Here is a 68,109-nt window from a genome sequence, read left to right on the forward strand (position 1 = left end):
CTCGATAGACGATTGATTCTCATTTAAGACGAGAGTAGAGTCTAATTTTACAACGTTTATCATTTTAATATCTTTTAACTAGAGTGAAGAGCAATTAGATTATAGTAGTATATAAGTATTTTAGTAATCAAATACATTGCTTTAAAACAGGCAAGTAAATACAACAGACCAGTTCAACATACACTTCAAAAGCATATAGTACAAAAAAAAAGAAAAGAAAGGAAGGTTACATTCACTTACTAAGTTCTAATGCTATAAATCATAAGTACCCACATTTGAGTTCAAAAGTAGTGAGTGATATTGGGGTTCGACTATGGAGATTGTGGTTTCTTAGTGCCAACGCCATTATGATGCATGGGATCTGGCCCAGACGGAGCTGTCCTTAACTCTCCCCTGTATGCATTTCCATCATCACCACCACCAGACCTCACCGGAGGAAATGAAACTTCTTCCATATCATGTAAAAGCTGTATACATTAAGAATAAACATAGCTACTACATTATTATATGATTAAGAGTATAAGCTAATTAGTGAAACAAATTAAAAGAGAAGCTAGGGGTTAACCTTTCTGGTTTGATGAGGTAGTGGTAGTAATAGCAGTACTGGAAGTGCAGAATACTCCTCATCATCAGGAAAGCAGCAGCTGTACCTGGTGGGTGGGGTACTGGTCATGATACGGCATTCTGCAAATGCACCAGAATTATGTAAGTACTAGTAGTATATTCCAATAAATAAATAAAACAAAATAAGGAGTCTTAGTTGGTCGCCATGCATGAGAAATAGAACAAGTATAAATATATACCTGAAAATTGTAACAGGAAGAAGTAGTAGATAATGGAAGCAAGAGCTAAATACAACACCATAACTCGAATAGTCATTGGGGCCATTTGCTTATGTCTGTAGAGTACTACTATATATATATAGGGAGAGGGAGGAGGAAGTTGGATGGTGAGAGAGATAGGCAGTTTGAAGAAGAAGGGAAGAGATGAGAGGTCCAATTTATAGAGAGAAAAAAGGGAGAGAGTTAACGAAAGGGGGAATTTGATATCATCCAATCCACCTAAATGATTGCTTTGCAGCCGTTTTTGGACGCTTAACATCACTCTCACTCTCCCTGTCATCAGTCATATATTAGAGGTATAGCAACAACACTCTTTCTCTCACTACTGCTGACAGCTCGCCGACGGTACTACCCAACCCAATACGTCACTTTCTCTTTTACATCGCCTAAAAAGTAACCATTACGTCATTCTGACACGTGTTCAACTCTCTCTCTCTCCTCTTTCACTATTGCTTTGTGGTGTTCCAATTGTGCCCCAAATATATGCATCTCATTCTACATGCCACCCTTAGGGGTGGGAATTCAGCCCAGAAGCCCGAAACTCGATCCGGAACGCCCGAGTCCGATGAAGAAACGTGCAGCCCGAAGCCCGAGACGGGCTCTGCCCGCCCGGCCAGTTAAGTTTTGGTGGGCGGGCCTGGGCTCTACAAGAAAATGCCTTGCCCGAGTGCATAACCCGAGTACATAGCCCGAAACATATGCCCGATTCATAAGGTCCGTTTGATTAGAGATGGATGGTCAGATTTAAATATTTAATCTTAGGGTTTGTAGGGTATTATAAAAGGCTCTTTACTTGGCTGCCTTTCCACTTTCCACCGCCCACATTGATCCAGAGAGAGAGGGAGGGAGACAGAGAGACAGAGAGAAAGAAAGAGAGAGAGAGAACGAAAACCAAAGCATGAAAACGTAGGTGGCGTGTTGTTGGTTGAAGATGAACTATCTTTACAAATCTGGAAATGAAGAACAATAATCATATTACTATATGTTTTGCTTCTTAATCATCTTTTTCTTGTACATTCTTCTTGTATTCGATCTCTTTTAACGTATATATTTTTGTAGATTTGTAACTTCTTTTTGTTTTTCATTGTTTGTGAATATGTAGTTTTTGTCTCACCTTCTCTCTTTCTATTTCTCTGTGTATGTTTCATATCTTCTCACCCTTTATGTATGAAGATCTATGAAAATATTGAAGAAAATTTGTCCATAAAATATAATATTGGATCCTTTTTTGCCAAGTGCTTGTAGAGATCCTTTCTCTGTTTTATGGAAGTTCTTTTTTACCTTTTAGTGTTTGATATTCTGTGGTAAAATTTTATTTTTTCATATTTTAAAGTGAACGCCCCGGTACCCGCCCGCCCGAAACCCGTTAAGCCCGTCGTGGGTTACTACCCATGGCGGGAAATGTGCAAGAGATCTTCTATTTTACCCGGCCCGAGCCCGCCCGACAAGTCTGCTGAGCATTGATATTCCCTACCCGAAACGCCCGAGCCCGGACTTGAAATGCCCATGGGCGCCCGAGCCCGGCCCGTTTCCCACCCCTAGCCACCCTCTATATCACCACCCCATCTATATTGCACAATAGTTTTAGAATCTAGCTTTAATGTGTCGCCTTGAATTTCACCAATGGCCATACAACCTCTAAATTCTACCAACTTAGTACATGGGTCGGAATCGAACCAGGCACGTACCTACCTGTTATATTATTCAACGGTTCGGGCCGTTATGTGAAATTGTTTGTAAATCTAGGTCGGGCTGTCAAGTCTCGTGGTGAAAAGTACATTTAGTGTTTACTAATCTCGGGCGGGCGGTCGGATCACCAACATACAACTATCACATTCACGGTCCACACCTATACGCAGTAATGTATGTCATTATGCATCATATGTATATGTTCTACATACATACAACATATACATAATGTACATAGGTATTATCCGGTAAATGGAAGACACTACTAAGCGGATTATGTTGGGAAAATTCTAATGGGTCAAATCTGGGCGAGATGTCAGGTGCCACTTCAGTCCGAACCCAACCCATTTATTTCATTGAGTCAGTCGGACTGAATTCATTTTCGAATTTCAGGTACCCGTAAGTTTTAACGGGATCAGATGTCAATGACAGTTTTTCAGCTCTCGATTTTTGTCCCCATCTTTACATAGTAGGCGGCAAAATCAGGTTAATCGATATCTCTCTCACTCGATGGATGATAATATTATGAGGTGTTCTTTTTTGGACTTATAGATTGTGACTATTTTTTTGACTCCCCACTTTTCATAAATTTAAAAATGATTCTGTTAACTTCGTCGATTAATTTCAATCTTAATTTTTTTTGTTTATATATATAAGGCCGGCGCTTTGGGGAAAGCAAAATAGTTTCCGGGGTGTAAAGACTTGGTCAAAAATTGGTCAACTTTGTTTGACAATTTTATTTTGTAAGTTGTTAGGGGGAAATAAAAACCTCCACCTCACTTCCCTCCACCTCACCTCACTATCTCTCCACCTCACCTCTCTCTCTCCACCTCACCTTTCTCTCACCACCTCACTCTCTCTGCCACCTCACCTTCTCGCCACCTCATTGTCTTCTCCGGCAAAATTCGTCAGCCGGAAAAATTCCGGCTGGCAACCTTCAAACTTAACAAAAGAAAAAATCTCTCTCCTCTCTCACTCAAGAACTCTTTTTTTTTCCTTCCTCTCTCTCTCTCTCTCTCTCGATCTAGAGAGAGAGGAAGTCTGTTCAAGGTCCCGGTCGGACCTTGAACAAATCTGTTCAAGGGCCGGGCCAGATCTTGAACAGACCTTGAACGGATCTGTTCAAGGTCTATACAAGGTCTGTTCATCTCTCTCTCTCTCTAGATCTAAAGAGAGAGGAGAAAAAAAAGGGTTTTAGAGAGAGAGAGAGGAGAGAGCAAAAAGTTTTTTTTTTTTTTTAGTTTTAAAAGTCGCCGGCCGGAAAAAATTTTCGGCCGGCGACCTTGTTGGAGAAGAGAGAGGTGAGGTGGTGAGAGAGAAGTGAGGTGGAAAATTTCCCCATAAAATATATTTCCCCGGAAAATTTTCAAAATTTTACATATTCCCTTTTAAATTTTAACACCCCGGAAACTATTTAGCTTTCCCCAAAGCGCTGGCCATATATAATTGCCCTTCTTATAAATGTGTTTTGTAAATTCAAAATTGATCTCTTCTTAAGCATGAGTTAATTAAAAAAAACATTTTTTAAACAAATTAGGAGCCAAACTAGAGGAAGAAATGATGGTGGAGCAGAGAGTTGACGAAATGGAAGAGAGAGAGGGAGGGATGAGGTGTTTTTGATGTGCTTAAATTTTTTGGAAATGAATTCGGTTTTGGTTCCAAATTTATTTCTAAGAAAATTAGAATATTTTTTGAAATTAAGTCATGTTTAACCAATTTTTTTACAAAATTACTATTGTAGGAAGGACAATTATAAAAACAAAAGTCGAAAAAAAATAAGAAAAGAATTAGTCATAAATTAGGGAGAGAGGAAGGGACGGCTGTCAAATTGGGTAAATTCGTTATACCCTCAGAATCTTATTAAAGAAGAAGAATGTAGGTTTTATGACGTTTACCCACGACTACTACTAATTCAGTCTGTCTTTTCAACAAAAAAACAAAAAAAATTATAGTCTCCTTTTTATGGGAAAGTGTCAGGATCGAGGCGTTGGCTGGTAATTTCATTAAATTAGATTGTGATGACGTCAGTTAAACACTAATGATGATTAACTATGATTTTTATCTTACGAAATCAACCTCTCATCGATTTACCTGCATCTCTTTCTCTCTCTAGATTTTGCAATCTATGGGCTGTCCAAATTTTGAAACTGAAATGACACTCCATACAAATTCCATGACTAGTGCCAAAGTAAATTTTCCCACAATAAGTTTCAATTTTCAAATAGTAAATCTTTCTATAACAAAAAAATAGTAAAAAGCAACTTTCAACAAAAAGATAAAAATACTCCTTAGTAAAGAGCAAAGGGAGGGGGCTAAAGGCTCCGGAGAAAATGTTGTAGGCCTCTAGACTACACATGGGACCTCTCACAATTTGTATAACATCCACATGTGTCATCTGATCTAGACTACGTGAGAAAGTAGTTAAATTCAATAGTAATTAGTCGTTCAATTCTTATACAATCAAGAAAAGAAAATGTTGTCAAGGAACATAAGAATGGAATACCAAATCCACTTGGAAGATCTCATAAAAAAAAATCCACTTGGAAGGGTCTAATCGCTCGACCTTTAAGCAACTACAAAGTCTAGTTTCTTTAACCACATTTAAGTTTCAAAGAACATGAATTCAAGTTTTAATTCTTAATTATCTACTTCTTCTTAATCAACTTGTTTGATTATTCAAACATCTTTATATATAACTAGTCCTTTTGTTTTTATGATTAACAGGTTGTTTGTCTTCAATTGTCCCCAGACTTCTGTTTTGGTTCCAATTGTGTTGAGATTTTATTTTTAACCTAAAGTTTACAGGTAGATTGTCATCCCTCAGACTTCTTCTTCTCCTCTCCCCTTCCTCTCTCGTCACTGTCATCAATCCCACAACAACCTAATCTAAAACCAAAGAACCCACCCTCCACGAGGGTTATGGAGCTGGCCAAATCATTATCAGCCTAACGTAGGCCCTCTCTGGGGACGAATAGCATATCTCATGTCATTAGCCATGTACATGTATCAGAGATCAGGTTCTTTATACTATGAAACAATAATAACAATATCCAATACAAAACCCAATCAACAAACAGTAGCATTTTATGTCCTAGAAGAACATATAGTAGATGATATCAGAACAGGAAATCAAAGAACATACACACAGACTTACGTATATACCCACATTGACTCAACTCTCACAGGTTTCGAGATGAGATTATGGCGCCAGACCCAGGTCCTTCCTTACCTTCGTCACAAAAAGATCCTTAGATTTGAGCTTGCCGGGAATGCATCCGATGACAGTAAAGAAGGGAAATTGAGCCACACCTTCTTTCCTTCCAAGAGAAACAATAGCCAGCTCTGAACCAGGTTTATAACTAGACAACTTGTTCTCATTTCCACCAGCCATTAACAACTTCAAGTTCTTCGCTGTTAACAATGCATGACTCTGTGCCAAGTATCCTTGTTTGAGTTCCTGTTAAAGATGAACAACATCAAATGAAACTCAACTTTCATGTTTCTTGTTTAACAAAATGACATAATTGATTCTCCCCTTCACTTAAAAGAAGAACAAGAGACAAGTTCTAGTGAGACTTACAGGAACATCAGTAACATCTCCGATGGCAAAGACGTTTTTGTGACCCTTGAGCCTTAGGTGTGCATCAACCGTCAATCTTCCTTGATCGTCCAAAGCATCTTCTAGCACAGAGTCTTTGATCCATGAAGTACTTAATCCTCTTCCTACACAAAGGAAGTGGCAATCTGCCGTGATAGTTTCTCCTTGCGAAGTCCGATATGTTTTATCTTCGTCTGAATGAGAGCTTAGATCAACTGACTGGCCCAAAATCACCTCAACCCTCTTCTTTGTTAGCCAATTTAGAGCCTTGACAGAAGCCTTTGGTCCAATAAAATCTAGCAACCTTTGCTTACTGTGAACCAGAGTCACTTTCTTATCAGGGAAGTCGACAACAATCTCTGCAGCAAGTTCAACACCAGTGGGACCTCCTCCAACAATTAGGATCGACTTTGCATTAGTTATCTTCTGGTACTCTGTCATAAACAAAGAATTTGAGTTGTCTATTAATATCTAAAAGGAAAATGAAAACCATTCTTCTAAAAGAAATATGGTATTCATGATTTCACAGTTTTATTGATTTCCATTGGTTGCACCAGGAGAGACGAGAGGGATTTTTTAGAGTCAACGCCTGGGGGCCATTAACAATAATGATCGATACAACTCATCCCCGAACTACCAAAGGCAAGATGAACCAAATAATCTAACTTCGTGCTTTGATTTCTCTCCTCTGCTTTTTCCTTAAAACTGAGAATGAGTTCACTTTATTGATAGAAAAAAACGAAGTAGTTATGTTTCTAAGTACCTGAATCATACTGTTCGTGTCTCTCGCTTTTGGTTTTGGGATATGAATCATTGCGGCCAGTAGCAATGACAAGATAGTCATAGGGAACTGACTCTCCCTCAGAGGTTAATACTTCTGTTTCTGTAACGCCAACCGCAGAAGCTACAACAATACGGCCACTAGTGAAGTACTCACTGTGCTTGATCACGATTCTCTCGACAAAAGAAGGCTCCACTTTTCCTCTCAGGGTTGCCCATGTGACCTCAAAGTATTCCTTCCTGTTTCCAGTTAAACCACAAAAACATATAAAGCTTCACGAGAAGTTGAAGCCTAGAAAAAAGAAAATTTATACCCAGCATATAAATCTCGATATAAGATGTGTAAGAATACTCCAACATGGGAAAAGGGTACTATAGTAATCAAGAATACAACAATCAGGCCCTCTCCACTCGTTACCAATTGATTTTGAGTTCGATCACTACAGACTTAACATGGTATCAGAGGTGCACCAACATGTGATACACACAACGGCAACACGTGATCCACATCACCCTAAAAAAGGCGTGCGTGTTAGGCTCAAAGAACACAAGACGGGAGAGAATAGTTCCACATGGAAAAGGTACTCTGGTAGTCAATAATATATACCTAGATCTTCGCAACTCATTTCCAATTGGTTTTGAGTTAGATGACCATAAACTTAACAACGTATATACAAGTAAAAAAGCGAAGGAGGATTCATGTGAGCTTCCAAAACTTATAAACAAGATTTCATAATAGTGATCATGGTTTTCAGATTTATAAATGGGTCTGTGGGGTATCTAATTTTAATGTGGCTTAGGTTTCAGGACTGCCCAAATTAGTATCATCCCTATAATGATGCACAATAAAATATCTGGTTTCAGAAAAATTAGTGAGTTCATATAGGTGAGGTTATAATTGAACATAACCCCCTGTTAATTCTTGTTCTCTTGTTTATAATTTGTTGAAATTGTCCTAAAAATTCCACCTTTCGTTTTAGGTTTCTCTGCAAATTAAGTACAACATTTTTGGCCAAACCCTTATCCGTCTATAATGAAATCTAAAAAAACTGAATTTCAATATGAACATCAAGACTTTTCCTTTAACTGGGTTTCAGATTACTCAACAAAGAAAAAAAAAATCATAAATTGGTAATGAAATTGTTTAGAGAGAGAGAGAGAGAGAGAGAGATTACGGGTCGATTAGGACAACATCGGCGAAAGATTGAAGGGATTTAGCGAGGAGACCGCCACCAACTCCGCCACCAACCACCACGACTCTCTTTTTGGCCACCGCTTCGTAAGCCATAGATGAAATTCCCCTAATCTTAATGAATAATTCTCACAATGAACTAACAAGAAAGATCAAACCAATACTTTTCTAGAGATAGAGAGAGAGAGTGAGAGAGAAAATACTTAGCATAAATAAACAAATAGGGGAAAAGTGATGATCGTGGTTTTGCTAGATTCCGTCAAACCCCCTCCATTATTTTTCATTTTAAACAGGTCAAAAGTCAGAACGCGCTATTAATATTGGATAATTAATAATAATTAGGACAGACAGATAACACCTAAATTGCCGATGGCTTTTGTTGACTGTAAGGGTTCTAGATGTATATAGACAGACATCTAACAGCATCTACATTTGTATGTGAAGTTTCATAACAGTTGGACCTTGGAGTTTAATTTTATCTTATCGGAAGTGATATAATTTTTTCGGTTCTGGTTAGACTGCCCAAGTTAGAGCTATACAATCTGTCTTTATTAGAGGTAAAAGAGGGAACTTCGCTTTCTTTTTTTCCAATAGAACATATATATTGCCTTTCAGCTAATGAGCTTCATAAATTTTCACTATAGTCGTGGTAAAACTCATAAAGAACATTATGTTTATTATATCTTGAAAGTCCTTGACTATCATTATTTGGTCTTATACAAGGACTATGTCACTGAGTGTATTTTCTGACTTTTCTATTTTTATTTTTTGTTGAAAGTGTTTACCAACTCTTTTCCATTATTCCTTTGTTTGCTTGTTAAATTATTGATGATTAGTTTTATCATAAGGAATATGTTATAGCATCACTAGCTCCCCTAGATCTTTTTCATTTTTAGATTAATTAATTTCAATGACCTTCTAGATATAGAAATACAAGTTGATCACCGTAAGTGTAATTCAATATACAATTATTGGTTAGGCAGCGGATTAAGACAACATGGTCGTAGAAACATTTTGTATTGTTTCACTTGAGGAAGAAGTCAAGAGATCAAAACTCTTCAAAATGTTTATTTTCATTTAGAGTTAAGGAGTGTATTCAGTTTTCAAATTTTTGACCAACTCTCAATCTATAACTGTCAATTTTTTGTTACAATCTTTATACGACTAACTATATAAAAACATAATTGATTAGAAACAGAGAGGATAAAGAATGTAAGAAATAAATAGAAAAAACAGATGAGACAATTTTGAAAACAAAGAAGTTTAACCTAAACTTCACACTTCATTAGTTAGAGCCTTGGATGTAAAGGGCCAAAAAGTCTAATTGGGACCAAATTGACGAATTGATAACATATGAGCATCAAAGTGTAATCAACTCCCAAAAGAATTTGAAATCAGCTCTGCCCTATAAATACAACATTCCCGCCATTTTCTTTTCTCCCTCCCTTCTCTCTCATTCTATATGAAAAGGATCTCTCTCTCTCTCTCTATACAGATATCCAGGAAACTCGATTCGTCTACGACCAGGTACCCTCGTCTTCATCATCAACTTACCCTTTTGTATTCCTGATTTAGGGCAATCTAATAAATAGTTACACTTAATTTGATTAGGGCATATACAATGGCTAGGTTGTCAAATTGGAACGAATTTTGAGATTCTTTTTGAAATTTTCAGTTAGGGTAGACAAGAGAATATTAGGTTCCACTACATTGAGGAAACCCTAGTTCCCAACCGCAGCAAGAAGATTAGACAAGTTGTAACGACGATGCAAGAAACAATGGACTTGTACTTTTACTGTACTCAGACAAATAGCTGCTCTTATTTTTGGTTTTAGAGAAGAAAGCTACCTCCTCGGGTGTCCTGGATCGAGTTTCGACTCAAAGAATTCTTTCTATAAGTTAGTCTTTGTATAGATAGCTCCCCAAAACCAAGAATGCAAGCCAAAATTAGTGCTTTTTTCAGGCCTAAAACTCCTAACCCACCTCAACTCTCTAATCCGTCCGGAGATAGTAACACAAATGCAGAAGTGGAAGAACCAGAGATTCAGATAACATACAAGCGTCGGACTCCAAGGGAAGATGATTCTGTCAGGTACCCAAGTTTCACCATTTTTTTCTTAACATTGAGGTCCATATGTGTTGGAAGTTGGAACTAATACGTGGAGTTTTCGACTGACAGAGATTCACCGATTCTGCAAAGAAGCAAAGTTGATGGTACTGACATTAGAGAAACACTAGTAGATGCTCCTATAAGATCATTGTCTTCAAAAGGGATAATTGTGAACAAAAAGAGAAGTTATGCCCAGACTCATTTATCATTTGGGCAGTCAGATTTCATGCTTCATAACTGTTCTACTTGTGGACTCAAGTATGCTCTTGGAGACAAAGCGGATCAGGAGGTTCATAAAAAGTTTCACAAGGACTACACGCATGGCATCCCATTCAAGGTATTATGCGCAGGTAACGTTTTATACTTTATTGTTCTCAAGTTGTCAGTCTCTTTATCCTACCAGTTGTTGTGTTTTATAGGGTTGGACCAACGAAAGGCTCATTACAATGAACTCAAATGATGGCTTTCGCATTGTTTTAGTCATAGATGGTGACCCACCGGCTCAAATGAACAAGGTCTCACTTCTTTCTCATTGTTATTTCTTCATTGGTAGAATTTCAGAAAAGGAACATTTATCTAACTCAAAATTGAAATATTTTGGTAAAACTCTAACAATGGCAGGTCAAGGAAGTTGCTAAAATGATGGAGAATGAACTTGGTTTAAGCGAGGAATGGCTTATTCATAAACTATGCAAGGTACAAACTAGGGTACTCTTTCTTAAAAGAAACCATTGCTTGCGTATGGGTAGGTTAGGAGACTCGATTTCATTTTCTTACTCTCGTTTTCAGGTGTATTTGTTTATCTCCTCCCAAAGAATTGCTGGTTGTCTAGTTGCAGAACCGATAAAAACTGCATACAGAGTTATCTTGAACTCAAGGGGCCAGAAGAGTACCGATAATACAAATGCAAAAGCAACTCAATCAAATTCTACTATACTCAGGGTTGGGAATGTTAGTTTTCACCAGGAAGTCATAAAAAATATAACTTCGGTTAATAAACTTGAGATGTCGGAGGATTCGAATGGAGAAATTTTTTATGAGAAGGAAGCTCTGCTGGCCATATGTGGTATTAGAGCCATATATGTCACACAGTCTAATCGAAGGAAAGGTGTTGCCACCAAGTTACTTGATGCTACAAGGTTAGTTTGTATTTTCTTACCATTCCATCTTTCCTTCATCAATTTCCACCAAGTTACTTGATGCTACAAGGTTAGTTTGTATTTTCTTACCATTCATCTTTCCTTCATCAATTTTCTATGAGATTTAAGACGATTTCACTAAGAAGGCCGTCTAAATTGATGGTTCACACATTATCTTTTGTTGGTTATCACCTCTTCTTTCGTGTTGGTTTTGGATAACCGAATTTATGCTCATGATATCCTAAAAGAAGTGTTCTCGATTCATTACTTGATGCTCATCTATCGTTTTGTTATTTGCAGGAAGAGTTTTTGCATCGGTAATGTGATAGAAACGTCAGGGTTAGCATTCTCTCAACCATCATCTGCTGGAAAGATATTAGCATCAACATATTGTGGCACAGAGTGTTTCTTGATCTATAAGACAGTATAAACCTCTATATCAGTCAATAGAATATCCTGAAATATTTTAGAACTTCTAAATCAACATTGAAAGTGTCATGCATCAACCATATTTGATGTTTATCAAAAATTGAGAAACATGTCTCCCCATTAACAAAATGTATACAATAGCTTTCTGAATGCAGTTCAAATCTATTAAATGAGATAGTGGTCTGTTTCATCGTGAAATGGGAGACTGACACATCTGCTTAAGATGTTATAGTTTTGGTTCAGATGATGAATCTGACTGAAGATGAGGACTGAAAACCTTCAAAATTTCTTCATAAACAGGTTTCTTGAAATCAACTGCCTGACCAATTACTTGTTGGGGAGTCATCCATTTCCATTCTCCAAACTCAGCCTTTTCAGTTCCGTCACCTAAAAGATTGATTTCTTCATCCTTGCCAGTGAACTTCAGAAGAAACCTGTTGAATTTACAAATTTAAACCTGAGCAACTAAACTCAAACACAATTTTTCTGAAACAAGAACAAAACAAATTTAAACAGTGTCGAATGAGACGATCAATTAAGGACGAGTCAAGAGATATTGACAACTGAGAAGAGAAGTAATCTATGGTGGCATACCATTTCTGTGCTTGACCTTTCCAGTTTGTTCCCCACTGTTTGTTAAGCTTTACTTTTACTGCTGGTGGGAAATCATAAGTCACCCAATATGGAACCTATATAAGAAATTCAATGTCAAAAAGCCAGTTCATAAGTAAAAGACATACACGGATAAAGCTTTTGATTCAATTGACTTTGGTTCTTTTTTTCAAGCCTCTCAAAGTGGATACTGTGTAAAATCAAAGGCGAGAAAAAAAACTTTTGCCAACTAAACCAAAAAAAAAAACCATATGTTTTTGTATCAGTGCAAGTGTATCAAAATTAAATATCGTCGCTCATGGGTCTAGTAATAGTATTCAATTCATTCATAGAAACGAAGAATACTAGAAGAAGAAAAGGTAGGTAGAGACTCGAAATCAAACCTCTGCAACAACTTGGACAGAGGTAACTCCTGTTTCTTCTCTCAGTTCTCTTATAGCTGCACTTGCGATATCTTCACCTTCATCAATACCACCCTGTCCAATTCATCAAAACCAATCTCCATAATTAAATATCTAGATTCTAATAAAAACAGATTACACAAACATAATTCTGTAAGAGTCTATTGGGCCTAACTCTCCTAAAAAAAACTAGCTCCAAGGAGAGGATTGCCCAAGATTTACAAACTCTAATGCCGAAGCCATGTGAGATAATGCTAATATATCCCCCGAAAGCTAGGACTAGCGTCCATTGACATACTCACTCCTCCAAGGCTGAGCAGCGGTCAGTACCCGACCATTTAGGGTTAGGCCGAAGCCAAATCAATTACTGGCGGTTTGGATAAATCACCGGCCAAAGCCATCAAACCGTTAACCGACTTAATTTGGTTCGGTTCGGCCAAGGTCAACCTAGTAGGTTTGGGGGACCATTGCTCACCCCTACCTCGGCCTCCATGCAGGGCTAAGGTTACTTATCCAATCCATCCCCAAAACATTACCTCTGATACTAGTCTTTTAGGCTTAACTCTCCTCGAAAACCAAACGTCTTGAGAGGATTGACCTAGATGTATCTACTTAACAAAATTCTAATCCTCAGGCGATGTGGAATAATTCGAATAAAATCCACAGATGGTATAGTTTAAAACCGAGAGAAAATTTTATATGAGTGAAGAACCAGGTGTATAATTAACAAACATTCAATTTGACTGAAACAGATGCCCTAATTACCTGTGGCATTTGCCAGGCGGAAGGGATATCTAGCCTCGAAGCAGAGAAAATCTAGAGGAAAACAACCATAATAATCAGAAATCATGTGGAAGAATCGTAGGGAAAATAATAATATGAAAAAAAAAAAAAAAACCCTAGAAATGATGTTGGACCTTGTTAGAAGAATTGACAAGACAAATTCCAACATTTCTTCTGTAACCTTCCGGGGGAGCTTCCATGGATGAATGCGAAGATGAAGATGAAGTGAAGCTCCGACGGGAGACGATGATCTTCAATGGCTGAGTTTGGAGGAGAGAGATATCCGAAAATATCTTTGAATGTGAAGGGCAAAATAGGGAAAAACCACCAAGCTTGGGTAAAGCAAGGAATGGCCGAAGATGAAACTTGGAATTTACAATTCCGAGTCTGTGCAAAGCAACCATTTTATTGATAGGAATAGGATGAGAGAGATCGTTTCCCCTTCCTACTTTGCTTCCTCCCTATTATCAGAAATGACTAAAATGACCTCACTCAAACAAAAATTTTCTGGTGCTTTTGGAATTGGAGGTGTATATATATATAGTCATTTCGTGTGTTCTTCTTGGGGAGGTGGTGGGGGGGGGGGGGGGGGGGGGGGGGGTGTCAATAGATATTGATTGTCTTAACTAAACTGGGGGTGTCTATAAAATTCTTAACTGTACATTATTGTAACAATACTGGTGGGCTGGTCGATATAAGCTTGAAGAATCTACAATTATGGCCACTCCCTACATCCTCTTAAATTTTCTTACACTTCTTGATTGAATTTAAGATATCAACTATGTTAATGATGACCTGTGATTTAGTTTCATTTTGTAATACTTCATTTAGAAACAAAAGATGCTAAAGATTCTTTCGTTTATTTAGAAAAGAAACTGCTAGATTTTTTAAAATTGACTACCATCTAAGATAATCATTACAATGACATTGATACATCAAAGATGTGATAAATACGATATCCGTCTAATTCAAACTCTAACAAGAATGGACGTATAGTCTAACTAAATTATGACCTAAATCCAACAAAATTATTTATACCTTAATAACTCAAGTTCGATTCTTAACAAAAAAAAAAAAAAAAAAAAAAAACTCAAGTTTGATAAATCATGGAACTCAAGTTCCATTTTTAAAAAGAAAAGGGGCATCATCAACTATGGTCAATTGAACCCAAAACTTTACAATATTAATCCAAAGTCACCAAGATGCTTTTGGTGGTAGTGGCAGCCGGCAGGTGGCCTATTATGACTTGAATGTTTGTCTTATTAGGTAGTTCAACTAGAGCTCAATTAGTTATACCCACCATCGTTTTTTTTTTTTTTTTTTTTTTTTTTTGTTGAAAATATACCCACCATCGTTTCATTTGGACAAACTTATAACTAGCTTTTTTTTGTCTTGTTAATGACACTATTTGCTAATAGTAAGACTTCATATCCATTTTTTTTTAGCGGAAAATGCAATTTTACCATCTACTAAGACCACCACCACCACTTACAAGCGACACTCTTCTAAAACTTGTAAAAGGCAGGTACACATTGAACAGAAAAAAGAAAATCTTTTCTTTTCTCTATGTCTCAATTCTTTTTCTACTTTTATCAATTTTACGAAGAGTATCCAATAATCAAACTGTCGGTAAGGTACTACAATGCCTCAATCATCAAAGTAAAATCATTTTATATGTCAAAGAACTTATCCAAAGTTTACCATATTTCTTTTTCTTTGTTTCTTTTTTAAGATATTATTTAGCTTTTTTTTTCTTGCCCCTGCACAATGGGACCTGTACGAGCGTTAACAATAGTCAAATATTATAAATGAGGGACACCACAACCACATACCTTTTTTTTAAAAAAAAAAAAATGAGTGAGGGAGAAAAGATATCATGCTCTTACTATACTATTTATTTTAATGACCAAAAAAAATAATGTGGCCATTATACTCCCATTGATAGTAAAAAGGTTGATCACATGGTGAACAAGTGTCTTTCTCTGTCCGAATATGATTTTACTTGATAAAAATCTGTGTTCCTTACAAAGAAAAAACAGGGGATCCAAAATACATGTGAAGTCCTATAATTTTTTTTTGTTGAATTATAAGTCCTATAATTATTGGGTGTTGGAATTAGAAAAGGATTATCGTTGCTAATTAGATAATTTATTAGGACAAAACAAAACGTATCTTTCAACAAATATGTAAACCAGCTGGACTATTCTTTATTTTATTTTTTTCTAATTAGAAACCATAAACTTCAATTGCCTTTTTCCAAAACCAACCAATCTTTTCTCTAATTAAATTCATATATTTGAGTGGACAACATGTATATCTATATACATTTTCATTCCACCTTTTCTCTCTAGGGGTGAAAGAACTCAAAATCTAGAGTTTGGCAATGTGTTAAGAGAGATTTTACTTAAAATGTTAGTTTTAGGCAAATATTACCAAAGAGTCGGTTGTATTGGTCAATGCTCAGTCATTTGTAGGTTTTTCGGTAATGAAAAATGCTATAATTTTTTTTTCTTTGGGTTTTCTCTTTTCCATCTACCATTCCTTCTTTTTGTTTGCCTTTCCAAATCATTTCTAAACTATCTACCTAACAGTAAAGTAGGACGCTCGAATGTCTACAACTACAAGGACCACAAATTGCCATTTGATCATATAAACAGGTTATCATATAAAGTTGGTTGAGTGACATTTTGACTCAACCCTGCTTCAATTGTTTTTCTCTTACCTAAAGTCTGACTCAAACTAGATTCTAGCATTTTAGGAGAATTTGTCAAAATTTCTATAGCCAAATTTGAAGTATAATACTCTACGGGGAGAAGAATATGCTAAAAGTTAAATTTGGTCTTGCAAAAACAAATACATATACTAGTACTATCATACGACACATTTGGAAAACAGGAAATTTACTCCTCTTCTAGTATCTCTTGTACATCATGTGACATTCTTAAGAATGTCTTTGTTATTTGTTAACATTGTCATATTGTACAACCTAGCAAACACAACTCTGTTATTATGGACTATATAGTCCTGTAATCAGAAATGCAATTCGATTTTAAGATGGGAGTCGGCTACATCGGTTTCTAATAGCATTTTTTTCCCCGATACTATACAGGGTCTTGCCTACTACATTACATGGGAGTCGGCTACAACAGTTTCTAATAGCATTTTTTTCCCGGTACTATACAGGGTCTTGACTCTTGACTACTAGATCGAGAGAGTCAAATAATCGAAGGGCAACAATAAAATAATCAGATCCAGCACAGGGTTTCAGATGAACAGTTGCCCCACCTTGTCATGAAGTGAATAGCAGCAGCGGATAATTGTTTTGTTTTAGAGAGAGAGAGAGAGAGAGAGAGGGAAAATCAGATGAACAACACGAAAATATAAGGTGTCGTCGACAGCTGGTACTGTCATCGTAGAAAGAAGCATGGCCATGAATCATGATCCCCCAACTCCATTAATTCCTCGGCTTTTTCCTAACTAACAGCGTCCCTAACTTCAACCTCTCTCTCTCTCTCTCTCTCTCTTCTTCCGTCTGGCAAACTACACTCTCTCGCTCACAGGAGTAAGAAAAACAGAGGAAATTGGATTGTGGTAAATATCGGAGACGAAGAATTCCAAGTAAGAAGAATATCTGATTACTCGATCAATCGCTGATCATAGATAAAGAAACGGTGACTAATAACAGAAGATCAAAAAAGCGCGAGACTCGATCATTTGTTGATAACAAATCTAGTTTATCTAGGGCGTACTATTGGATTTCTTATAAGAAATTAGAATGGAATTTGTTAATAGGTTGAAATCTTACAAGTGTTATATACAGTGAAAATGGTTTAGTTATTAGAATTTATAGTGGATAAAGAAGCTATTAGATTTGATTATGGCGGGAAATAATTGTTTAAGAAGCGTTAGAGAGTATTAAGGCTCGAGCAGTTACCGCGGAGTTTCAGCTTGTCTCTGTGATTTCGTCATTTGATATTCGGAGAGTGAAATCATGGAGTCACACATGGATCATTACGAGATCATGGAGCAGATCGGCCGTGGAGCTTTTGGAGCAGCGATCCTCGTCAATCACAAGCTCGAAAGGAAGAAGTAGGGGTTTTCTTCATTTCTCCATTTTCTAGTTCACGCTTCAAGTTTAATCTGGAATTTATAATTTTGTATTTCAGGTACGTTTTGAAGAAGATTAGGCTTGCCAGGCAGACTGATCGATGCAGGAGATCCGCTCACCAAGAGGTAGATTTTAATAATCTGATGCTGATTTGACTGAATTTGTTTACCTATTGTGTTTTTTTAAGAAGATCTATTGTGTTATTTCGGTTTAAAAGTTGGGAAATTGGGGTTGCAGATGGCTTTAATTGCTCGAATTCAACATCATTACATAGTTGAATTTAAAGAAGCTTGGGTGGAAAAGGTGAAATTATGCTTCAATTTTAGAATCTGTAGTTGTTTTCTTTATAAACTTCTCCAATTTGTTACTAAATTTGAGATTGAAAATTTAGGGTTGCTATGTTTGCATTGTCACTGGATATTGTGAAGGTGGAGACATGTAAGTCCTAGTAAAATATATGATGTTTGGTTTCAGACAAATTTGGTTGCTAAAAAATGTAATGAAAATTTGAACTCGTCTTTATCAGGGCCGAGTTGATGAAAAGAACAAACGGAGCATTTTTCCCGGAGGAGGTATGATAATTTCCTCGTTCGTTCTACTAGACATTCAATTCCAAACTACGGATGTTTCTTGATGATTAACCATTATTGCTTTGCAGAAACTCCTTAAGTGGTTCACACAACTACTGTTAGCTGTCGAATATTTGCACTCAAACCATGTTCTCCATCGTGATCTAAAGGTTTGTGAGTATTGTTTAGCATGTTTAATTTCCTCCATACCTCCAGAGTTTATATCCTAACTCTCTTTTACTATGATTTGAGCAGTGCTCAAACATTTTTCTCACCAAAGACCACGATGTCCGGCTTGGTAAGTTGCTTTTTGATGTTTTCACTCGATAAGTTGGACAATTTGCTTTTACCGACATTTTTGATTATTACTTATATGTTGCATACAGTCATACTTGTTTTACTCAAAATCATTTTGGTTGTTTGCAGGGGATTTCGGACTTGCTAAAACTTTGAAGGCTGATGATCTAACCTCTTCTGTAAGTTCATTTTGTGCCTTGGTGGTTTACTTCGCTTACACTTGCAACAAGCAGATTTTCTGTATTATATATCGTTCTCGAGTAGTTTAAGTATCCTGCTGAAAGTTATATAGATATAGGTGTTAGCATAGATCATCCAGCTGTCGTTCATTCGCTGTTAGATTAGAGTATATGCATAACGTTAGGCCCGTCCAATTCTGGAGGAAGTTGGAGTACTTTGATCCCCGGAAAAGGTTAGTTCGTTGTGGAGCTGATAGTATTGATACTGAGTGACTCAACAGAGTCATTCAAGTCGCCTAGGAGCATATCTAAAAGGAAAAAGTTCTGAAAGTATTTCAAAACTTTATAGCAACGGAGAGGGTACTACAGAGATATTAGGTGGTTATTTGTCTTGAACTTTTGGCCTCTGAAACAATGGTCCTGCATTTTGCATTTATGTTCTCTTTACTGCTTCTAAAAAGTTAAAGAGATCTGAGGCTCACTCCTTTCATGCTGTATTATGGAGTAATAGCGGTTTTGTTTCTTTTCTGTTTAGGTGGTCGGAACCCCTAATTATATGTGCCCAGAACTGCTAGCTGATATTCCTTATGGTTTCAAATCAGATATCTGGTCTTTAGGTATGAGCTCGTTCTTTAAGTAAGATTTGATTCGTTTGGAGCTCCTATTAGATTTAAATTAATTTTCGTTGAACAGGGTGCTGCATGTATGAGATGGCTGCCCACCGTCCCGCGTTTAAAGCTTTTGTAAGTTCTCTTTCTCAGTGTACTTTATTTTAAATCAATTTAAAATGGGTTATCATTATGGTTCTTCAAAACATGACAGGACAATGACCTTGTGACTTCCCTTCTGCATATTTGAAAATTCAATGAAGTAATCTTTCCCTCTTTCTATAATCAAAAGTGTTACTTACAGAAAGTAAAATCGTGCGAAATGTTTTCTGCATCATCAAACATTTTTTGCACGATATAAGATAATGCAGAAATAATATCTTTGTAGTCGTGCGAAGGCCCTGGTGTAGGGGTTTCCTGAGTTGATAGGTTAGGTTGACGATTTTAGGGCATGATTTGAAATACTTGGCAACTAAACTCTTCAATGTAAATTCATCAGATTTTTGCTGCAAGTTAAATTACAAATTTTAGTTATGTGGATTTGTGCATCTGCTTTTCAGGATATGGCAGGACTGATAAGTAAGATTAACCGGTCCTCCATGGGTCCCATGCCTCCTTGCTATTCATCTTCCCTGTAAGTTTGAACCTCATAATTAGTAGTCGTTATTCATTTTCAGTCGTTAAGCTTTATAGAGTTATACTTTGGTGCAAATCCTGAGGTTTGATGATGCCATAAACAACCAATAAAATGTGAAATGTCCATCATGCAGGAAAACACTCATCAAGAGCTTGCTGCGAAAGAACCCGGAGCATCGACCAAATGTAAGCTTTTCCATCTTTGAATTTTCATCCTATTCATGGATTGCGCTGTAGAAATCATCTGACAGATCTTAACTAAACCTTAATCAGGCATCCGAGATTTTGAAGCACCCATATTTGCAGCCATATGTTGATCAATACCGCTCGTCTTCTCATCGTCTCAAAGCCTCCCCCGAGAAGCCAATTTTCAGCATTCGGCGCCCTCAGAAGCAAATGGCTGAGAGTCAAGGCAGTAATAGTTCTAATAGCGAAAAAGAAAGTTTAGTTTCACTTGATAGAAACATGTCAGATTTCGGGTTTAATTGCGATGATGGGGTGGATTCGAATCACCTAATACCGAATGATGAGCATGCAACAAAACTTTCAGCCGTCAAAACAGCTGAACAGAATATTAAGGAACATATTCATGATGGTATGAGACCCGAGGTTGAACCGAAGAAACCGAAGACCATCAAGAATATATTGATGGCTCTAAAAGAAGAGAGAAAAGTTAGAGAGCAGAGTTCCCCCTTAAGAGGTAACAGATTAAAAGCTGGAGGTGCATCATCCAGCCAGAAACCTAATGCAGATATGCCCATCGTATCACCAGCAATAGCCAACAATGATTCTGCGAGACGGGTTCAAGGGTCTAATCTTTTAAAGCATCAGGTAATAATGTTATCCTCTTTTGATAGTGTATTAAAAGGCGAAGAAGAAAAACTTACCACTTTTATATTCACTATCTATTTCAGTCACCTGTAATCGAGTCCTCAACAAAATCTAAAGCCAGATATGAAGGCGTATCACCTTCTGGTGCTCTGAAACAAGTTTTAGAAGATGGCACTCCTGGCAAGTCGAAGCAACGTCTATTGCCTCCCAATCTGATCAGACAACCTTCTTTTCATCGACATGCGAGACCTGCCGACCTCACAAGCCCAGGGAATGACAGTAGGTTAACGTCACGGGAGAAATCGAAAGATTCTGAAAAGACTCCGAACCTGATAACGAATGGCCTAAAGCATAGCCCGAAAGAGATTATGCCAGAGCCCGGTAAAGCACCATCTGTGGCATGTAGAGGGGTAAGAACAGAAAGCAGCAATTCTACGTCATCATCAAAGTCAATTCAACATTTTGGGCTCTGCGATGAGGTAGCAGAACCAGTAAGTAACTTGAAAGAACAATGCCGTTCCTGTTCATCGGACTTGAAAAGTCATAACGATAGACTCACCCAAAGTGAGATTTCAGATTCTCATCAATGCAGCTGCTTAGGTGATTCATACCCTAACTCTATCAGATGTTCCGATCTCTCAGCAGAAAACCATGAATGTGATAATGAATCTGAATCATGCTCTGTTGAGACAACTGAGGCAAATATGGATCTCCAGAACAGTACAACCAGTACTGATGAAGTGACTTCAAGTCCAGGTCTGGAGCCATCTTTCCGAAGTTCTGAACAAGAATATGTCTGCAGAGATGATGATAATATCCATCTAAGTAGCCCCATTCCTCTTAATGGTGAAGACAAGTTTACTGTGAAAGAACTTCTATCATCCGAAACTGATATTAGACCCCAAAGTGCAGCAAATCCTGCAAATTTGCAGCCAGAAAATGGACTCCCTATAGCAAGCTCGGTAGTTGAAAACCTGGCAGATACCCATTTACCATCAGCATTTGGCGATGTCATACATGTCATTAGGCATAGTAGTTTCCGTGTAGGAACTGAGTCGCCAGTGATTGAAACTGCAGACATAGGAACTCAAGATACGAATGGAGGGAAGTTACTTAAGGAGACCGTAACAACATCAGCATCTGTATCCAAGAAACAACCAAGTGGTTCTGAAGCCATGGCGGTGAAGTCCGAATTTTCAGATAGTTTCGAACCAAAGGAAATGAATGCAACAAACAGTAATCTTCCCATTAAAAAGCTTGATCCTTCTGAACAAGAGAAATCTAGTTCTTCCCAAGATAGAAGTGTTGGTTGCAAAGAAGAGGAGGCTCCACCAAAGGAAATATTGGACGTTAAGTCTTTTAGGCAGAGGGCAGATGCACTAGAAGGTCTTTTAGAATTATCGGCAGATCTATTGCAAGAAAATAGGTTTGAAGAACTTGCTGTCGTTTTAAAGCCATTTGGGAAGGAAAAGATATCTCCTCGTGAGACAGCTATTTGGTTGGCAAAGAGTCTCAAAGGAATGATGACCGACGATGTCGGTCGTAATGCTTAAGACGTTATCCTCCTTGTAAGTTTCTCAAATTTTTGATTTTTGTGTTTTTCTCTACTGCTCATTTTTTCATCCATTCAAGCTCCGAATGAATTTTCACCATAAGTTTTCGTTCTTTTGCATTTCCCTTTCTTTTACTGTATTGTTGTATATAGTGAAATATACAATTTGAACAAGTCCTTCTCTTTGTCAACAAGGTGACCCAGTTTAATAATATAGATCCTTATTATTGTGTGAAGCTATGAAATGTTGAATACTTGAATTGAATGTATGGCAATTATGAACAAAGTATTTGAAGACTTGGACTTCATGTGGTTTGTTTCCTTGTAAAATTTCAATTACGTTTCTAAATTTCGTCTATTTGCAAACACTTGAAGGGGTCGCCTGTTTCAATGTGATACACCCATTGAAAAACTGAATCGGTTCCTTGTAGTATTTTTAACACGATTTAAATTGTTCAGATTTTGATCTGCATTTGGATGAATTCATTTTAGGAGTTTAAAGTTATCAAATTTGGAATGAAATTAAGTCGGGTTCATCTCCATTCAGCTTATATTCTCGAGCTGAAAATTTACTTTATAAATTTCGTTATATTGTAATGTAGAAAGAAACATTTGTTAGGTCAACTATTAAAATACTATCTCCAACTTGCTCAAGGATGAAGGAAAACTGGAAAAGGACACGAAACAGACCAATTCTTTCTAACATTTGTTTCGTTGCAGGACTTGTTCTCTATTCGCGTTATTCTCTTACAACCAGAAAACAAACATGATCTTTTCTAGTTATATCGAGATTCATTTAGGTTTTATTAGGTGATACGGGTCAAAATTACCAATCAATATTTCTCAGCATACCTTAAGCAATATTTTCTGGCTTCCATCATTTGGAACCAACAAGGCAACAATGCCAAATTTTGTTATACAAAGAAAACAGAAAACCTATTTATTGGTATGCAAGTGCTGAATAACAAATATAAACTACTCTTTTTGTATTGTCAACATAAATATGGATTGAGAGTGTTATAGGATGGTGCCAGCCTTCCGAGCTGCTAGTGATACTGCCCGTTTTCGCGTACCTGAACTTCACAATTTTAAAAGACCTCACTAAGGGAGAGCACTTAACCTTTTAAGAGGATAACCACATTCCGTCTCACCATATATGTGAGATTGCTGCACAACAGAGAGAGTATTCTGAAAAAGACCCAAACGAAGTCTGAAACATCTACTTCTGTACTAAAAATTACTCCTCATTTTTGTGTTTTAACTTTTCTTTTTGCAAGTTTTGTGTTTTAGCTTTACCCCAAGAGATCGAAATATAAAAATATAGAATTTCAGTTGTCGTATTGTGATTATATTATTAACCTAATCAATTTTGCCAGCCAACTACTATTACCATGTATGATTGTTTCCCATCTCTTTTATTGATTACTTTAATCAGACCCAACATTACCAGTTGTTGTTATCTGTTTATTCCTCCTCTTCCTCCCTTCTCTTCCAGTTCAGACAAAGTCAAGAAAAAGTAACCGGAAGTTTTAGACAGAGAGAGAACGAAAGATGGGTGTTCCTCTTCCCATGGAAACCCTAAGTGATAGATCTGCTTTCATGAGAGAGTCTCTTTTCAAGAGCCAAACAATTACAGACAACATGGTTTCAATCCTTGGTTCTTTCGATCATCGTCTATCTGCTCTTGAAACCGCCATGCGTCCTACTCAGGTTTCTTCAACTTAGGGTTTTGTTAGATCTAATTGTATTAAAATCTCGCTAATTGTTCGATTTGTTAAAAAAAAGTTCATTTTTTTTGGTGATGATAGATAAGAACACATTCAATTCGAAAAGCTCATGAAAATATTGATAAAACGTTGAAAGCAGCTGAAGTTATACTGTCTCAGTTTGATCTTTCTCGTCAGGTTGGTTGGTTGGTCTCTTCTTCTATTAATCCTGCTGCTTAATTTATTTTTTTTGCTTGATCTGAGTAGTTTTATTACAATATATATATATCATGGTTGGATAACTAAAGAAATAATTTTGTAAGGCAAGATTATGAACATATTAGCATATGTTGATCACTAATTTCACGTGGTGGAGCGTATAAGCTCATCTTCGGTTAAAATATGTAGATGTTAATTTCAATCTCACTTCCCCACACCAAATAAGTTGTAGATTCATTACTAGTTCACCAACTTACTGATTTTCACTGGGAAAATTGGTTCATTTTTTTTTCGATTCTACGACATTACGGACACAAGTGCACTCTTCATAACATGATTTGACGAAGACCCCCTCTCCCTATGTGGAGCCCAAATCCTTTTGTCTTCCTTCATATTAGGCCTAATGTTTTACAAGATCTCTTAGAGACTAGTCATTTGATCGATTTCCCAATCATTGAGATTTCTTCTAAGGTCCAAGTTCCACGAGATGCCCTCATCGTCTATATGTAGCATTCTAAAAATACTAGCCTCTTTCTTGTTGGAAATAGAGAAGATTGCTTGGGATTCCTCTAAAAGTGGCTCATCCCAGACTCAAACATCCCTCCGAAACTTGATCCTCATTCTATCTCCAATTGTAGTTCAATATGCTTCTTAAAATCCTTGTTACGGTTGAAAGTTCCTCTCCACACAGTACATCCATATTGGCAACTTGGATGTAGAGTTCCCAAGATCCCCATCGAAGACCACATTTCTCCTTGATAATACAAGACCATAAGCTAGTATCTTCCATGGTTAATCTCCAAACCACTTGCACAATATAGCCGAGTCCATCTCTTGAATCCTTTTTATACCGACACCTCCAAGTTGCATGGGTTTGGTAAGGGCCTCCTACGCCAGCCAATTAATCTTCTTCACCTCCAACTTATCATGCCGTAAAAAAGTTCTTCATTTCTGTTTCGATCTTGTGTACTATTGGTATAAAAAGGTTCTTCATTCGTGCCCTGACTTGATTCCTGCTAATTTGTCTGGTAGAAGTTCATAAGTATTAACTAGTGAATACCTTAAATTACTTTTCATTGTGTAACTGGATATATCTCATTAAGATCCTAACAGATCTATCAAAATCCTCATGACATGTAGGCAGAGGCGAAAATTCTTAGAGGGCCACATGAAGACCTGGAGAGTTATCTTGAAGCAGTTGACCAGCTGAGGAACAATATTAGTTTCTTCAGCACCAATAAAAGTTTTAAGAGTAGTGATGGGGTGCTTAATCATGCCAACAGCTTACTTGCTAAAGCTATTTTGAAACTGGAAGAGGAGTTCAAGCAGCTCCTAGCATCTTACAGGTTTTTTATATTGTTATCTATTATCTATATATCGTAGTATGTCAAACTCAGGCTGTGGTCTCAGTAAGAAATTAGATTATGAACCTAAAGAATTGTAGAAACCTTTTGAAGCCAATCGATTGTTGTTTTAGCTTTTTCATTGCCTAGGTGACTGACACTTGAATTGTAATAGTTAAATTTAGAAAGTCCGACTATATATGAATCTTATTGTTGGTGGTAACGTGGTCAGATATTGACAAGTTGCTAGAGGTACATTACTTCTTAGTTTTTTTTCTTAACCTGGGGTAGTCACTCAACATTTGTCCATGTATCTGTTGGAAGCCGTGAACAGAATCCCTTTCCTAGTATTTAATAGTGTCATTTTCATCTCAATTTGTGCTTGTTCCTCACAAAAAGAAATATCCTTTTCTCTTTACTAGTAAAGTTAGATTTACTTTCATCGTTTTTGTCTCTTTATTTAAATAACATGATAAACATCTGTATCTAGTCTAGTACGTTTCGAAGGATTCTCCAATATCTTATTAGCACTTGGATGAACTTTTCTGTATCTTGTGCATGAACTTAAATAAAATTGTGTGGTTGCTTTACATGATTTCTGGGGTCTTAATACAATTTCTGTTCGAATTTGTTTCATCTGCATCTCTTAGAGTAATATGAAGATCTTAGGAAAGGGTATTGTCAATTTTAATGCTGATCTGCAGTAGTGGGTCATTTGTAATCCTAGTAACTAGTTCTTTGTTGAATTCAGCAAACCTGTGGAGCCTGACCGTCTCTTTGAATGCCTTCCAAATTCGGCGCGACATCCACCAGCATCTCCTGGTCAGGGTGATCAGATCGGGAAGAACCACCATTCTGATAACAGTATAGAAAATGCTGCATATAAGCCTCCAGATCTTATTCCACCAAGGATTCTGCCATTGCTGCACGATTTGGCGCAACAACTGGTTCAGGCTAATTATCAACAACAGTTGCTCAGAGTTTACAGGTAGATTCTTTTCTCCTAGTTTCTTTTATCCCTTTGGACACATTTATTGTTTCACAATCTTAATATGACATTAAGTTATTGCAACTGGCCAACTGGGAATATTGATCTTCTGGACCAAATTTTTGTCTAGATGTTTGTATCTAATGTGTATCTTTGTTGTTTGAATATTGCCAACCACATATCCACACCTTTCTAGACATCCAATTGCGTCCTTATGCAAGTTTCTGAATCCAGTAAAAACGAATACTACCGGACATTGAGAAGTTTAAAGCCACGAAGGTGTGGATTTAGATCTTGCTGATTATGTGATTCCACCTTAAAATTTGACGGATAATCAGTCTCGGGTTAAATTTTTTGACATAAATATGTAATCTGAAATAGGTTTGCTTGTGGGTTCTTCGAGGTCACTGAAGCTATGGAAACTGTGAAACCATCCCTAACATCTCATTCTGATATAAAATTATCTTCATCACAAGGGTGTGACTTTTCACCGGTTTTCTTTTCCGTAAAGTGTGAGTAAATGATTATGTTATCACAACGTTTCTATTAGGTTAGGTTTCCCATTGAAGCATATATCGTTTCGTTTTCATATTCAGTATTACATAACAGGCAAGTGATCTACTTACATGCTGCACAATTATGTCTAGTAACTACATTCTTTCAAATGTTAGGACTTAACAGCATACAACCTTAACTTTTATCAGGGATGCTCGTGCTCCAGCTCTGGAACAAAGTCTTCGAAAGCTTGGTGTTGAAAAACTTAGTAAAGAAGATGTCCAGAAGATGCAGTGGGAAGTTTTGGAGGCTAAGATCGGGAATTGGATTCATTTTATGCGGATTGCAGTAAGGACGATTTTGATGCGATTTTCTTCAAATTTTGTTATTTTTTTCCCAACCATCTGATTGTGCTTGGAATAGGTTAAAACACTATTTGCTGGGGAACGGAAGGTTTGCGATCAAATATTTGAAGGAGTGGATTCTCTCAGGAACGCTTGTTTTGCTGAAGTAACTAAAGAAAGTGTAGCTATGCTCCTTAGTTTTGGTGATGCAATTGCCAAAAGCAAGAGATCACCGGAAAAGTTGTTTGTACTTCTTGACATGTATGAAATCATGCGGGAACTTCAGTCAGAGGTACGCTGAGTAAGACAATATATAAAAATATAATGCTTATAGCGAAATTGGAATCAAGGGTTACGGACCTTATGGTTATCTCTGTGCTTTCAATTTCCTTTATTACTAGAACCGAGTACATAAAACAAAACTGACTACAGAGTGAAAGTTTTTGTTATTATTCTTTAATTGTGGAGAGTTGTGGTTATCTCTCTGCTGTTAAAGAATCTTTAGTTTATTATTTTATCTTCATCTACTAGTATGCCGCTGACATGGTGTTACTAAGAGGGTGTTTGATTTTTTAGCACTTACAAGTGCTACCACTTACTAAGTGATAATCACTTAGTAAGTGATATCACTTGTAAGTGATATGGCGTTTGTTTTCTATCACTTCTAAGTGCTTGATTTTTGTTTTTATATTAATTCTAAATGTCATAAAAATGAAAAATTGTCTATTTTGACCTTAAAGTATTTACATATTAGCATTTCATACTAATTCATTATGCTCGCGAGTTTGGATACAAGAAAATTACGATTTATGAATATTTTATGTTGAAAATATTAACCTCAAGTAATTAAAAATTATGAAGGAAAAAAGAGTTTACGTTGCATGATGGAGTTTGGGTGGTTCTGTGATTAATGAAGGAAGAGATGTGAAAAATTTTAAGAGAAAAACTTAGGTGAAGGATGAGTAAAGAAGGAAAAGGGTCATTGATAAAATCATAAAAAAAGTTTTTACTTATCAATTGTTTAAGATTTTTTTGTTTAGTTATAATTATATTGGTAATTATTATATTCGGTAGGGATAGAAATGTCTTTTTTAGCACTTAGAAAGTAAGTGCTTACTTTTTTGCACTTACTTTGACCCCACTTACAAGTGATATTCACTTATTAAGTGAAAAAACAAACGGCCTAAAATTGCCGACCCGCACTTATTAAGTGAAAATCACTTGATAAGTGCAAAAATCAAACACCCTCTAAGGTTCGTGAAGTTACAACTTGATGCACCTCAAAGTCTAGACTATGAAAACTTTAAATATGTAACGCAAAACCTTAATCATACACTAATTAGGATTGCGGTTATATGATCTGATGTTGTTTATTGTTGATTATTTGGAATCTAAGGTAGATAACAAAAAATAGATTAACATTCCTTTTTTATGGGAGGAAAATATTCTCGTGCTTCAATATGTAGTACATACTCGAGATATGGGGAATCCGATGTGGAATGTTTTGTTACGTATATTTACCAAGTTTTTGGATTAACACTTGTAAGTTGTTATACATAATCCGAGAACATAATTTTTTGAATTGGAAATTAGTTATTTAAATCCATCTTAACTATAATCCTTGGGCAGGTTGAAACAATTTTTGAAGGTAAAGCTTGCACTGAGATGCGGGAATCAGCTTTAAGTTTGACAAAGCGGCTTGCCCAGACAGCTCAGGAAACATTTGGTGATTTTGAAGAAGCAGTAGAAAAAGATGCTACAAAGACTGCTGTTCTAGATGGAACTGTCCATCCTTTGACGAGCTATGTCATTAATTACGTGAAGTTTCTGTTCGAGTAAGTCCACAATAAAGTTCTGATATTTTGTTCTATCTGTATTTCCTAATCATATTTTGGTGGTCATATGGATAATCACCCATTCAGTTACGACGAACCAAGTTTAGTTAAATATACTTTTGTCCCGGTAGTCCAGAAGCTGTTCTTTCCTTTCCATAATGATTGGCACCGGTTCAATATATCTCATACAAATTCAGTTCCAGATTTTTAGTACGTTTATGCTATGGTTCTTGATGACATATTTTGACTTTCCAGCGGCAACTTTGTTTAGCTCTTCATGCTTTCAACCTGAAGCGTCATTACAAGTTTCAACTTATTTCCCTTTTATGACCTGACACTGTCTACAACCTTGCAGTTATCAATCCACACTGAAGCAACTCTTTCGGGAGTTTGATAATGGGGATGAATCAAATAATCAGTTGGCCACTGTTACAATTCGGATCATGCAAGCTCTTCAGACTAACCTGGATGGAAAATCTAAGCAATACAAGGATCCTGCTTTGACTCAATTGTTTCTCATGAACAATATCCACTATATGGTTCGATCTGTCCGTAGGTTTGTCTCTTACCAGCTCAATGTGTAATTTGATCTTGCATTATTCAACATTTTGAAAGCTGCAAGATTGATCTAAGTAGAACTGATTGTTTTGAGTTTCTTACATCTTACACTTGTATGTATATACCCCATTCAAAATAAGTGTTTAAATGTTTGTAATGTCGCTTTGTGATGCTGTTTTTTCAGGTCTGAAGCAAAAGATTTGCTAGGGGATGATTGGGTGCAAATACACAGAAGGATTGTTCAACAGCATGCAAATCAATACAAGAGGGTTGCCTGGGGAAAGGTTTGTTTCGCCCAAGTCATGAGATCTATTTCGTCTCCCTTCTTCTCCTTTTAAAAACGTTGGGAGTAACTCCCCAAATAGGAAGTCATTGTCAACACTTGGTTGCCCAAGTGGTTGATAGCGTTCACATAAACTCCAAAAACCCTGGAAGTCCCAGGTTCAATTCCCAAAGGAAGTGGAATCCGTGGTTATTGAATTTGGATTATTAAAGGTATAAATAATAAAGTGTTTAGTTCAACAAAAAAAATAAAATAATAAAGTGTTAAAAAAAAAGGTATAAATAATAAGTTTGTCGGGCTTTAGGCCTCTTTAGTATGTTATCGGGCTTTAGGCATCTTTCTTTCCAAGTTTAACTTAGGCGGTTATCGTGCTTATCACATCTTGGTAATGTATCAATGCGACAATGCCTCGTAATGACTAACGCAGGTCGTAGTCAATTTCTCAAAATAAAAATAGGAAGTCATTACTTTGAGTACTCAAAGGGATCGGTTTAAGCTACTCTATGATGCATTTCCGTGTCAATTTGTATTTTCTTGGTTCGGTCGATTGAAGGATAGATATATCATTCGAAAAATCTAGACAAAGAGAACATCACTTATCTATGTCCACAAATTCTTATACTGGAATCGAGAGAGATGATTTGGACAGAAGAATGTTTGGGATATATTACTTAAGAATAACATTATATTGATGAATATCAAGAAATTTTAACTGGTTGGTATATTTATAAATGCAGATTTTGCAGTCTCTTTCAGCCCAGGGTTTGACTTCATCTGGTGGAAGTGGAGGAATGGGAGGTGATGGAGGAAGTGGTAGTAGTGGGGTTTCAAGAGCTCTGTTGAAGGATAAGTCAGTAACCTGCCGAGTTAGATTGTGTCTTTTCCTATCTATTTTGAGGATTCCCTAGTTGAATTTGTTATCTTCCTTGTATCAGGTTCAAATCATTTAATATGCAGTTCGAAGAGCTTCATCTTAGACAGTCTCAATGGACAGTGCCTGACAGTGAATTGCGGGAGTCTCTGAGGCTAGCAGTTGCAGAAGTGCTCCTACCGGCATACAGATCTTTCATTAAACGTTTTGGGTATTCCCTCCAACTCCTTTATTGACTACCTTCGCCATTGAGGTTCCAAAGAAGCTATAGATTTCTCTTCCTTTATTTTAACTGAGTCATACATGTGCTTCTGATGTGTTCGCAACAGGCCTCTTATCGAGAATGGGAAAAGCCCTCAGAAATACGTAAGATACACGCCAGAGGATCTTGACCGAATGCTGGGAGAATTCTTTGAAGGAAAGACATGGAACGATCCGAAACGATAGACACTTGCTGCAAGTAGAATCCTGCTTTGTACATGTAAAATTAAGCTCTGTGTAATTGGTAAAGGTGTTGATTTAATTTTAAGATATAAAGGCCAAGTAAAGGAAAGATGATGTTGATTTTGCCATTTTCTGTCTTGTGATCAGTACTGTTGACTTTGTGATTCATTTTGTGATTTCTTGATCTATCAATTAATTTACGGTTTTGTTTCTCTTTCTTTCTCAAGCTTTAGAAGAGTAGATGCCGGTACTCTTATTGAAAGCTTATTTGATCTCTCGTATACTCAGTTGAATCCATGTACCTTAATGGTTAAAAAAATGTTGCCCTATTGAGACCAGAGTGGAACATTTAATGCCCGGACTAGACCGATTCCCACCCCCTAACTTGAGTTATCTTCCTTTGTGTTGGTTAAGTGCTCTTCTAAACTGAAAATCGATTGGGGCTTGGTGTTGGAAGAATGTTTCAATTCGGGTAATAGAGGGTTTCGTCCTTGTTATATTTTTTTTTGTTGAAACGTCCTTGTTATATCTGATATCTAGAGAGGGAGAAAAATTGTTATTCGCGCCCAGGGGCGGAACCAGGATTTTTAGCTAGCCTGGGCAAGATTAAAGTTACTCTAAATTAATCGTGTAAATATTATTTATGTGTACTAATTTCACATATTATAATGCATATATGCATTAATCTTGATAATTTTTACCTATAATAAAGTAGGTATTAATGTGAGGAACGAAAGAGAAAAGAAGAAAATGAGACTCGCCAACGAAGAACTAATCATTATTTGCAAACAAGTCTTGTCTTTTGCGAGAAAACGATGAAATAGACGAGATAGAGACCTTAAACACGAGGAAAATAAGAGAGGATAAAAATAACAAATCTCTTGGTCTCCCTCATAGTAACTTTATCTTTCATAATACAAAAATAATAAGGGTGAAATTGAAATTAAAATAATATATAAAAAGAAAAAAAAAGTAATTTGAGAGTCTATTTTCGAAGCTGGTCAAATTATGGGGGTCATTCTGTGAGTTGGTCATAATAGGAGGACTGAAAAGAACCAGCTCTTTAAAAGAAAAAAAGATGCAAAAATAGGGATATAAATGCTTTAGAGGGGATTTGAACCTCAAACCTTAAATGCACTAGGCAGCAACCTATCCACTGGGCCAGATCCTTGTTCTTGTCATGAGTTTACAGAGAGAACTAAAAATTCCAGCCTGGGCAATGGCCTAGGCTGGACTACACATAGGTCCGCCCCTGTTCGCGCCTGTACGGATCTGAAAAAGGCGTCCGGACCACTCATTCCCACCATTCTACCCTAATTTTTTCTTCGTCCCGACCACTCCTTCTCACCATTCTACCCTAATTTTTTCTTCTTGTTCGTGTCTTATCTCCTCTCTCTAATTTCTTCTTTTTCTTTGATATTTTGTTTTGAAGTGGGATACCTTTCTGCCCTAATTTCTTCTTCTTTTTCTGTGATCTCTTGTTTGGAAGTGGGACACCTTTCTGCCCTAATTTCCTCTTCTTCTTCTTCGTACCTTCTCTTTCCCCTCGAGCTTCTCATTCTTCTATGATTTTTCGTCCGATTTCTCTTCTCTCTCTCTCTCTCTCTTTTACTTTAGGACTACTTTTTCTCTTTAATTCAATGATATTGTCATAGTCTCGTACCGGAACCAGTCCAGTCCAAGGCCTTTCTTTAGCTCTCGGACTCGTTAGTTCGAAAAGAACACCTATAGATGTCTTCAAACAAATTGATGACTATAGTCTCTTTTTTTTTTTTGTTGAACTCTATAGTCTCTAGCAATTTGAAGAGGCCCCTTTGGATTTTTTTGCCCTAAACGCGTGTAACAAAAAAAAACTTGTAAACGAAGAAAAGAAGTTGGCATATAGAGGTACAGCCGACTATTTTCATTTCTCAATCTCTTCTATCAGTCTCTCTTCATCTCTTCTTTCAACAAAAAAAAAAGTTCTCTTCCGTCTCTCTAAAACCTTTTTCTCATACAGTACGATGATGGGTTCAACAGCGAATGATCCAAACAAACCTGTCACTGGTTACCCAACAACAAGCTATCCACCACCACAAACACAAACTAGTAATTACCAAAATCATCATCAACAACAACAACAACAATCCGCCGGAAACCCATCGCCCGCATACAACAGTTACCCAGCCAGTGGAACCGCCTATCCTTACTATGCACCACCGCCCGCCCCCGCCGCTTACTACAACCCTAACTCTTACCCACCACCGCCTACAAATTACGATGCCCGACGCTCTACCTTCCTCCGCCGTGTAATCATCGCCGGTATTAGCTTTTTCGTCCTCATCGGCCTTATCACTTTAATTATGTGGCTTGTAATCAGACCTCGCCTTCCCGAAGTCCGAGTCAACTCGGGTTCTGTTTCAAATTTCAATGTTTCTTCTTCACAATTCACATCAAATTGGGATTTCGATCTTCTTTTTAGAAACCCTAACAAGAAGATAACTCTCTTTTATGATCAAATCTTGGGTTCTGTTAATTACAATGATATCTCTCTCACTCAGAAAGAATTTCGCCCATTTTATCAGAAGAAGAAAACTGAAAACGTTTTTCCATTTCCGTTTGTTGCTTCTTCAACTTATATTAATGATCAAACTGTGAAAGAGATAGTTGCAGATCGGAATCGTGGTGGGGTTAGTTTCAATTTGAAGATGGTAGCTTGGGTTAGGTTTAGGTATGGGTGGTGGATGAGAAGACGTCTGGTTAGGGTTTTCTGTGAAGATGTTAAGTTTGGATTCTCATCAAATTCTAATACTACTACAGGAAAATTATTGGCCGGGACGAAAGAATGCGAAGTTTATACGTGAGTTGACCTAAAATGAAATTACTCTCTGTTTGGATACCTTTCTGATTTTTGCTACTACTTTTGTTAATTCTTGCTTTCTGTGATAATTATGTAGTTTTATGTTGTTTTCGTTCACGAGGATATGATCATATATACTACATGATAATAGAGTTATATGGGTTGTAATTGCTCTAAATTTCACTTCCTTTGAAATGTTATTGTCTAATGTTTATCAAGGAAAATGTGTTAAAAAAAATCTTGATCTTTTAGTTTGACATGTAGAAATTGGAATGTTATGGTTACTCGATGCTACACGATAGTGATGGATATTATCGGAAGTTGCTTGATGCCATGACATTTTGTTATGTTAGTATAATTCATTTGTGTTAGATCAATTAAGAGTACGGAAACCATGTCCTCCGATGCTCTATTTACGTCGCTTATTAGATTTTTTTTCATGGTAGACTCCCAGAGTCATCATTTACCCTTCACAAGTCAATAAATGATGTATTCTACCTCCATCATGTGACTTTTGGGTTTTCGAAGTAGATGCACACACTGGCCAAGCAGTTGTTGACCCGCTTATTAGGTTTGAACATTAGCAATTGATTGATACATTTGAGTTGAAAATAAAAGACAATCTTAAATGTAACAACAATAAGAGTAGCTATTTGACAATTGAATCTTGGGCTAGTATATGTGTATATCAGAGATTTGTAACATAGCTAACAAGAGTTCTTCATGAAAGTTAGAAAAGTGCAAACGGGTAAATGAATTTCCAAAACTAGAAGTAGAAGATAGGCGTGTGGCGATGATGGATTTGTAGGTATAGTACAGCTTAAGGTCATCTCTGTGCTCAGATGCTTCTAAGGTCTCAGCTTGGCTCTTTTCTTTTTCACTGAACAATCTCCGAGGTACTGAACAATTACTCTATTAGTTTTTCGTTTTGTTGGCTCTTTTCTTTTTCACTGCTAATGTTGTTGCCTCGAGTTGGGGATAACAGGAAACACAATGGGAATATGGTATCCGGCCAATGTTGATATACTATCTCATTTAAATAGTAATAACATACGTATTTTCGAATATCATGGTAATATATGGATCTTGATACTTGTCAAAACACACATCTATTCCTGACACAGTGATTGTTACCAGTAGTAGTACCTTAGGACTGGTGGTAATTCTGAAATCGTCTATCTGTGCTCTCTCAAATATTTCTCTCCAAGAACTTTTTTATTGGATGTCTGTTTAAGCTTATCTATCTGTTTCTACTTCATCTTTATCCTCCCAAGAAAACGCTCCAAATCTATTGAAGGTTGATGATGGGCTTATAATTCCATAGGAGTAGCTTTCCCGCCAAACCAGTGGAGTGGGTAGACTCTGTGAAAGGGATGGTGCCCATAGACTTTCCTTGGAGTAGGGAATTGGGGGTATATGAAAATGTAATGCCCATGAAACTCCCCAACTTTGATATGAAACCCCTCTGAATTGAAGTGGAAATGCAAGTTGACCCAGTCCAATTCACTTAATAAGCACCTAAAAGTTGTATTCACTATTTCGTGAGGACAAACTTATTTGCTAGCCTCATTGCTTTTTTCTTGTCACAATGTCAAATATGGTCTACCCTTTTCCTTCCGTCAGTATTTATCATCTTTATGTTGAGCCTCTGCTTCTTAGAACTTCTAATTCATGAACATTCCTTTTTTCTTTCTTCTATTTGACCTCCTCAATTGATATTATTCTCTTATGATCATCTTCTCTTTTTATTCAGTCTCGTTTTCTTGTTCCACTTCTCATTTTTTGCTATTATTCTCGGAGGAGAAGATTATTCTTCGTGGACTATTACAACTTAATCCTTCTTATAGAGAGAACCTACGAAAAGTAAGTTTCCGGTGAGAAATTGGACAAAGATTTTTTTAGGATGAGGGCAATTTGTTTCAGTTAGTGAAGAAGGGTTAAGGTGGCCATATGACAACATCAACCCCAAAGAGATGTGAGGGAATATCTCCCTTGCTCCTTAGCTTTTTGGGGTTGGAAGTATCTTCATAAATCTTTAGGACCTTTTGAAAAGTCTTGCACCACAAAAAGTTACAATTCATGTATATACAAGGTTTTTAAGTTGCTAGAAAAAGAAGCTAAAAGATTGTGAATAAAAGCATTATTGATCTAAAGACACATAAAGTGGCTCATGAGACATGAAAATGATACAAAAACAAATTCTCAAAAAACGACGACACTATGTATATTTATGGAAATATTTATTGGGAATTTATATTCAATTAACCACCATTTGTGTATCAAACCATTAGAATATGTTTTCGAAATTCATAGAAAAGATAATTATAGTATGAGGAGTATCAGTTAAAAAGGTAGGAAGGAAAAAATGTGCACTAGTGGACTTATAATGTTTGAAGAAGAAGAAGAAGAAGAAGAAAGAAAGAAGAAGTCAACAAGGTAAAGTTCGGTGATTCCATTTTCGTTGAATTTTCAAAGGATATGGAATTAGCCACACTTTACTTGTGGTTTCCGTTTCTTCACTTTAGTCGGTAAGTGGCCCCACAGTTAGTTGACAACTTGACTTCGGATCGACTTTGTCATATCTAATTTACATAGATATTAATTGACTAAAATGCCCTCGCCAGACACCGGTATCTTCTAGTGCTTATACGGGTGCTTATGGTTGAGTAATTTCACTTTCTACTTATAATTTGAGAAATGAGAGAGAAAATGGAAATGTGTGAGTGAGTGAAGAGGTGTAACAAATGACAAAATGAAATTAGGTGAGCTATCTAATAATAGAGAGATTGGTTAGAAAGTGTTTATACTTTACAAACTTATATACACCAACCATTTCTCTTTATCGATAGAACGTTATGTCACTTTTGTAGGGGTTATTTCAGCTTTTTTACATGACTGTGACGTATTTATATGATCGTCTCAAGCTATCTTACTTCTCATTATAATCGACCATTTCATTTAAATAAATATTCATGTCGCAAAAAATGTAAAGGTTTAAAACTTCACTTGTTTGTTAAAGTTCAAAGTAAATGTTTTCGCCATCGTACCTCCAGAAGCCAGAGAAATACGGAGGAACTAATACAATCTCAGCTAAAACTAACCACTCAAGAATGTTCATAAACAAATTAAACAAGGATTAGATGTATCTCGAAATTGGTTTCTCTTTTCTAATGAGTATTTTTATTATTATCCATTTTCCAAGTTACCACCATATATAATTTATATATATACACATATGGGCCAGCCATTCATTTTCTCTTCTTCCTTCATATTTAAGAATAATCCAAGACAAAGCCCTTTCCTTTCATACCCACTTACCCACCCATAAACCCTAACTATAGACCTACAAGTGAAATAGCAGAGCCAAAGATAGCCATCTTTTTATTTAAGAGTGGTCTCACTGAGTAAGCATAAGAACGGAGGTTATTTTAGTAAATTGGGAGATTAATTAGCATAATCTTTTTTGGGGAGTTGATTGAGCAAAATCCATCCCATAGGGGATATCATGTCTAGTTTAATCATAACTCCCTCCTCCTGTTTCTGTTTCTGGTGTGACTTGTGAGTATATCCTTGAATTCAAAGGGCCTTTGGTTGCTTGGTAATGGTGCTTCTCGATTCATATTAGAAGACAAGTGAAGGATGATGTTGTAGTAGGGTCCATCAATAGGAAGAGTTTACGTGTCGGTTACGCTTGTCCGTCTTTCTTTAACCCCTATGCCCAAATTCCACTCATCATTAACTTCCTTGATTTTAAAACAAATCATGTCACCACCACCTACTATTTAAATCAAACAAATTTTACCAAATTCTCAGGTTCTTAGATACATATCCCTCGTATTCCTCTTCATTTCATTCGGTTCTTGATCTCCCAAACAGCACTAGAAGTGCCACTATCAAAATTAATCATCACTTAAATATATATGAGTTAGTGGTCCACTATCAATAATTAGTTTAATACACTACTTTTTTTGTTGTTGAAATGTTTAATATACTACTTGCGAGGTCTCTAGTGTTTTTTGTTTAACTCAAAATAAAACTTTTCTTTATTCGATGGGCACTCTCGTGCACATCTCTTGCAAGTGGTGGGTTAGAAGAAAAAATTGCAATAAAAATCTGAACTAATCTGTGTCAAATATTATACTCTATGTTTAACCACATATATGCCGAGCCTTACTAATGTAGAACAAGACCTCACACCACATTTGAAAGTGGACAAGTGAGGAAAAAATCGAACACGTGGATAATCTACAGGGTTGATGTTTAGTACTTATTATGTGTGACCTATCGTGTGGCTTCACTAACATAAAGACTTACTTTTTTTTTTGTTGAGAAACTCGAGGCTTTTTAGGATGGGCAAGTAAAATTCAAAAAAAAAAAAAAAAAATTATGTAGGGATGAATTTTAAGTATGAGTCTCAAAACTAGACCCAATTACTGGAGTTACATATTCGAAACTCGAGGCTTTTTAGGATGGGCAAGTAAAATTCAACAAAAAAAAAAAAAAAACAAAATTATGTAGGGATGAATTTGAAGTATGAGTCTCAAAACTAGACACAATTACTGGAGTTACATATTCTTATCACGTAGGACTACACAGAATTACAGGGGACCTATCTAAATTAAATATCACATTAGGTAGCTGCCAACAGTGGAAATAGACCACCAAACTACTAATTAGAAAAACATTTCAGTTATTTTCGACCACATTCTTTCTTTATTTCTAAATCTTATTATCTTAAATCATACCTTTAAATACATTATTAATACCTCCACTATATACCACTATAACGCGTCTCTCTCTCTCTCTCTATCTAGTCTCTTCTCTATATAAATTGAACTCCTTTGAGTTCTCTAAAACTATTGAGTGGGTGGTAGTGGTGGTTCAATTTCAAATATCCTAGTAATTTTGAAGAGAACCCAGAAATTGGAGATGTCAAAATCTTGTGATCACCATGGAAGTGAGAGAAAAGAACTATTTCGAAAATTATTCGCTTTATTTCTCATGTTCATAATTGCTGTTCTCTTTGTAATTCTACTAGTCTTCTTAATTCTCCGTCCAACTAAACCTCATTTCACTTTACAAGATGCTACCGTTTATACATTCAACGTTACTCAACCTAATTACTTGACCTCAAATCTTCAAGTTACAATTTCATCAAGAAACCCTAATGATAAAATCGGTATTTACTACGATAAATTAGATGTTTATGCTTCCTATCGGAACCAACAAATCACACTTCCCACTGGATTGCCGCCGACGTATCAAGGTCATAAAGATATTAACGTGTGGTCTCCGTTTATTAACGGTAATTCAATTCCGATTGCTCCGTTTTTAGCTGTTTCTTTAGATCAAGAACAAACGGCTGGTATGATTTTGATTAATATTAAGGTTGATGGACGGTTGAGATGGAAAGTTGGTACTTGGATTTCTGGTCATTATCATATTTACGTTAATTGTCCTGCTTATCTGTCGTTTGGAAGTAAGTTTGAGGGAGGAGTTCCGGTTTCTAAGTTTCAATTGGATCGGGATTGTTACACCGACGTTTGACCACCTAAGTCAAAATTAGTCTTCTTCTTCCGTCAACGTTTTAGAGTTTTCTAGACTCTTTCCCTTACTCTCTTTCTCTCTCTAGGTCGACATGTTTTTATTTCCCTTAATTGTAAGTTTTACATTACTTTCTCTCTCTAGGTTTAAGGGTAAATAACTTGTACATTTTATTACTTCAAAAATAAAGTAAGGAAAAGAAAATGTACAAGGTAAAAACCAAAATGTCTAGCTCCACAAGAATTGTACACCGTTAGATTTCAAGATATTGATGAGTTTTATTACTATTATTTATTCGTCATTCTACATTCTTATCTATCTCGAAAAAAGAAATTGTAAAGGTTTCTTGTTTCAATTCGTTTTTGTATATTTGTTTTAACTTATAATCTATGTTGCTCGTCTAATAAGAAACGCTAAATTTGTCATCTGAGAATTCGAACATTGTGTTTATCTGACGTTAATACGTAATTAGGTTCTGAAATTTAGGCGAGCAAGTGTCTTTTCATTAGAGTTCCATTGGATGTTTCATTTTACCTAATTCAACAACTCTTTCAATTATGAAATAAATGCACTTCATGGTAATCTTGTATTCGAAAATAATCCATTAGACATAAAATAATATTGGTGGTCCATCAATTATATATAAATTATTCTTAGTTACATTTATACTTTACATCACTGCATTATAGTTATAAGATATATAATCTTCCAATTTTCACACTTATTATAAGAAAGGTATTATTAGATCCTATATCTTTCCAATACAGTGTTACGTTTTCATCAAAATATCAACACGAAACAAACTAGTGGCAGTTTTAATGTCATTATAGTCTTGTTTAGATATCACCTAGAAAGTGAAAACTAATTTTTAATTATCGTGATAAGGAAACTTATCAGAAATTCGGACGATAGATTTGATCATTGATTAGTGTAACAAATAGCTTATTTTTTTTATATTTAATTCACAAAATTTTGCGTGATCCTATTTAGAACATTGTTCTATCTCTTATTAGTCAACATTAAGGTTGTGTTTGTTTTTTGTTTTTTTCAGATCTGAAATCTGAATTGGACACCAATTCAGATTTCAGATGTTTGTTTTTGGATTTAAAGAAATCTGAAATTTTTGCTGAATTGGGGGATGGTCTGAATGGGCTGAAAAAGAGTCCATATGTTTCAGACTTTAAAACAAGTCTGAAAAATAAGTCCAACATCTGAAATTCGACAAATGACGTTTCTGTCCCTGTATTTTAGATTTTTTTCTCCCACCGGCAACACCACCAAAACCACCACCGTCAACACCACCGGCAACACCACCGGCAACACCACCGTCAACACCACCTTCAACACCACCAAAACCACCACCGTCAACACCACCAAAACCACCACCGGCAACACCACCAAACCAAACAACAACAAAGCACCACCGGCACACCATCAACACAAACCAGCACACCATCTCACCACCATCACAAACAGTCGGACCACCACCACCATCACAAACAGTCGGACGCCACAACCACCACAAACAACATCACCGTGGTACACTACAGCCACCATCACAATCTGTCGAGGGTAACCTACCCATTGTTTTCCAAGCCCTCGCCGGATCTGGCTTATTGTTAAGAGAAAGATAGAGAGAGAACCAGAGAAGGTGAAAGAGATCCGACGACTTACAATCGGTTAGAGAGAGAGATGGCGACATGTTTCAAGAGAGAGAGAAGGAGAGAAGGAGAGTCGGCGAGAGGCATCCAGAAAGTGAGACAGTAGGCGAGAGGTTGGAGTTCCGGCGAGAGGTTTCCGTCGGGGGGAGAGAGAGAGGAGAGGCAGACTTGTGGAAGAGAAGAATAATGAAACCCTACCTAGGGTTTCTAATATTTTTATTCCCAACCAACCTTAAGGTTTGTTTGGCCATATATGTAATGAGGGGTATAATTGACAAATTCTTAATTCAGCCCCAACTATTCAGACATAAAAAACAAACATCTAATTCACAAAATGGTTAAGCTAATTCAGATTCAGCCAATTCAGTTCAGCCAATTCAGATTCAGCCAATTCAGATTCAGAAGCATATAAAAAACAAACACCACCTAAGTGTACCATATTATTTGTTCAAATATAATATTTATAATCTCTTAATAATTTCAAATGCGTTTTATTTAAATGAAAAAGTTCAATAGAAATATTCTTGTTCTCATTAGTTTAATCGAAAAGTGCATTTAATTTTCTTTAGACAACCACAAAATTAGGAATCTCCTCGAAAGAAACAAGAAATAAGAAAAGAAAAACAAAAACAAATTTATTAAGAAAATAGAGATAACATTTTGTGTCCAGTCTGGAAGTTTAAATGAACCTTTCAATAATTGAAGAAGAAAATTGAAGTTGATAGGGGGATTTCTTGTTTCTTTTATTATTACGTATATTGGTTATTAAAATGTGTGAAGTATAACAACTCTATATGGGAGAAGTAATCATCCATGTGAATGTTTGGTGTATAGTTATGGGACATGTGGATCGAATTCTCCATGGAGTTTCTATCATGCTAGTCTCCATCACTTTTTCATTATATATTTTTCTTCTTCTTCTATCTTTCTTTCATTGGACGTTAATTAAGATTTAAGACCCTCCCTATTTTATTACTTTGGGTTCTTCAAAAATAATTACAAGGCTTTTCTCTCTCTAAATTATCCCTTGAATCTACCGGCTTTGATGCATAGAGTTTAAGTGAAATGACATGATTGAGAGAGAAAAATGAGATTTTGTTAGAACTGGGGAGTTCGGTCGGTTAAGGGAGACATAAACTATCATGTTGTTTGTTATATATACGATATAAATATCTGACTCACTTAAACAATCTCCACGGGAAGTTTGAGAAACAAAAATAGATTTACTGTAAAAGTTTCTAAGTTATTCACCAACTTATCGGTTAAGACTTTTTGGGAAAAATGAGAAAAGTGATGGAGAACAAGAAAAACAAGATTTTAAGCAGAAATTTTATTTAGATTGTCGTGATTCGTACTTTTAACGATTTAGATTCACTAAATAGCGAATTACAACAAGCTACGTACATAAGTTTTCTACCTACAGTCTGCCTATTTTTTCTTCTTCTCTACCATCACTCAAAGTGAAATTGGGTTTAAACTTGAAAGTATTCCACTGATCCAATTACTCCTGTCACAAACAGAAATTTTTAAATGTGTTCATTTTTGCTAAATGCACTTAAACTCCTTTTAATTTGAACAAAGTATATATTTGATGTGAGTGTGTATAACAAAAATGTGGAACGCGTTTTAAATTTACCGGATAATTGTAGGAGAATTTTATGGGCAGATTCTTTTAGCTGCAGGCAGTCCACCACTTTTTACTCTAGAGCCCAGACCCTATAATTTGTATATAGGCACATAAAACATCCACATACTTCTCTTCATCATCTTATTTACCACCATCATCTCTCTCTAGAAGGTCTCAGAGAAGATGTATTGGTAACAGTGGTGACAGATGGTGATGGTGGTGGCTACAATGGTGGTTGATGAAAGGGCAGTCAGTGCTAGACTGCTAGTAATGTGTATGGACTAAGACAAGTATGAATTTTCTTAAGAATCAAGCATTCAGTTAAACTTAGACATACACTTTTTGGTGATCATAACTAAAAAAATACACATTTGTTAATTTTTCAATGTAGACCAATAATTAAATGTTAGATATTTCCGAGGATGATATGTAAAAGATTTTTTTTCTTTTGCCACATTTTAAAGTAAAGAGGTGAAATATTTTTAACACGCGGCTTTGATTTATCCAACTATGTAATTCATTACTATTATAATGGCGATAAAAATAGGTAATGAGAAGAAAGTCATGCTATAATAAAACTACTCTTTCATCAACCAAACCACTAGGAAGTTTCTACCCCTTTCCAAGGATACTTCCTCGAACTTGAATCTTGGTACAATTCAAAAAGTTGTATATTGAAACAACATTTTCAACATCATTCCAATTCTTCCACCAATTTTTTTTTCTCATATATGTTTCTTCTTTTATTTTACTAAAAAGCTAATATTGTGTGTCATATTTGTATTGCCGAAAAAGAAGAAAGCCTGCTTTTGAGTCCGCCCTCCGCCCCTCCCCTTTGTAAGTCGAAAGTTTTTAGTTACTCCATATAGCAAAGGAAGAAAAAAATCATGATTTGACATATGAAATTTAAACTACAAATGTGAGTTCATCTTATGAAAATATTGTTTCTCTATTACTTCTTTATCCTATTTTTATTTTGGTGCTGATCTTCAAATTGACAAATGTGTGCTCACCATAGGTTATCAGCCGTCAGCCATTTGAATTTTAAACTTTAAAATAATAAGCACACGATATTGACTAGTCCAAATAGTATTTTTATCCTAATAAAACTATATTGTTGACTATTGGGGATCTCTAAACATAATGGCCAAACAAGAAGTCCTAATCTAAAAACTTAAATTAAACAACACACAAACTTCTATTACTATTATAACATCTTAGAAGCAAAAAATTCCAATTCAATCACCTAAAGTCCAAAACAAACAACCAAAAACCATCTTCAACCTTCTTTCGGGGTTTCTTTAGAACGCGTTACTTCCAAATTTGTAACTCCCAACGCGTCATTTTATCAACTACCGCGACGACCCCACTTCCAAACCCTGTTACGTTTTTTATATTTAAACACCTCTTCCTTCTTCTTCTCCTTCCATCTCCACTAATCAATTACCTCTGTTTCTCTCTCTCTAAAAATCTCATTACCTCTCACTACCCATGGCTGAAAAAGAATCCCATTTGAATGGAGCTTATTATGGACCATCAATTCCTCCTCCTACAAGAAGATCATACCACAGACACAGTCGTCGTGGAGGTGGTACAGATTGTTGTTGTTGTCTCCCATGTTGTCTTCTCAATTGCTTCTTCCAAATCATCTTCACCATTGTCGTCGTTATCGGAATTATAGTTCTTGTTGTCTGGTTAGCTCTTCGTCCATCGAAAGTGAAGTTCAATGTTACTGATGTTACTCTTACTCAATTCAATCTCACTGGTGATAATATGCTTCATTATAATTTCTCATTAGATATGGATATAAGAAACCCAAATAAGAGAATTGGTATTTATTATGATCAAATTGAAGCTAGAGCTTTTTATAATGATCAAAGATTTGATTCTATCTTTTTAACACCATTTTATCAAGATCATAAGAATACAACTACCCTTCGTGCTCAATTTCAAGGCCAGAATATTATATCTTCTTCACTTACAGAATTCAATAATCAAAAAAGAGATGGGAGATACAATATTGATATTAAATTGTATCTTAGGGTTAGGTTCAAAGTTAGTCGTATTAAGACTAATAAATACAAGCCTAAGATTAACTGTGATTTGGAGGTTCCTTCTGGTTCTGATCCTACCATTCGATTCGAATCTACCAGGTGTAAAATCGATTATTGATCGTCGGATTCCGTGAACTTTGATGATCATTTTTAGTAGTACTCCATATGGTTTTATTTTCATGTTATTTCATTTTTTTGTGGGTTTAGTTATTTGTTTGTTTTACATATCATTATACATGTAATTTTTATTTATTTATATAGGGGATTTATATGTTATACATTGTGGTTGATGAGTACATTAGGTTACCCCATATTTATTTCGTGAATAAATACCATATTTTATATACATTTTGGTAGATATTTGTTTATTTATTTAGATGTGGATAAACATACGATTATCAACTACAAAGTCGATCTATTACTTAATGAATTGTTATGTTTGACGGAACTTATGGGTGCGTCATTATTATGGTACGCCTCTGGAGAGAGGATATAGAAATTCAAATGATGATTGCTACCTATACGTCTCTTTATTCAATATTAAAAAAATCATATCCATATTTGAAGTTTTTGTATTTTGAGCTATAAATCCATAAAGGAAAGAGACAAAGCAAGGAAGAATATTTGAAGAGTGAGGGCATATGATGAATATTTTTTTTTTTCAAAAGGGCATATGATGAAGTTGAACTTGTAGATTTAGCTCAACTACTATTAACAAGAAAAGAATGTGAAAAGAGAGTATTTCCATATTCCCAAGTCCCAACCGATTGGTGTAGTTCAAAGTTCAACCAAAGCTAAAAACTCAATATAAGAAGAGAAGGAAAATGATAGGTAGGTCAAAATTCTCAGACAGGATTTTTCATAGAACACCAACAAGGCTTTGGCCTTTTTAGTGAGAGAAGAATGAAGTTGGAGGAAGAAATTTGACCTCAAAATGTAAGCTCCCATCTAGATTGGGTTGTAACGTTTGGTCTACAGATACAACATGGGGATAGTTATAGAAAAAATCTTATTTATGTGGTCAAAATACTTTTTGAACAAACTTTTGAAATTGTAAAACAATAAATAAAAATGAGGTGAATTAACCATCCAAAGAAAATGAACATTGTTGTAAATTTGTTTAATTAGGTATTTAGGTCTTATGAATAATCTTTTTTTTTTGTTGAAAGTCCATTAAACTAATGAAAGTATTTTGTCACTTGTGAGAGTTATTTTATTTTTGGCCCTCTAGCTTGTGACAAGACTTGTTTTTGGTTTAGTCTCCTATTTTCAAAAATTCAATTTTGACTTTTTTTTTTTGCATTTTGATAAATTACATTCAATAGTCCATATTTCATTCTATGTTAGTATTTCTCAAATTGCCTCCTCCCCCTCTTTTTCATCTGAAAATGGTCACTGATCTGTCGACCAACGGCCAATGACCCACCTCATCAATTTTTTCTTATTCCGATGTCATGTTTCTTCATCGCTCTCTTCGTTTTGTCTCTCTATAATCCTCTTTCTCTCTTCCGCTAGGCCAAGATATGAATTCCAAAATTGTCTTCTTCGCGGCGGTTGTTGTCACCACGTTGAAGAAGACAAAGGGCTTCTTCACCGCAGAAATTGTTGCCTAAATGAAGAAGGTAAGGGGTTTATTCATTGTAGGAGTTGTTGTCGCGATGAACATCTTTTTCATTTGAGCAGTTGTTGCCACAGTGAAGAACAAAAAGCTCTTCTTTAGTTTTAAAATTTCAAAACTGGGCTCAGAGAGATAGAAGAGGAGAGATGGAAAAAAAAAGGAATTGGGAAAGGAGGGAGGGAAGAGAGAAAGAAGAAGTGGAAGAAAAAATGATGAAGAAATCGGCGGTGGTTGGCCAGCCAGTCACAAACAGTTGTTAGTTGGTGACTACTTTTCAAATGAAGACGGAAAAGAAGGGGATATGAAAAACTTGATTTGAAAATTAATGGCAGAAGAGAAAATTAAATATCAACTGTTAAAAATAAGGCTACGACTTTGTGACATAAAGAAAAATCTCCAGAGCATAAAGACTAAGTCAATGTTAATTGACTTGGGTATATCTTCTTTTTAGCCTAAAAGTTCACTTAATCAGACATTGCCCCTAATCTTCATCTTCTCTATCACGTTCACTACTGCAATTTTCGACCACCACCGTTGTCACCTCTTCTTTCTCTTCTCTTACACACTGTTAACCCTATCAAGGTCTCTTTCGTGCTTCCTTTTTTTTTCTCTTGCTCTCTATTTTCTTGTTCCATCTCTCATTTTTTCTCTTTCGGTCTCTTTCTCTCACTCAACATTTCTCTATCTCACTATTTCTCCCTTTCTTGCACAATTCTGGCGAAGGGAAGTAGCTGCTTCGCCATAACCCCCTTCATATGAGACGAAAGGGACTTCGAGGGTTTCGTGGATGGCTAACCACGAAGTGTTTCCTAGAAAATAAAGAGTAGAATAGAAAATCAAATATCAACGGTTAAAATAACAAATGGAAAAAATAAAAAGGGATCAATTTTAATTCTTTAAAAATTCAGGGGCCGAAATAAAACTGCTCACAATCTAGGGGCCAAAAAAAAAACTAATCCTAATACTAGTTTTGAAATCTATGTAGTGGAGGAGGAGAAGACACATCACCTTAAGAAGAAAGGTCTTCACACACTTGGAGACTAGCCATAAAATGAAATATGAACCGCACAATTGCATCTCCCGGGAAACGGTCCGGTGCCTAGTATACATCAATCCGTCAAGACCTTTAAAATTAAGCACTGGAAGAAGAAGTCCACTTCTTATTCTTCTCTCCCATTATTAAACCAGAATACAACCTAGATTCTGCCATGGCCGATATGGATCAAAAGCAAGGTATGTTTAAAACCGAACCAACTAACTTCTTCATTCTGAATTTGGGTTTAATCTAATTCTCGTTGATTTGGTGTTTTTTGTGTGTTTGCAAAGATAAAAAGATGACAATGGAACAAAACAGAGTTCTTGGAGAAGCAGAAGCGAAACAAACAAATGACTCAAAACGTCTCTCAGATTGTATAATCCCTCATATACTCAACTTGTAAGTTACTCTTCTTCTTCTTCTCCCCAATTTCACTAATTGTTGTCCATTCTTTGTTTATCTGAATTTAGTTATATCAAACCCTAGAAAATTTACATTACTGACTCTGCTTCTTTCGTAATTAACCCAATCTGACAAGTTTACTTGGTATTTTTTAGTTGTTTTATGTGGAATCATTTCATCATCTATTCAATTACTTTATGTGAGAATAATCCTCACATGGCAGAATGGGTATCTAGTAACCAAGAATATAATGTCTAGGTCTTCTCTGCCAATTGGTTTTGAGTTGGATGACCACAAATTTAACACTTTCACTAGGAAAGCTAGGTTGGTAGAACATAGAGACAGGGAAGAGCTCGATAGGGAAGAACACTCGCAAAGCAAGCGAAGAGAGGGAAAGATATCCATATGGTCTCAGAATCCATTTCTAGAAAGGAGGTTACACACCTAGAGGGATGAGAGAGAGAGTATATGAAAAGACAAAGGAACTCAATAGTAGATCGATAGTCCCACATCGCTTAGGAAAACATTCAAAGCCTGACTTACAGGTGTAAGTTCGAGCTTAATAATTGTCTGGGGGCCTTTCGGGTGGGCTCAGGAGGTTTTCATTATGTTTAGTTCGAGTCTTGATGGCAAAAGCGGGAAAACTCAGGCTGGGACTTGGTTCGTAGTTATTATTCTAAATAACAATGGATTAAAATGTGTGAGGAGGTGTGATCCTCCTTGAATAGTAACCGAGAGAGAGATGTTAACCGAGAGATAGAGAGAGATAGTGAATCGAGTAGAGAAGACGGAGATAGAATTAATTCTCTTGGTATATTATTTGAAAGTGGGTACAAGTATTTGTAAGTAAATACATCAAATCTAAGTATGTAGTTATGATATACACAATCTATAACCGTATTTATCTATCAAGACCTATATTGATCGGGTATGCCAATACCCAAGTGGACCGAATAGTCCATGGATTGGTGGGTCCCTAATACTCCCCCTCAAGTTGGAGCGGGAATGGAGGTGGCGCCAGACGCCCAACTTGCCGATGGTCTTCTGAAACGAGTCCGCACCGAGTGGTTTGGTAAAAATGTCAGCGAGTTGGTCCCATGTTGGAGTAAATCTTGGTGCAATTGTGTTGTTCTTCTCGTGAGCAAAATGGCAGTCAATCTCAAGTTATCAATTAAAAGTGTCCGATTTACGAGGCATTAGGAATAACCATGTACATCGAGAGAAGTCATCTACTAACGTTAAGAAGTAACGACAACCCGAGTTAGATGGGACCGAAAGGGGTCCCATAAATCGGCATGAATGAGATCAAAGGGAGAAGAAGAAGAAGACGTACTTGAAGGGAAAGGAAGTCGTGTTTGTTTCGAAAGTGGACAAATTACGCACATAATTTTATTAATAATAACTGAACGCATACATGGTACTTATGAAATAAAATACTTAAAACGGGAAAATGAGGGATGGCCTAAGCGCCAATTCCACACATCATAAGAAACTGAACTAACACAAACATCGACGAAACTAGAAAAGGGAAATTCATATCTTCCGTGCGAAGGAAATAAAGTCCATCAAATCGATCACCATGCCCAATCTTCGCTGTCGTCACTCGGTCCTGAAAGACACAATAATCTGAGTCAAATAAAACCGTACAATGAAGAGAAGATGAAATTAAATTTATTTTAAACGATGGAATGTGAAGGACATTCTTTAAATAAAAATTTGTAAAAGAAACAAAACAAATGTGTAGCACTTTAACACGTGTGCCATCGGGAAAACGAACGAAATAATTAGGTGGGGCCAAGGAATGAAATGTCGAAAAGTTTCGGTCGAAATGACCGAAACTTTTCGGTTTTTCAGTTTAGGTATACAAAAACACACTTACATAGATTTCGTGTGAAATTTCGCTCGAAATCAAACGAAATTTCAAACAATTTCGCCCAGTTTTTGAAGTTGGAGTGGATGATACTTACTTTTATTTGTTCATCATTTGTTCTTCATTTGTTCTGTTTTAATCTTCATCTTTTTTCTCAGATCTTCAAGTAATCCTTTCTCTTCTTCTTAAAAAATACTCCAGGTGAAGATTCGTGAAGAAATTAAGGGTTTTAGTGTTCAATCTTGGTAGAAATCTAGAGAGAGATAGCATGTCGGCTGAAAGAAAACGATTTGAGTTTTAGGGTTTTCTTAGGCTTAAATGGAATGTATTAAAGGCGCCGTCTTTAGTGTAATGGGCGCCACCTTCACTTACACGAGAGGCGCTTTCGACACTAACAGGGTGCGCTCTTAACACTCCTTTGGGATGCCTCAATTTTCACATTTCTAATATTTACCCCCTACTATAACGGGTTGAAGTTTCTTTTCTTAAGTCAGCCCCCTGGTATTACTATTTTATTATAGGATAACCCTCATGTTAACGAATTTTGTCACAAACCCGTCAATTTTTTTTCAAGTTTACCCTGTACTTCATGTTAATTATAGGATAACCCTCATGTTAACGAATTTTGTCACAAACCCGTCAATTTTTTTTCAAGTTTACCCTGTACTTCATGTTAGAGTCAAGACTACATATTTTTATGCTCAGTTATGGTTGAAAGTCTTGTTATGCACAACTGTGTCACATTTATATCATTTCCGTAGATTTGTGAAATTTCCACATTGACCGAAACGTTTCCACGTTTCCACTTTTGGACCGACCGAAATTTCCACCGAAACCGAAGTTTCATTCCTTGGGTGGGGCTACAATGTAATCCGAACACCTAGAGAGAGCCGTGCAGATATGCATTGCGGCTTCCGAATCAATCGCCCAAGTGGAGGGAAAGATGGACTTACCGATGAGGTTTATTTGAGGGGCGGTGCCGGTAGTGGTGGGGTGCCTATAGACTACTTCTGTTGGTCCAATAACAAAATCAGGGAGTTGTATTGCTCAGCTGTTAATGAAGACACTAAAGGCACTGCAGGCAGAGAAGGATCAGCATTGACCGATGCAGACAGTGGGTCTGATCGGGCGTTGTTGTTGCTATGACGTGGGCTAGAATTCGGAGGCTATCCATGTAGTTGATAGCATGAGGACATGTGATGTCCATGAGTCTTGCAGTAGTTTCAAAAAGTCGAGGACGTTTTGGTCTAGGTTCGTCAGACCTAGGGGGTCACCGATCATTAGAACCGACAGCAAGAACGACACTTTCCGGACAAGAAAGTGTTGAAGAGACAATGTTTTGCTGAACCTCCTCTTGCTTGATGAGGGAGTAAATACGCAACATAGACGGAAAGGGGTCCATTAGGAGAATCTGACTTCGAATCGACGAAAAACAGTCATGAAGACCTTGAAGGGATTTGAGCGATCAAGTAATGATTTTTCTTGTCCACAAATACAAGGGTCCGTAGTCACAAGAGACTGTAACTCATCTTGAAGAGATTTGAGTTTAGTGAAGTACGAAGAGACATCAGAGTTGTCTTGTTTAAGCAAGGAAATCGCTCGTTTAAGTTGAAAAACCTTCGGAGTGTTGGTTTGATGAAACCTATCATGAAGATTATATCATACATTAGAGGCATTCTCATCATAGAGAATGGAAGAACAAAGAGATGGTTAAACAGACTAACAGAGTTGATAAGCCAGCTAGATACTAAATCATTGCATCTTCCCAGAGATGTAGTTCATTAGGATCGGTGGGTTTTGAAATCGACCCATCAACAAATCCCAGCTTATCTTTGGCTCGTAGGGCTTTAGTCATTCCCCGAGACCAAGAAGAATAGTTATCACCATTGAGAAGTGGTGTGATAAGGATTGTAGTTGGTGAATCCGAGTGATGGACATCAAACGGACCACCCGTGTTATGAGAAACAGGTAAAGTAGTTTCAGAAGAAAGATCCGTAGACGTCTTAAGGCTCTTATACCATGTGAAGAGGTGTCATTGTCCTTGAATAGTAACCGAGAGAGAGAGAGAGAGAGAGAGAGAGAGAGAGAGAGATGTATGTAGTTATTAGATATACACAATCTATAACCGTAGTTATCTATCAAGACCTATATTGATCGGGTATGCCAATACCCGAGTGGACCAAATAGTCCATGGATCGGTGGGTCCCTAATAAAATGGAATGGTGCTTGTCCTTAAGACAAGTGCCTAAACGGATCTTGATGAATGAAAATGGTTAAGATACGTGCTTAAACGGTAGGTTTTCTCTCATCGCTTGGAAATTACGTATCTATATGGCTCTCGTTTTCCTTGACAATTATGATTACCTTATAAAACTCAATGTGTTAAATCATTTTATTGCTACAACATGAATTGGCTGTGATGGGCTTTCGCTGTCTTATACCTGTAGTGCAAGTGGGGCAAGATGTACGATGTGGTGTATGACGATATATGGGTGACATGGTGTATACAAAATTTACATAAAACTTGGAAATGAAACTTATCCTAAATATTCATATTTGGTAGTAAGAACGGCAGTTTGATTTGCATCTTATTTCGCGATGTTGCAGATATTCAGCCCCAACTGCTCGTGATTTCGAAATATATGCTCCAAATGCCACGTTCGAGGATCCACTTATGCGTAGTCATGGGTATGTAAACTAGATCTTTGAATGTTGTTTAGATATTTAATGGACTTATAGACTTTGTCCCAAGGTGGTCATATTCGCCTTACTTCTATATGCCTTGCACACATCTAACTATGAATATTTTTAAAAATTTGGTTCATTTCGGTTCAGTCCATTATCGTGCAAGTTTGTAGATGATATCCCAATTTGATTTATTTTTGCAGGGTGGAGCAGATAAAATCAGCATTTTATTCTATTCCCAAGGTTGTATATATCGCCCTTACATGCTAGTTACTGTGATAGAAACGTTTCGTTTTCCACTTGAAGTCTTAAACTAGTTGAATGTATGAAAGAGTTCTAATCTTTGCCCTGGAATATGAGGTTCATTAGTAAAGGAAATGTTTGCTTAAAATGAGAAGGATTTGAAGCAGATAAGAGGCCCATTTTTTATAGTGTCGGACGTCAAATTTTCCTTCTGAGTAGACGTCAATAAGTGATCGACGGATATAATACCAGGAAATGTTTAAGACTTCCAATTAATCCTGATTTTATCCTTCCTTGGAAGATTAACTTATTCTTTTTCGCACATTTCAGGTCTTTAGTGAGTCGAGAATTGTGGAGTACACTGTGGAAGAAAATGTCACTGCACCTGGGAAAGGAGAGGTATGATGAAGTATTAAGCTTTAATCTTTAAAATGACCCTCAATTAGATAATTGAACCTTTTTCTAATATTGAATTCATTAGATACTTATTGACAACAAGCAATACTACAAGTTCTTGGGGAAAGAAATAAATATGATTTCGCTTATCAAGCTACAAATCGAAGAAGATAAAGTTGTTCGCCACGAAGATTGGTAAGTAATCGTTTAGATTTCACTCTCTTAATACGAACAACTAAATTCTTATTCTAAGATATTGAAACTAGAAAGATATCTTTAATCTATTATTATTGTACGAAATAAACTAAGGTATGAACTATAAAAATATGTAGGTGGGACAAGAAACCTCTTTGGAACAGAGAGACAGTGAAGCTGCCTTTGTTGGGCCGACTCATCGAGATGAGTAGGAGGGGATCCATGCTTGCAACTCATGTAATGATGGGATTCGGAAAGGATAGAAGTGCATAAAAACTTTGTAGTATGTCAAGATTAAACATCATATTGTCAGCATAGTTGTGTTTTTTTTTTGTTGAAGAGTCAGCATAGTTGTGTTATTATTATAACACTCTTAATCCACTCGGATTATCCCAATAGGATATAATTGTAATGTAATATTTTTTTATATAGACACTGTCAATTAATTAAGTTTTATTTGATTAAAGAAACGCACCAACTGCGTAGAGTAGATGAGGATGGGTCATCAGACGTCAATCCTCAAATTGTACGATTTGTTTATTGTTTTTCAACTTTTAAAACGCAATTAGGTGGAAGACTTGATCAAGTGAGTAGATGCCTTCACTAGAACTTGTTTTTTAATAAGGTGCTGTTTGTTTTTCTAATTTTTCAGATCTGAAATTTCAGATGTTTGTTTTTTTATTTTATCAAAATCTGAAAATTTGTCTGAAAGACTCAGATGTCTGAATTGGCTGAATAATGGGTCACTTTTTTCAGACTTCAAAACAAGTCTGAAATTAAGAACCCACCATCTGAAAATAACCAAATGACAAATTTACCCTCATAACATCACTGAAATACTTTTTTGTGCATCTTCATTTCATGCACCAATCACCAGCACTAACCCCACCACCGACCACCACTATCGACGACCGACCACCACTATCGACGACCGACCACCACCACCACCACCACCACCACCACTATGGACGACGACCAACCACCGACGTCCACCGCCACCCAAAAATAAAAATAAAACACATTAACAAAAGGGAAAACATATTAAATGGTAGATTTTGAGCAAAGAGATGATGATCACATCTTTCCAACTTTATTAATTTCATTTTCTGTTAATGGAGTGAACAATCAAACCCTAATCCCATCAGAAATCAAACATGTATGGATGTAATGGAGTAAGATCTCCTGAACCAACTCATCTTCACAGTAAACTTGGAAATACCTCTTTCTCTCTCTACAACACCATAACTTTCATAATATCAACATACCGTTTGTTGTAGACCCTCTTCGAACAACAATCAATGGATTAGAAGACCAGTTCTCCTTCGTTTCTACTAATACGATGAAACCCTAGATTCATAGTCTCCTCTGAATCAGGCAATTTTCGAACATATTCGCCTTTGATTTTGGGGGATTTTCCAGTCATCTTCTCCTCCGTCTAGCTTATGTGTGTAGATGAGAAAGGGTTTTCGATCTTCTATCCAAATCCTACACCGAATCGACAAAGACTAACGAATCCATTACAATGTAAACCTTCGTTGAAAAAATCCAGTTGAATTTAATGTATTTGGGGATATGAAGAGGTTGTAGAGAGAGAATGAGGAAGAAGATGGAGCTTTTAAGGCGGCAGATGGGAAAGAGAAAAGAGAAATGGTTTAGGGTTTCAGATTTGAAAGTCCTTTTTATCCAATTAGTTTAATTATGTATGGAAGGGTATAAGTGTCAAAACGATTATTCTGACACAACCATTCAGATTGAAAAAACAAACAAATTAACTTGTAAAATTATTCAACAAATTCAGATTCAGCCAATTCAGTTCAGCAAAATTCATATTCAGCAAATTCAGATTCAGACACCAAAAAAAAAACAAACAGCACCTAAGTCATAATGTTTGTTTTTATTTGTTTGCGTAAACATATAACACGCCAATTTGAACTGAATTTTATTTTTTGCCAACATCTCCTGGTTAGAGTAGTAGGAGGCTCCCTTAACAAAAAAAAAATAGTAGGAGGCTTAATCTTCGACTTCCTACGTCATGGATTCCAGACAGGCTAACAATACCAAAAAAATTTGAACTGATTTTGAATCTATTTAGGTCATTCGAGAACATGTAAAAGACCTTAGAGCAACTCTAATGTGGGGGGCTAATTTGAGAGCCCCAGCCCACGGAGTCGACCCCAGGAGCCCCATGCTCTCTGGCTCCCAAATGGGAGCCCGGGCTGGGGGCTTCCAAAATTGGGAGCCCGAGCCTCACATTGGACTTGCCCGGAAAGGAACCACATTTGCCTCAACAACTCACTTTAATGAACTTATTCTCAACGGCTACTTGGAGAGTACTTTCTCTCACTGTCTTCTCAGTTTTTTTTGCAGTTTTTTACTTACTTGTGATGAAGACACGATATAAATGTTCTTAAATTCATATCTCTCATGATCCCAATTCCCACCAACTCCAAAATATCACCATCAATTATTACTTGTACTACTAGTCAAATTAGTAATCAACCAAAACTTAACTAATCCCATCTATCAAACACGCAACCGGATTAGGAAAAGTAGTAAATACGTCAATTACAGTTAAAGTGTTAAATATCAACCGGTAAACTTTTCCGGCGACCCATTTCAATCTACTTAAAAATTTATAGAAAAACAGAGTATCCCATTATTGTTGTAGTTTCTCTTTCTGACTCTTAAACTCGATCATCAAAATGGGTTTGATTTTCTTCATCACCATCTCGAGATGGTGAAGGGGTAGGTGTGTAATAAGGAGGAGAAGCACAAGGAGTCGAAAATGGAGTACTTTCTCTCTCGTCAACCTCAATATCATCATCATCATCGATTACTATAGCCACCATGGAAGAAATAACCTTGCTGTGATCATCATCGTCAAGAAGAGTTTCTCCTCCTGGTCCTGTATTAGTTGTTTGATCATCAAAAGACTCTTCTTCTAAAGAAACCCCTTTCTTCTCAGCTGATTTATTCTTCTCATCAATATCGTTGCAGTTATCTTCTTTCTCTTGATCTTCCTTGATAGTAAACAAAACCCTTGACCGACCATACATTTCCAGCAATTTAAACTCATCTATATCTGATTCTTCCATACTAGTATTACTAGTAGGTGATGATCTGAAATTGGGTTCGATTTGGGATTGGTTTTTCCAGCAGAAAAAGTAAAGAAGCTCTTTTGATGAGAAATATAAAGGACTGGAATTGTTGTTGCCTCCATATGGGTTAGTAGCTCCGGCGGTGGTGTTGGTGGTGGTGTCGATATTTCTCCGACTGAATAATCTCCCCCGGCGCCATAATATGTAACAGAGCTGGGCGAATATTGCTAAGAGAGTGAGAACGAAGACAACAGCGAGTCCCGCTCGGAGTTTCCTCAAACCAATACTAGTAGTCATCTCTTGTTGCTTGGGAAGGAGTAAAATAAGTAAGAAGACTTGTATAAAAATAGTAATCAGTAGGGAAAGAGTTCACATTTAAGCATGGGAAAAAATTTACGAGTCAAAAGGGAAGAAGGTGAACCGGTTTAATGACCGGGGAAGTGATGGAGTTTGAGGAGAAATGGACCCTATGGTTACAGACTATAGCCGGTCTTTGTTGGATGGGAAGTCTGGGTCAATGTGTTTTTTTAGGGGTCATTTATTGATGATTAAGACGACTAGACTTATATAGGTGGGTTGACATGAACAAATTCTAAACCAGTGGGTCCTTTCTTGAGCCGATTCGACTATGGCCCACAAGAAGTTGGTGTCTAACTAGAAAAGTGAATGCTCGAGCTTGAGAAGCTTCTCGCACAGTGGGTTCGTAAAATTGAACCAGATAGAACAAGAATCGATGAAACCAAAGACATATAAAGAAGCTAAAGAATAAAACAAGTAAACCTCCCCACACCACACAAGTGCCCAGCGAGCCCATGCAAATGGAGTTTGGTTAAGATACGTCAGATTCCACCAAGTATACAAATGAAACTTAATTGTACTTGGTTTTTAGGGAGGTGTCAAACCAACTGAGCTGCGAGCCTTTAGTTTCAATTTTGTGTCTTCAAAGCGTAACTCATGACTCAAATTAAGATTTAAGATGGAAAATTTTCACTTTTTCGCTAAAGGCGCTACCTCCCCGCATGTTGTCCCACAAAATCTGGCTATAAGGGATGACTCACTTACAATTTCCCTAGTTGTAGTCTAGTAGTTTATAGGCACCTTCAAAATTAACTTGTTGATTGGGCTCAGCAAATTAGTTACGAACTTGAGAACTATAGCAACCCCCCTCTGTTATAGGCAAGCAGTGATTATGTGCACCCTCCGGAAATACTTTCTCTCCCAATTCTTTTCTAAAGTTCACAAAACCCTACTCCAAGAAGAAGAAGAAAATATGATGGAAAAGAGAATGGAGATAAATTTTGAAAAGGGAGTTGAAGCTTTGCTTAAACCAATTAGATAGAAATCACATGATGATCTCTCTTTCTCTTTTTATTTTACATCAGTCCCTATGTTCATTAAAATGCTGAAAGACAATAGTCCCTTACTACCTTGTGGGGTTCTAGGCTAGCAACCCTTTTTTGACCGGACCCTTGTGGACCATGGACTAATTGGAGAACCCCACCATATACACTACTCTACAATCTTCTCTCTCTTTTTAGAAACTGAAGAATCGATCAAGTAAAGAGAACCCATTTCTTGGATCTCTCATTCATCACTTTCAAATGATAACCCATCCAGTTTTATAAGATTGTGATGAGAAAGAAAAAGAGAGTACTCATTACTGATCAATATGTAGTGCCTTTAAGATTAAAGACTTCCCTTACTTTCATGCAATATTCTAGAGAGAAAAAAAGAGAAAAGCACTTAGATAGATGGTGATCTAATAGAAAGAGTAGTTGTTAATTCTCTTTTGCTAAAGTCTGCAAAAGTTGAAGGTGTGGAAACTTTGTCTCCATGCCAATGTTTCTTTTGGAGATGCCAACATTTTCTCTTTTTGTTCAATTCATAAACCTTTGGTGGGAAATTGAAGCTTGTCTTGTTTAATACAATATCTATTTTTTCCTCACTAAAAATGCTTACGTTAACCCCCGCTAATACTAATTTCTTTTACGACAGATTATGGTTGTCAATGGGTACTCAGTTTAAAATGAAACTAAAGCTTTTAGGTTTCTAAATTTGTCAAGTTTCAAACTTGCAATTTTTTTGGTGTTAGTATCTAAAACAATACATATATTTATTTACATAGATTTGGCAAACTAATGAATGAAAGCCTAATAATATCTTTATCACAACTTTCAAACTATACCCACTTGATTAAATAATTGAATTATGGTATAAAACAAGATATAGTTCTAAAAACCATATCTAATGATTTGATTTCTAAAAGCCAATCAGGATTTCATTCAAAAGGGTACTCTAAAAGAACATCCTATTGGTAGTTAAAGCTAGCTAATAAGTTCTACTAACATTTTCTTTATCCCAAACAACTTATTATACAAGTTTTTTCACAAAGCACTAAAGAACACATCTTTATTCTTAATAAGGTAGGGACTAGGGGGAGCAATGCTCGAGGCATTGTCTTAATATGATCAAATTAGGGTTCCACATCTATCATTACATGGTCCACTTAGTTTTGTTTTACACATCATTTTTCCACATAATATTCTCAAGTGCCCCATAAAAAAATTGTCTCTTCCCATATCTCTCATCTCTTTATATCTAAAGAGGAAAAGAAAATTATCTCCAACATAGAGTTGTGTGTCCTAGTCCTTGCTTTAGGCATTGTATTTATTTCACACACATAAGTTAAATTTTAGTTTGTGTGGGACTATTCTCAGACAATGATCGTCTGGTTCTATTTCAGCACCATCAAATCATGTTCAATGTTGTGGTGGCATTTTGAGACTTAAGACGAGTCCAACCTAATTCATTATTTGAGGCCCAAGCTTGACCCGAGAAAGCTTGATTTTATATGGGCTCGAGTGTTCATTCGTTCCGGTTCCAGGGCGAGAATGAGACCCATCTCGAGTGAGGCCCAAGTGGTTGATTACTTTCTAGGTATGAGATATCAATAACTTGAATCTAGAGCCCACAAATATGGGCTCAATAACCCTTGATGTAACCACTGCAATATCAGATAATTCCTTCTAAAAGTGAAAGTACAATATTTAGAACAGAGAAGCCAAGAAAAACGATTTAGTGCATCAAAAAGATAGAAAAAAAAAGTAGAGTGAGACTGGAAAGAAAAAGAGGTTGGAAAGAAGGTTTTGAAGATGATGGGAGTGAGATTGAAGGGAAGAAAAAAGAAAAGAAAAAGAAAGGCCGAAGGTATAAAAGGGTTACCCACTTTTAGCTATCAATCTATTTCTTTTAAACAATTTGTTTCCAACCATTACTATTAAAACCACCACTTCATCTACCTTTATCCTTTTCATCTTTTGAGAAGAATAAAAGGAATAATCCACTGAAACTACATGTATTTGTTTTTAATATTTAACCTAATGCTCTTTTTAAGGACATTAATCAATTAACATTGATATTTGATTTTAGCATTTCCTCAATGGGAAACACAATGAGACACTGCCTTGAGTACATACAATTAACTGTGAATACTACACAAAGGTATATTCCAAAAGCTAAAAGGACCCACTTCTTCCATAAATTTTGAAAAATGCTTGAGAACAGGCAACTATGAGGAGAAATTAGGGATTTGGTTTATCGTGGTTCTTGCTTCGATGTTTTTGATCAACTGAACAGCGAATCACGACAAACAATATAAGATTTCTGATCAGAGTTTGACTAGTTTTTCTCGTTTCTTACCATTATTACTCACAATTTTTAATCCTTGAATCTACTAGCTAGCGGCATTCATCAATCTATTTGTTATTCTGTTTTTTTTTTTTTTAGAAGTATCGGATCATTTCATTTTATTATTTAGTTAATTAATTCTTTTTTTTTCTCTGAACAAAAGAAGCCTCTGGCATTTAGATTGCTTTTCTCCTTTTTCTTATTTTAACCTCTTCTTCTTAGATTTCCCAAGATTTTAAGTAAATTAACAAGAAAATTATTCCACCAATTGATGTAGATTGATAGAAGCTTTTGAACAGAAAATTTGGTGTAAAATTTGAGATTTAAGGTGTGATGTATGATTGAATTTTAGTGATTCTAAAGCAATAAAACATCTTTAGGGTTTAAAAGAGTTTATGTAGAAGAGATGCCTCTACCCCATGAATTTTGAACATTAATCTATTCTTTAAGCCTCCCTAGCTATCACTCTTCTCCAAAGATGAGAATGTTAATTTATGAAAAGAAAGAGAAGTTAAAAGTGATTCTTGTAACTTTTCCTTTTTTATTTAATTTAAAGAAATGCATGAAAAATAGTGCCCTTTTGCTAATTCTTAAGGAAGATTTAGCTTTTCCTCTTCTAAAGTACTAGCATTTTCTTTGCACAACTCTTACGTTATGAATCACAATTCAAAAAAAAAAAAAAAAAACTCTTACGTTATGAATCACATACTTTAATCTTGTTTTGTAAATTTTCAACAATTCAAATAATATATATGCAACTTACCGAACTAAATTCTTTTAATTCCTATTGAAGCATTTTTGTGTATTGGTGAATGTGTTTGTTGTGTAATTCATTTTATATTCAGATTTGATCAGTGGAGTACACTATCACTTGAGTCATTGTTAAGTTGATATTTTTTTAATACCTCTTATCATGTGGCAAATTGAATTATGTTAAATCTACAGACAAAATATGTAGAAAATTAGGAAAAATTTCTTTACTTTTCTAATTAACTATCAAATTTGCTTAATTTTTTAATTTTATTTTGTTATCAAGAAATTATTGCTTACTTTTGAATTCTTTGTTATTCTCAACTTTTATTTCCAACATCAAAATAAATTCCTTTTTTATCAAAACATGCATATTCATGCATGCTTGATAGAGAGCTCACAAGACAAGTTCTTGATTGCCAAATATCCCCTAAATTATTACTTTTTTCCTAATAAAACTGTGTTTGTGATTTCTTAGCCCCAAATTAAGATATAACCCTTCTTTCAGATCTTTAATGAAAAAGTATTCTCTATTAGATAAATAAACTGGTATTTTATGAATTTAACATGAGATACTACTAGTGATATAGATATAAGTATTACACAAACTTAAAGATTCTAACTATACTATAATCTACAATACTAACTTCTTCTTTTTCTAACAAGCTTTTAAAGTACTAACAACTCCTGAACTTTGAATAATATTCTTCTATCAACGGATCGGAGAAGACCGATATCATCCATGGAAAGATCGTCCGATGACTTCTCATCTAGTGCTTCTTCTTCGGCGTAGAGATTCAAATCCAAGGAGACACATGGACTAGTTTCTTGATTATGACATCTATCTTCTTCATTCTCATTATGATCAGAATTCTCACTTGATTTTAACTTAATGGGAGGAGAACAAACTCTTGATCTTGAACTAAAAGTTTCACAACTTAAAATTATAATAGCATCACTAAGACAAATTTCTTCACCATTAGAGTTCATTATTGTACCCCGTTCTATCGCTTTTTTAATACCCAATTGTGAACAATAATCAACTTGTTCGATGTCTTCAAGGAAGAAAACTCTGTGTGGATTAATACGTATTTCTTCGGCTAACCTCTCAATAAAACTGCAACTAGATTCATCTCTTGACCTTTTGTTTCTTAATAAATCTTCTGTTGAATCGGCTCTTCGTGGCGAAGAAAAATTGCTTAGACCAATAGAGATAAAACTATTCTTAGAGCCAAAGACAAGGCTAGATAGCTCTCTAGCTATCTTTTCTTTTCCTTCATTATCAACACCTTGAAAGAAAAACCAAGTGTCTTCTTTCTTAGTAATCTTACTTTCTTTCAATTTCTCCTTTCTTCTAATCATCCCAGACCTGCACTTAAGGACAGTGCTTGCAATTTCAGGAATTATCTCTTTCTGCCATGGAACTCTTTGCTCTAATGCATTGCACAAAATTTTCAGGTTCTCACCATTGACTTCCTTGAACTTTTGGGTGTACCCGATTTCCATCGGATCGGTTGAAGAAGATGAATTAGATTTAGAATTTGGATTTGAGTTGGATGATAGGACTAGTTTTAAATCATTGTGTTCTGATGAGAGGTACATTCTCAAATTTAATTCTTCCTGCTCCATGGTATCGGATATCGAAAATTTGTTATCATTGGAAGAAATAGAAGTGGAAGATGAAGGAGAAATGTCTGAGAAAGTTATGGTTTTATTCTCAGTTGAGTGATGTTGTTGTTTGTGTAGTACAGTACAAATTGAATTCCATTTCTTGCACAATTCCCTTACTTGTAAATGGTCCTAAATACACACACAAAAAAATCGTTTTAAGACTTAAACATTATATATAAGTGAGATGAGATAATTTCGAAGATGCATGATTAGGTTATTAAGTACCTGATCTTTACTATTTGAAAGCTTTAACTTGTTCTCTTCTTTATACTGTTGGAGCCATGAAGGCAGGCTTGAGGTGGTAGAACTAGTGGGAGAGTCATTAGTACCCGTTATTACATTTCGAGCTTCCATTTGGAACTTGTTCGAGCAATCGGCACAACAAGTTAGCTGTTTTTGTACTCCATTTTCAATAAGAGACCAACCAAACCCATCTCCAATTCTCTTGTTCCCAAACTGGCCATGTAAATCACTGCGAGAAAAAAGTACGTAGGGTAAGTATAAACATTTCGATCGAAGAACTTGAGAATTTCATATTGTTCTAAAGCCTAGTACAACTTTAATTGATGAGTTTAAACTTTAAAAAGTTGGATCAGGTGTATTTTACCTGTCAGAGTTGAGACTTAAACTCAAGTTGTCTGCTGGAATTGTAAGAGGATGAAGACCCCAAATAGTTTCCAAAGAAGGATGACCTAATCTGCATCTCATATAGGTGTGAAAAGTGGCAATACCCATAAGCCATATCCTTCCATTATATCCAGATACCAACCTCCCAAGCTCCATGATCATATGTTCCACTGGACAGTAATAGTTTCTCGCTTGCTTGCCGGAACTAGCCTTAAACTCAGCAACCCATTTCAGATCTCCTAAATACAAAACAGTTCCTCTACTCACATAGCTATTCTTTAGTTGGAATCTGATTTCTTCAATCTTGTTTTCAACTTCTATCTTTGAGAGATGCAAAAAAGAGAGGAGAGGAAACATTCTAAATTGAATATCTCTTAGAGCCTCAGGAACATCTCCTTTCTCAACCTTATCCATAATTCCTCTAACTAGACACTCATTACTAACAAGGGACTCTCCTACAATCACAATATTTCTCTTTCTACTACTCAACAAACACTCGAAAACATTTGTCACATCTTTACTTCTAACTTGATGATCAAATTCTGATCTTGGTTTGGTGCTACCCTTAAATTGACACCCGAAAGAGGCGGGCTCGTGTGAAATAGTATTACTATTACCAAGAACTAGAAGATTATTGCTCTCCTTGGGCTTACTACAAATAGGTTGTAAAATATTGTTTTGAGCACAGATCTCCAGAGACATAGCTTGTTCTACATTATTTTTCACTTGGGTACTAGAGAACCCAGCTTCTCTCATGACTCTACTAACACTTGGGTCATCTAAGATAGATACTATAAGCTGTTCTATCTCTACCTTCACTGCTAGTAAGGGTTGTTGTTGATTTTCAATGGTGCCTCGGCGTTGCTGCGCCTGGGCGCGTTTGAAGGCTGCAACCAAGGCATTGGAGAGAGATGGGTGGTGAGAGTGAGGACCTAAAATAGGGCTCGAAGTGGAGGCTGGAAGGCGGTTGAGTGCAACGTTGAAACAAACGTCAAGAGCTTTGCACTGAAGGGGATGAGAGTGGGATTGAAGACAAGCGGTTCGGAGAAGACCGGTCGGAGATGAAAGCATGGTTTTAGCTACATGGAGGGGTGTCACTTGGGCATGGCTTTGCCTTCGAGCGAGGGTCAAAGCTTGTTTAACTACTGTTATAGAGTCTGCAGCTAAAGCTTGTTGAACTGTACATCCTCCTGATCTCATCTTGGAAGTAATAAGAGATGGAATAAGGTATTTGGCTGAGTGAGAAGATTAAAGAAGAACCTATATTTGCTGGTGTTGTTTAGTGAATTTCATGATTTGGTAGGAAGCAAGATAGAGAGAGTGATGATATATAAGTTAAGCTCAGATGAAATGGATTAGTTCTGATAGCTAGCTAGGTTTTTGGTGTTGTGAGAATTTTAGAAGGGAAAGAGAGGAAGTGTGTGGATATTATATATGGGAAGTAGCTAGGTTGTGCTTTTCTTGTAAGTGAGGGAAAATTGAGGGTCCAAAGTTGATTTTGTAGTGGAAAGTGGAATGCATGTGCTGACTAAGGCAACAAGTATCAAAGGCAACTCAGCTTTGCTCCTTTCCCTCTCTCCAAACCATCCTACTTGGCCCAACAAAAGTAGCCCAAATGACCCGTCAAGGCTAAATTTGCATATGACATCATCTATTTGGCTTTATCGGGCCACTCGGACCACTTTCTTCGGCCCAAACAGCATTTTCCCTCTCCCTATCTCTCTTGATTAGGTGTCCCACAAAAAGGATAATATTGAGTACAGTTAATGTACTAACCCACAAGTTAAAAATTGAAGCTCCCACTCAACTTAGGGGTGGGATTTTTACCCGGCTGCCCGCTACCCACTACGGGCACCCGTGTCCGAAACAACCCATGGACGTCCTTGCCCGAAACGGGCATAACTCGCCCGGCCCGATGAAAAATAGTGGGCGGGCACGGGTGGAAGGCCTTACCCGCACCCCCGCTCACACCCGACCGAGCCCGAGTCATATTGCCCATTGGGCGCCCGCAAAAGTTAGTGTTAATTATGTCTTATTTGATATGAACACTAATGAAACTAGGCTTCAAGAGTTGGGGTTGACTTTATAAGTCTATCTCCGTGGAAGATTTCCTTCTGTTCCCAATTTGAGACTATCTTCAAATCTCCATAGGAGATTTCCAACTAAAGGTAACTTGATTTCACATAGTCCCACATCCCTTTACAAGTGAGAGTTTGGTTCAAAGCTTTATAAAGTGGTAGGAGGTTATTTCTTTAATCAAACTATGTTGCTCGGATCCAAGATTGAGAGTGAAGTGTGTATCACTTCTATAACACAGGTTTGGGCTGAGAATATGGAGTTGTATCACGGCAGCAGGTAGGAAGCCTTAATCAAGCTAGCTTTTAACCCGACACCCGATTCGCCCGAACCCGGATGGCCCGACTATATTAGCGGGTGTGGGCGGGCTGTGGGTAAGAGAATTTTGAAAAGTACCCGCCCGATTCGCCCGGCTACCCTAATAGCCAAACACCTAATCTACCCGACCAGCCCGATCCCGAAACTAGTATACCCGTGGGCGCCCATACCCGCCCGATTCCCACCCCTACACTCAACTGAGAGAATAATCTAGTACTGTATTTGCTTTTCTTGCATCTCCTCCATTTAGTTATAGCAATTCCCTAAGCTAAACTAGACACATCTTCAGCCAATACTCACTCTTTTAGAAATTGAGTTCCACATTGAAAAATTAGAACTAAATTTCAATAGTAATGTTGGGGAACAACAAAAACTAATCAGGGTCTAGATAATAATTCTATGTGGCTTGCATAATTCGCAGTTCAATGGATCAGGATTATCGGAAGTACAATTCACACCAAGCCACATAAGATTTATGCCCATAATACGCCTAGTGTTTGTTGTTACCTAGCATTACTTTAACTTCAAAAACAATCTTCAATGCAAGATCGTATTTGAATTTCAATAATTCTTATTACTTGTGAATTTTTAATATTTATATAGTGCAAGTACTTTCCATTTTGTTAATAAACACTTCAATTCACATACAAATTAGTAAATGTAATGTTACTATACTGTAAATTCCTAAATATTTTTGTATAACACCAAATAAGGCTGGAAACAACCATCATGTTAAACAAGAAGTCAGGCCCTGACTTGGACCTGAGCAATCATTAGCGACTCTCGCCTAAGTAGGCATCAGTCTTGCCATCCGGCGCCATATCATTTTTAGTGGACAAATAGCTTCTCTAGTTCTCTATCCTTTGATCTCACTTTGGGCATTCCCAAGGACATGAAAAGTGAAGGATCGCGGACCATCTGTCTGAAAGAATTGGGAGCAGTGGACTCAAAATGAAAGACAGGGGAATAAAGGGGTTCTATTCTGTTTGTGGGTAGTAGTGAGCCTATTCCTTCCAATACTACTTCTTTCAAATTGCTTGAGAACTAAAACCCTAACTTAGCTTCTTCCTTTTTCTATTTCAATTCTCTGCTTTTGAACCACTTCATTCTCCCCTTAATAAACCAATCAATAAAGAGAAGAAAAATGTAAAAATTTAACTTCCAAAGTGATCTGAAAAGAGAAAACCAAGAAACAAATTCAATCCTAATAAAGAATATATATATATATATATACAACTATTACAACGTTATATATCACTAGTCTCGAAACCCAAATTATATCATAATAATTATATAGAGAACCATAATGTATTTGCTTTCGAAAATAAATACTACTATTAAAGCAATCAAGATATTGGTAGTATGTTTTTTTAACACTGTAATGAGTGAGGATATAGCCACGTTCTTTTTTTCTTTTCCGGAGTTGGGAACTCCTTGCCTAGTTTTGAGTCAAAAAGCCAAATATATCCACTGGCCTTAAAAGAGAGAGAAGGGGGAAAAGAGAGAGAAAGGGAGAAGGAACCAAATAATTGGAAGGTTTATAAAGCATTGAATACTCTCTTAGAAAAGGAACGTTTGAATGAAAAGAGAAAGGCAATAAAGTTAAAAATGATTTAAACTCCAAACTTGTCGGTTGAGTTACACCTCACCCCCTCACACCTTAGGGTTCTAGCGGTTCCTGAATGGGTTTCACTCGCAGACAGTTTTTTCATGTGAGAGTATTATACTACAGACTGCAGATCTAATTTTGAGGGCTTTTATTTTAAAAAATGATAGAAGAGACTACAAACGTAGTTTTACCCCAGACATAAATAGAAATCAACTGTCCATATTCTTGAGTGAACAAATTTATCGAGAGAGAATAAGACAACTGACTAGAAAATTGAGACCGTTGATTTCGTATAGGTCTGGAGTAGACTTTAACTTTTAGCCTCTTCTCATAGTACTCGTTTTTTTTTTTCTTTCCTTAAGGTTGAGCTTTGTGCTTTCAACATCAATACTTTCAAATATGTGCCATGGGAACTTGGCATAATTCTACCAAAACTAACAACATCATTTCCGTCTCTTTCTAACGTTCTCCCCATCTTCTGTTTTCTCTTAAAAGTAAAGGAACCCTTCAACTATACAAAAAGAAAAGCCATTAAAAAGCAAAATGTGGCATATTTATCAGCGATTAAAAAGTGTATTGCTCGTTTTAATGCGTTTAAAGTCTCTTAATAAGAGCATCTCGGGCTTATATGTTAGCCAAAGCAATAGAGTTATTGAAGAAAC

At 36.4% G+C, this 68,109-nt stretch overlaps 10 protein-coding genes and 1 pseudogene across 12 annotated transcripts; 7 read left to right on the forward strand and 4 right to left on the reverse strand.

Moving 5' to 3' along the window:
* Positions 1 to 5,535: 5,535 nt before the first annotated feature.
* On the reverse strand, positions 5,536 to 8,511 carry LOC147546043 (uncharacterized). The gene is made up of 4 exons (XM_086633431.1): positions 8,085 to 8,511; positions 6,893 to 7,149; positions 6,112 to 6,563; positions 5,536 to 5,988 (listed from the first exon to the last, which is right to left on the reverse strand). The coding sequence occupies exons 1-4, from the start codon at positions 8,195 to 8,197 to the stop codon at positions 5,731 to 5,733; spliced, it is 1,080 nt and encodes a 359-aa protein (XP_086489557.1). The 5' UTR covers positions 8,198 to 8,511; the 3' UTR covers positions 5,536 to 5,730.
* Positions 8,512 to 8,535: 24 nt separating this feature from the next.
* On the forward strand, positions 8,536 to 12,018 carry LOC147546044 (protein CHROMOSOME TRANSMISSION FIDELITY 7-like). The gene is made up of 6 exons (XM_086633432.1): positions 8,536 to 10,193; positions 10,281 to 10,548; positions 10,631 to 10,726; positions 10,833 to 10,907; positions 11,001 to 11,350; positions 11,651 to 12,018. Exons 1-6 carry the CDS (start codon positions 10,036 to 10,038, stop codon positions 11,778 to 11,780), a joined length of 1,077 nt encoding a protein of 358 aa, XP_086489558.1. The 5' UTR covers positions 8,536 to 10,035; the 3' UTR covers positions 11,781 to 12,018.
* On the reverse strand, positions 11,790 to 14,107 carry LOC147546045 (nudix hydrolase 26, chloroplastic-like). The gene is made up of 5 exons (XM_086633433.1): positions 13,710 to 14,107; positions 13,558 to 13,608; positions 12,775 to 12,867; positions 12,374 to 12,468; positions 11,790 to 12,213 (listed from the first exon to the last, which is right to left on the reverse strand). Exons 1-5 carry the CDS (start codon positions 13,977 to 13,979, stop codon positions 12,006 to 12,008), a joined length of 717 nt encoding a protein of 238 aa, XP_086489559.1. The 5' UTR covers positions 13,980 to 14,107; the 3' UTR covers positions 11,790 to 12,005.
* A 2,370-nt stretch (positions 14,108 to 16,477) lies between these two features.
* LOC147546046 (serine/threonine-protein kinase Nek5-like) lies at positions 16,478 to 22,591 on the forward strand. The gene is made up of 14 exons (XM_086635220.1): positions 16,478 to 17,664; positions 17,742 to 17,808; positions 17,921 to 17,986; positions 18,075 to 18,121; positions 18,210 to 18,255; positions 18,342 to 18,422; positions 18,508 to 18,550; positions 18,679 to 18,728; positions 19,264 to 19,345; positions 19,422 to 19,471; positions 19,897 to 19,970; positions 20,107 to 20,158; positions 20,246 to 20,803; positions 20,887 to 22,591. The coding sequence occupies exons 1-14, from the start codon at positions 17,567 to 17,569 to the stop codon at positions 22,354 to 22,356; spliced, it is 2,784 nt and encodes a 927-aa protein (XP_086491346.1). The 5' UTR covers positions 16,478 to 17,566; the 3' UTR covers positions 22,357 to 22,591.
* A 763-nt stretch (positions 22,592 to 23,354) lies between these two features.
* Positions 23,355 to 31,653, forward strand: LOC147546047 (exocyst complex component EXO70A1-like). Of its 2 annotated transcripts, none has more exons than XM_086635221.1 (12): positions 23,355 to 24,065; positions 24,164 to 24,259; positions 25,421 to 25,626; positions 26,375 to 26,611; positions 27,316 to 27,454; positions 27,530 to 27,742; positions 29,080 to 29,285; positions 29,641 to 29,841; positions 30,028 to 30,127; positions 30,864 to 30,976; positions 31,062 to 31,208; positions 31,327 to 31,653. In XM_086635221.1, exons 1-12 carry the CDS (start codon positions 23,907 to 23,909, stop codon positions 31,442 to 31,444), a joined length of 1,935 nt encoding a protein of 644 aa, XP_086491347.1. In that variant the 5' UTR covers positions 23,355 to 23,906; the 3' UTR covers positions 31,445 to 31,653. The 2 variants fall into 2 exon arrangements, 1 of the variants encoding a protein (XP_086491347.1); XR_015223506.1 differs by having other exon boundaries at positions 23,541 to 24,065; positions 30,028 to 30,338; positions 30,402 to 30,976.
* A 1,588-nt stretch (positions 31,654 to 33,241) lies between these two features.
* LOC147546048 (Late embryogenesis abundant (LEA) hydroxyproline-rich glycoprotein family) lies at positions 33,242 to 34,627 on the forward strand. Its single transcript, XM_086635222.1, has one exon. The coding sequence runs from the start codon at positions 33,445 to 33,447 to the stop codon at positions 34,282 to 34,284; it is 840 nt and encodes a 279-aa protein (XP_086491348.1). The 5' UTR covers positions 33,242 to 33,444; the 3' UTR covers positions 34,285 to 34,627.
* A 4,497-nt stretch (positions 34,628 to 39,124) lies between these two features.
* LOC147546049 (NDR1/HIN1-like protein 1 pseudogene) lies at positions 39,125 to 40,108 on the forward strand (annotated as a pseudogene). Its single transcript, XR_015223507.1, has one exon. The product of XR_015223507.1 is annotated as an NDR1/HIN1-like protein 1 pseudogene (transcript).
* Positions 40,109 to 44,558: 4,450 nt separating this feature from the next.
* Positions 44,559 to 45,510, forward strand: LOC147546050 (NDR1/HIN1-like protein 10). The gene has a single exon (XM_086635113.1). The coding sequence runs from the start codon at positions 44,604 to 44,606 to the stop codon at positions 45,282 to 45,284; it is 681 nt and encodes a 226-aa protein (XP_086491239.1). The 5' UTR covers positions 44,559 to 44,603; the 3' UTR covers positions 45,285 to 45,510.
* A 2,263-nt stretch (positions 45,511 to 47,773) lies between these two features.
* On the forward strand, positions 47,774 to 54,081 carry LOC147546051 (Nuclear transport factor 2 (NTF2) family protein). The gene is made up of 7 exons (XM_086634915.1): positions 47,774 to 48,017; positions 48,111 to 48,219; positions 52,700 to 52,780; positions 52,981 to 53,020; positions 53,351 to 53,419; positions 53,502 to 53,611; positions 53,749 to 54,081. Exons 1-7 carry the CDS (start codon positions 47,993 to 47,995, stop codon positions 53,882 to 53,884), a joined length of 570 nt encoding a protein of 189 aa, XP_086491041.1. The 5' UTR covers positions 47,774 to 47,992; the 3' UTR covers positions 53,885 to 54,081.
* A 1,984-nt stretch (positions 54,082 to 56,065) lies between these two features.
* Positions 56,066 to 57,137, reverse strand: LOC147546052 (uncharacterized). Its single transcript, XM_086634916.1, has one exon. It carries the CDS (start codon positions 57,004 to 57,006, stop codon positions 56,296 to 56,298), a length of 711 nt encoding a protein of 236 aa, XP_086491042.1. The 5' UTR covers positions 57,007 to 57,137; the 3' UTR covers positions 56,066 to 56,295.
* Positions 57,138 to 61,657: 4,520 nt separating this feature from the next.
* On the reverse strand, positions 61,658 to 64,961 carry LOC147546053 (protein SMAX1-LIKE 3-like). Its single transcript, XM_086637531.1, has 3 exons — positions 63,425 to 64,961; positions 63,043 to 63,289; positions 61,658 to 62,946 (listed from the first exon to the last, which is right to left on the reverse strand). Exons 1-3 carry the CDS (start codon positions 64,642 to 64,644, stop codon positions 61,816 to 61,818), a joined length of 2,598 nt encoding a protein of 865 aa, XP_086493657.1. The 5' UTR covers positions 64,645 to 64,961; the 3' UTR covers positions 61,658 to 61,815.
* Positions 64,962 to 68,109: the final 3,148 nt, after the last annotated feature.

The sequence above is a fragment of the Eschscholzia californica genome, unplaced genomic scaffold (genome assembly GCF_041429995.1).
Source record: "Eschscholzia californica isolate CP2 unplaced genomic scaffold, dmEscCali1.0.p SCAF_4, whole genome shotgun sequence".
NCBI classification, from domain to species: domain Eukaryota; kingdom Viridiplantae; phylum Streptophyta; class Magnoliopsida; order Ranunculales; family Papaveraceae; genus Eschscholzia; species Eschscholzia californica.

What these genes read in the sequence shown, in the direction of transcription:
- LOC147546043 (XM_086633431.1), bottom strand. Translation starts at nt 8,197, where the DNA reads ATGGCTTACGAAGCGGTGGCCAAAAAGAGAGTCGTGGTGGTTGGTGGC. An exon ending in ACACGAACAGTATGATTCAG is followed by an intron (nt 6,564 to 6,892) that starts GTACTTAGAAAC and finishes TGTTTATGACAG; the next exon opens with AGTACCAGAAGATAACTAAT. An exon ending in GAGATGTTACTGATGTTCCT is followed by an intron (nt 5,989 to 6,111) that starts GTAAGTCTCACT and finishes CATCTTTAACAG; the next exon opens with GAACTCAAACAAGGATACTT.
- LOC147546044 (XM_086633432.1), top strand. Translation starts at nt 10,036, where the DNA reads ATGCAAGCCAAAATTAGTGCTTTTTTCAGGCCTAAAACTCCTAACCCA. An exon ending in CACCGGCTCAAATGAACAAG is followed by an intron (nt 10,727 to 10,832) that starts GTCTCACTTCTT and finishes TAACAATGGCAG; the next exon opens with GTCAAGGAAGTTGCTAAAAT. An exon ending in TTATTCATAAACTATGCAAG is followed by an intron (nt 10,908 to 11,000) that starts GTACAAACTAGG and finishes TCTCGTTTTCAG; the next exon opens with GTGTATTTGTTTATCTCCTC.
- LOC147546045 (XM_086633433.1), bottom strand. Translation starts at nt 13,979, where the DNA reads ATGGTTGCTTTGCACAGACTCGGAATTGTAAATTCCAAGTTTCATCTT. An exon ending in CCGCCTGGCAAATGCCACAG is followed by an intron (nt 12,868 to 13,557) that starts GTAATTAGGGCA and finishes TGAATTGGACAG; the next exon opens with GGTGGTATTGATGAAGGTGA. An exon ending in AAAGGTCAAGCACAGAAATG is followed by an intron (nt 12,214 to 12,373) that starts GTATGCCACCAT and finishes TAAATTCAACAG; the next exon opens with GTTTCTTCTGAAGTTCACTG.
- LOC147546046 (XM_086635220.1), top strand. Translation starts at nt 17,567, where the DNA reads ATGGAGTCACACATGGATCATTACGAGATCATGGAGCAGATCGGCCGT. An exon ending in AGACCACGATGTCCGGCTTG is followed by an intron (nt 18,551 to 18,678) that starts GTAAGTTGCTTT and finishes GGTTGTTTGCAG; the next exon opens with GGGATTTCGGACTTGCTAAA. An exon ending in GTCCCGCGTTTAAAGCTTTT is followed by an intron (nt 19,472 to 19,896) that starts GTAAGTTCTCTT and finishes TCTGCTTTTCAG; the next exon opens with GATATGGCAGGACTGATAAG.
- LOC147546047 (XM_086635221.1), top strand. Translation starts at nt 23,907, where the DNA reads ATGGGTGTTCCTCTTCCCATGGAAACCCTAAGTGATAGATCTGCTTTC. An exon ending in CAGCTCCTAGCATCTTACAG is followed by an intron (nt 25,627 to 26,374) that starts GTTTTTTATATT and finishes TGTTGAATTCAG; the next exon opens with CAAACCTGTGGAGCCTGACC. An exon ending in ATGGTTCGATCTGTCCGTAG is followed by an intron (nt 29,842 to 30,027) that starts GTTTGTCTCTTA and finishes CTGTTTTTTCAG; the next exon opens with GTCTGAAGCAAAAGATTTGC.
- LOC147546048 (XM_086635222.1), top strand. Translation starts at nt 33,445, where the DNA reads ATGATGGGTTCAACAGCGAATGATCCAAACAAACCTGTCACTGGTTAC.
- LOC147546050 (XM_086635113.1), top strand. Translation starts at nt 44,604, where the DNA reads ATGGCTGAAAAAGAATCCCATTTGAATGGAGCTTATTATGGACCATCA.
- LOC147546051 (XM_086634915.1), top strand. Translation starts at nt 47,993, where the DNA reads ATGGCCGATATGGATCAAAAGCAAG. An exon ending in CGATATGGATCAAAAGCAAG is followed by an intron (nt 48,018 to 48,110) that starts GTATGTTTAAAA and finishes GTGTTTGCAAAG; the next exon opens with ATAAAAAGATGACAATGGAA. An exon ending in GTTGTTCGCCACGAAGATTG is followed by an intron (nt 53,612 to 53,748) that starts GTAAGTAATCGT and finishes AAAAATATGTAG; the next exon opens with GTGGGACAAGAAACCTCTTT.
- LOC147546052 (XM_086634916.1), bottom strand. Translation starts at nt 57,006, where the DNA reads ATGACTACTAGTATTGGTTTGAGGAAACTCCGAGCGGGACTCGCTGTT.
- LOC147546053 (XM_086637531.1), bottom strand. Translation starts at nt 64,644, where the DNA reads ATGAGATCAGGAGGATGTACAGTTCAACAAGCTTTAGCTGCAGACTCT. An exon ending in TTAAGTCTCAACTCTGACAG is followed by an intron (nt 63,290 to 63,424) that starts GTAAAATACACC and finishes TTTTTCTCGCAG; the next exon opens with TGATTTACATGGCCAGTTTG. An exon ending in TTTCAAATAGTAAAGATCAG is followed by an intron (nt 62,947 to 63,042) that starts GTACTTAATAAC and finishes GTGTGTATTTAG; the next exon opens with GACCATTTACAAGTAAGGGA.